The 70,872-nt window shown below is 43.8% G+C and overlaps 1 protein-coding gene and 1 pseudogene across 4 annotated transcripts; both read right to left on the bottom strand.

The window, feature by feature from the left end:
• Positions 1-14,776: 14,776 nt before the first annotated feature.
• On the bottom strand, positions 14,777-41,184 carry Cdadc1 (cytidine and dCMP deaminase domain containing 1). Of its 4 annotated transcripts, XM_041634005.1 has the most exons (11): positions 40,997-41,184; positions 39,794-39,891; positions 36,985-37,059; positions 34,575-34,752; positions 31,722-32,291; positions 26,836-26,885; positions 24,891-25,060; positions 23,289-23,478; positions 19,193-19,253; positions 16,220-16,223; positions 14,777-15,442 (listed from the first exon to the last, which is right to left on the bottom strand). In XM_041634005.1, exons 1-11 carry the CDS (start codon positions 41,058-41,060, stop codon positions 15,349-15,351), a joined length of 1,554 nt encoding a protein of 517 aa, XP_041489939.1. In that variant the 5' UTR covers positions 41,061-41,184; the 3' UTR covers positions 14,777-15,348. The 4 variants fall into 4 exon arrangements, with proteins under 4 accessions (XP_041489939.1, XP_041489938.1, XP_041489937.1 ...); XM_041634004.1 differs by lacking the exon at positions 16,220-16,223 and having other exon boundaries at positions 14,777-15,433; XM_041634003.1 differs by lacking the exons at positions 14,777-15,442; positions 16,220-16,223 and adding an exon at positions 15,478-15,865.
• On the bottom strand, positions 19,645-20,905 carry LOC121434867 (annotated as a pseudogene).
• Positions 41,185-70,872: the final 29,688 nt, after the last annotated feature.

The following is a 70,872-nucleotide window of genomic DNA, read 5'->3' as shown; positions in this document are numbered from 1 at the left end:
GTGGAGTATGAGACAGATGTGTGAGGAGACAGCTAAAGGTTGGAGTTTCTGAAGGGACAGAAATCTTTTAACTAAATATCACAGTGTTTGAACATTAATAGGTTTTCTGTCCCCCATAATAGGTTTCTCCACACAGTAAGCCAGATCAAGCCGAATTGAAAAAGTGTACCAACAGGTATGTTTGAGCAAAACAACTCTCAGACAAGTGCTCCGGTCCCAGAGATGGAAGCCAGAGAGGGCACACCCCTCGAACTGAAGCAGGGAGACTGTATAGGTTGTTGGTGAGGGATGGTGACGTGTTCGCCGCAAGCTGGGTTTGTGCTCAAGTGTGGTCCAAAGCTAAGCACTTTAGGTGGGAAGTTGGACAGTTAGCCACAGGGGAGGAAGCTGCAGTAGCCACCAAGAATGCAGAACTGGTGCCTTCCCTTTGTTTGGTGGCTCTGGGAGCTGGTGGAGTTTGAAGAGAGCGACAGGAATGGGGATTTCCGGATCACGCAAGGGCAAGCTGGAGGTTCCAATCGAGCACACAAATCTGGAAATTAACACTCAAAAAACATTGAATTTTTAGTTTAAACGGGTGTGTGAAATAGTAATAAAGCTGTTTAAAATGTTAACACAGACTTGAAATGCTTATTGTCCACAGAGCTGGGGCCAAACACAGGCTAGACAAGTGATCTGCTACGGAGCCACAGCCATTGTCTTGTGACCCAGTTTATCTCTGTGTTATCTGTATTTTCTGTGTTATTTAATAATGTGTATCTTCATGCTACATATTATTCCATGCACCGTGCCAGACAGCCCCAGCCAATTCTGGTATCCCTTTAGGTCCATGTGAATATCAGGATAAGAAAAGTGTTTGTGCCCACCCACCAGTCTCTCCTTGTGAGCAATCCCAGACTATATGAGGTCCTTCATGCCGTCCTAGCAGCCTTAGGGTAAGAACTCCGTTCTCACGTTAGTCCTTGCTTCTCCGCCCTCTAGGTGAGCCTGATGCTCTTCCTTGGCTCCTCTCTAGAAGGTCTTCCAGTCTGGTGCTCTTCCTTGGCTCCTCTCTAGAAGGTCTTCCAGTCTGGTGCTCTTCCTTGGCTCCTCTCTAGAAGGCCTTCCTGCACAAGTTGTGTTGCAGACCCGCACTTCTATAGCTCTCTCCTCCTGACTCTCAGACTGCCCTTAGTTATTGACCATCATCCCAAACTCTTGATTTAAACCAGGGGGCCCATTCCCCTGTGGACCTCTGTGTAGTCAGATCTCCCTCACTGTGACAGGACCCATTTCTTCCCTCCCTCTCCCTCTCATGGACCTCTGTATAGTCAGCTTTCCCGCACTGTGACAAACCCCTGAGGAAAACAAGAGAAAGGAGAGAACGAGTTGGTTTGGCCCTGTCTGGTCCTATGCTTTTAGGTGTGTGTTAAGAAAGAAGCATGATTGGAAGGACACACAAGGAAAAATGCTTCTCTCATGGCAGCAGGAAACAGAGAGGGGCGTGAAGAGGCTGGGACCATCAATCCTTCCAAGGCATGTCTCAGTGACCTACTTCCTTCAATAGGCCCTACCTCTGGCCCTGCCTCCTGTGGTTTCTACCACTGATGAACCCATTGATGAAATCAGCAGCCTCATGGTCCAGTCACTTCCCAGAAGTTCCACATAACTCTACAGGCCTGGGACCTGAAATTTCCTGTTCCCTGGACTGCCACTTTGTCCCCATGTCCATGTTTCCAATCCTTGGCTGTCTCCGTTGTAACAGGCATCCATATGACCTCATCAGCTTCTGCTCTTCACTAAGTGTTCTGCAACCCACATTGAAACCCTTCCCTTCTGGAGCTTGCCCACCCCAAACCCTGCTTCTGTCCCTCAACACTGACTGAGTACATTTGTCATCTCTTCTCAGCTGGAGGAGCCACCCTTGCTGCCTTCCCCCTCCGCCCTTCCCCCTCCCCTGAGATCCTCTTTTTTCCAGGCCTTCCGGATGCAGCAGGTCACATTCTGCAGTGGGACAGGTCCTGTGCTGTCAGACACACCCCCACTTCTAGCTACATGGAAAGAGACAACCTTTCTTTTATGACAGAGTCTCATGTGTCCCACAGTTGGCCTCAGATTCCCTGTGTAGCATGGGACAAGCATGAACTTCTGGCCCTCTGTCCTTGCCACCTGTGAAGATTACAGTCCTATCTACACCAGGGATTGAACCTGGGACCTCATGCCTGCTAGGGAGATACTCTACTAACTAAGCTACAGCCCAACCCATAGGCATCCTCATCACAGCTCTACCTTCTCAGCTCTCACCGGCCTCACCCTCCTTGAACCTAGGCTGGAGTCCAGCTGCAGTGGAGCGCAGGTCCCACAGAAGAGGGATGGAATCTGCAGGGGGAAGGAGGAGGCTGCCGTGATCTGAGGGTGAATCAGGATGGCTGCCCCTTTACTGCAAAAAGGCTTCGCCTTTCATACCCAACCGTTTAGTCACAGGCATCCGTATGACCTCATCAGCTTCTGCTCTTCACTAAGTGCTCCTCAACCCACATTAAAACCCTTCCCTTCAGGAGCTTGCCCACCTCAAGGACTCCAAGCTGAGAACAGCCTCAGCACAGCATTTTTCCTGAGACAAAGGCAAGTTCAGCAAGTATCTAAATACCCATTGTCTTCAAAGGGTCAATAACCCCACCAACTGAAGGCCCACAAGTTCCTCCTGCCAGAGATAAGGAAAATGACTGCTTTTAGCAAGCAGGAACTTTCCTCAAGCCCCTGAGGGGAAAGGGGGCCCTTATCTAAATGCCTGACCTTGGAGAAAAGGCTTCCTCTGGGGACCAGACACCACTCTATAATTTAAGCCACTTTCACTCTTCAGGGGGCATGATGCAATGTTTGTGCTGAGCTGTCCCCTAACCACATCCCTTTGTGTCCTAATCTTGCTATATGGGCCTGTTGCCCTCATTCTCTCCCCACGGGGAAGGTTCTGATGTTTTCCTCTTTTCCGTTAGACCACGTCATTTTGATCTCTCTATACTTACTGAACTTTTGCCCTTCATGGCTTCAGGCACTGGATCTGAACTGTAGGCACTTCATCCTCGGGCTCAGGTGTGTCTAGTAAACCCCTAATGTTCCTGTTCTTGGTGTAATCAGGAGGACACTATAGGATTCCTGTGTGCAAGAGCCTTCACACCTATGGTTCCGCAGTGGTGAGGATTTTTTTTTCCAAAAACTTATTTTGTTTTTGTTTAAAGAGGCTGCTGTTTTATACATTTTCATCCTTCAGAGCACACACAAAATTTCCCAAAGGAGGAGGCCTACGGGAACTCCCACAACACACAGTGGGAATCATTAAAGATGAAAGGAAAGGGCTGCTGGAGAATCTGGAACTTAGGCAGCAATGATCGCCGTGAGGGCCACACCAACCCTAAGTGACAGACACCTAGCGTTCCACCCTCGCTTGTCTTCATCTCCTTTGCATTCAGAATCTACATAGGCTGATGACTTCACGGCTCCTGAGTGACCGATGACCTCCGAGCTCTCAATGCTCCTGCCTGTCGATAGTTCATAGGCTCTCAGCAGTGGGGGGTTTGGGCAGAACTGTCCCTTCTTGCCTTTCTTCTCCTCCATTCCAGAATGTAATACTTTGTAATACATGCTAACTTGAGCTTGTATTACCTCTCTTCCAAGGGGCCTCCCCTTCAACTTCTGGTATATGCTGCCCTCTGTTGGCTTAAACAAACCATGCGCTTTACCGGAGTCCTCCGGGACTAGAGTTAACAGGATCTGTGTGACTTGGCTAACTGAAGCTGAACAAATGCCTGCCTGCGTGTCAGCAGTCTGAGAGGCCTACTGGGGTAGCACATATAGCCAAATTGACAAGGAGCTTAGCAAGCTGCAAGGCGGGGCTAACTGTGACCACAGGTCAATACACTGTCACGTCCCTGAGTCCTCAAACAAAATCCCTAAGCAGGGAATGTAGCCTCATGGTACGCTTAGGCCAAGCACTTGCTTGGTCTGCAGGAAGCCCTGAGTTCCTCCCCAGCACTATAAAAGCTAAAGGTGGAAAGAAATAGAGTTGAAAATCCTAAACTTACAGGTTTCTACCTCTTCAGGGATACTCGGACAAGGACTTCTGGTGACTTGGATGCCTGCCAGGCTGTCGCCTTGAGCCTGGACTCTTGCAGTATCTTCATGTCTAGACCTGGGTCACTTCCCTCCCAGCCACCCCACCCATACTTCAGTGACCATATACTCTGTAGGAACTGGGAACGGAACCTCTGGGTATGGGAGATGAGGGTTCCTAAGAGAGGGACACCAAGCAAGAGACAGAGCAGGTGTGAGAGGGACCTGGGAAGAGAAGGCAGGGACAGAGTCAGCCCTGGACCAGGGCTGAGGGAGCCAAGAACCTGGGGGCAGGAGCCTCCAGAGGCAAGTAAGAAGATAAGATGGCCAGTGGGTAAAAGCTGCTTGGCTATTCAGAGTGGGAAGTATTTTCCAAGCTATTGGTTTGTGATGAGTGAAGATGAGGATGCCAAGGAAGCCAGTCTGTGCTCCCAGCCCATGCTCCCAGCCTGTACTCCCAGCCCATGCTCCCAGCCCGTGCTCCCAGCCCATGCTCCCAGCCCATGCTCCCAGCCCATGCTCCCAGGGAAGGAAGGGCCAGGAGCAGGGAGGGCTAAGAGAAGTCTATGCTTGTTGAGTAAGAACCACACAACAAGTTCTCCAAAGTACAGTGACTTCATCACACCCAGGAGAGCTTATGGGTCAGTAGCCCAGGCTGCACTTGAGTGTCTACTGGCATCAGCAGCACAAACAAACAAGAGCTAGGCCCGATGGTGCCCCTACTGCAACCCCCGCACTCAAGGGGTTGAGGTAGGAGGATTTCCAGCTCAATGCCTACCTGGGCTGTGTGTGTAACAATAAATAAAATAAACAAAATTAAATAATAAATAATTTTTTATTTATTTATTTTTTTGGTTTTTCGAGACAGGGTTTCTCTGTGGCTTTGGAGCCTGTCCTGGAACTAGCTCTGTAGACCAGGCTGGTCTCGAACTCACAGAGATCTGCCTGCCTCTGCCTCCCGAGTGCTGGGATTAAAGGCGTGCGCACTATTGCCCGGCCATAAATAATTTTTCTATTATTAAAAAAATAATAATTAAAAAAAACCTGTAAGACAGAGACCCACATTGGAGCACTGGACTGAAATCTCAAGGTCCAAATCAGGAGCAGATGGACAGACAGCACCAGCAAGGAACTCAGGAGCGTGAGGGGTGCACTCACACACTGAGACAATGGGGATGTTCTATCGGGAACTCACCAAGGCCAGCTGGCCCAGGTCTGAAAAATCATGGGATAAAACCGGACTCGCTGAACATAGCGGACAATGAGGACTACTGAGAACTCAAGAACAATGGTAATGGGTTTTTGATCCTTCTGCACATACTGGCTTTGTGGGAGCCTAGGCAGTTTGGATGCTCACCTTCCTAGACCTGGATGGAGGTGGGTGGTCTTTGGACTTCCCACAGGGCAGGGAACCCTGATTGCTCTTTGGTCTGATGAGGGATGGGGACTTGATCAGGGGAGGGAAAGGGAAATGGGAGGCGGTGGCGGGGAGGAGGCAGAAATCTTTAATAAATAAATAAATAATAAATAAATAATAAAAAAACCTGTAGGGACCTGATACCAGAACTGGATCAGGTCATTTCTGCCTCTTGCTATTGCAACCAAAGTCAAGGTTGGTCAAATCTGCTCTAATCCTGAGGGGAAGAACTTACAAAGCCATTTGGTGAACAGCACAGCATTGTGGTGATTTGAATGGCCCCCATAGGCTCACATATTTGAATGCTTAGTCATCCGGGAATGACACTATTTGAAAAGGATTAAGTGTAGCCTTGTTGGAGGAAATGTGTCACTGAAGGTGGGCTCTGAGGTTTCAAAGACCATGCCTGGCCTAGTCTCTGTTTCTCTGTCTCTGTGTGTGTGTGTGTGTCTGTCTCTCTCTCTCTTCTCTATGTCACTCTGTCTCTTGGTCTGTGTCACTCTCTGTCTCTCTCTCTCTGTTGTCTCTCTGTGTCTCTGTCTCTGTTGTCTCTCTGTCTCTCTCTGTCTCTGTTGTCTCTCTCTGTTGTCTCTCTCTGTTGTCTCTCTGTCTCTCTCTCTCTGTTGTCTCTCTCTGTCTCTCTCTGTTGTCTCTCTGTCTCTCCTCTTAGCCCGTGAATCAGGGTGTAGCTGTTAACTACTTCTTTACCAACATACCTGTCTGCTGCCATGCTCCTGCCATCATGATAATGGACTAAACTTCTGAAACTGTAAGTGAGCCAGCCACCAATTAAACGCGTTCTTTGATAAGAGTTGCCATGGTCACGGTGTCTCCACAACAACAGAATGGTGACTAAGACAAGTGTGAAGATAGGAAAGCTAAAACTTGGACCATCGATGTCTCTCACATAGGAAATGGTTCCTCATGAGCATCAGATGACGTCAGAGGGAGAGGCTGGACAAAAGTCATGACTTCCAGCAGATTGGGAATTAGGAGCAGCAGGCGTTGCTCTGTCAACCACTATCAAACAGTGGTTGAGTCAGTTGTCCTGATGCTCTTTGGAAATCACCCCTGCTTTGTGTTGTGAAACTAAACCCCTGGCGTGACAAGTCCTTTCTGGTCATGTGCGGACTCTGCACACTGGCACAGTGAGTCTTCGGAATGGGTGGGAGGCTGTCATGGGATGGTGGAACACAATGGCCATTTTCAAACACTGATGGGTAGTCACGTGGGCAAGGAAACAAAGAGGTCTGTGTCCCTGCTGAAGGCATCGACAGAGAAGAGGGAATGACCGGGGCGAGGCGATTCCACAAAATTAACAGTTTGGTACAGAGGTCTGTCCCAATGCCGTTTAAAGACAGGGTGAGTTCTTCCTCACTGGGGTCTTACGGCCCAGCCTGAGTGACCAGTCACACCTGGCCACACGGATGGGTTGGGTAGATTCATCCACTACTTCTAAACAAGGGCCATCCATCAAGCACACCACTCAGTGTGAGGGCCCTGCTGGTCTCGAAGTTTCTGGTTGATAATGGAAAGTGACCACACCCAGGACACCTGGAGCCCCTTACAGATAAGCCATGGCCAGGTGAGGTCAGTGGTCCGCGTGAATGCATGTCCCAGAATTAGCAAGCCTTCCCTTTGTTTCATCAGGACTTTGCTACCCCAACTAAGAAAGTATTTGACCTTAGATAAGCCTTACATAAGACTCAGTAAGCAGCCACAGAAGCAAAGAGTATATAATCTACCCATGCGGGAATATTATATTTGGTTATATGAAAGGCATAGGCATGCACGATAATTAAACTGGTTGTTTTACTATGTATGAAACAAGAGCCAGGAACCCTGCTTGGAGACACCGCACGAGCCAAGAGAGGTAAAGTGGGTGGGGTTGTCGAGGTGTAGACCGCTATTTACAAAGCCCCAGTTTATCCACCCCCAGCACTTCAAAGCGAAAACAAACTATGCTCACTGCAATGAATGACGGACATTTACTGAATCGCTATTTCACTTGCTTACAGAGAGCTCTGAAAGGCTCCATAGAGAACCACTGGGCGGGCAGATGGACGGCTGCCTTTCTAATTCTGGCCAATTCCCAGGGAGCAGAGGCAGGAACTGGGGTTTGCCTATCACTTTGGCAGCAACTTTAGCCAAGAAAGATAGATATCCATCCCCCTGGCTGACATTCATCTGCAATGTGGCTTTCTGCTGTCGGGGAAGGTGGGTGGAGTCTTGCTAGCCGGCTCCCAAGGGGCTTCTCCTTGCACACGGAACATAACTTTTCAGTAGCGCACACACATTTGCCTGGGATTTCTGAGGTTCACCAAGTAAGACTGGCTGTATGAAACAAGAGCCAGGAACCCTGCATATGAACCACCAAGCTGCAGTGTGAGGGCCGGATGCCATCATGAGATGGTGATGGTGGCGAGCGTGGTGACAGCCAATCGCCATGCCAACCTCCTCAGCTGTTCTCTGAAAGATAACATCATTGGATTGAAAGCATGGAGCTAGGGAATGGTTCTGTGGGTAAAGCACTTGCCTTACGAACCTAAAGACCCAAGTTTTGTCCTCAGAACCCATGTGAGAATACCAGGCATAATGGTGCATGCTTGTAATCTCAGCACTGGAAGAGAGACAGAAGGGTCCCTGGGACTCGCTGTCAGAATGTAATGGGCTCCCATAAACTCATCTGAAGTGCCACTATGAGGAGGTGTGGCTTTGTTGGCGTGGGTGTGGCTTGTTGGAGGAAGTGTGTCACATTGGAGGCAGACTTTGAGGTCTCATAAATGCTCAAGCCACACCCACTGTCTCAATTCACTCCCTGTTGCCTGCAAGTAGTAGAACTCTGAGCTCCTTCATTACCATTTCTGTCTGCACACTGTCAAGTCCTGCTATGACGACAATGGGCTAAACCTCTGAACTGTGAGCAAGCCATCCTAATTGTTTTCCTTTCTAAGAGCTGCAGTGATCATGGTGTGTCTTCACAGCAATAGAAACCCTAACGAAGGCAGCAGCCTAGCCTGGTCAAATAGAGACCCTGTCTCAATGGAGGTTGTTGTGCAACTCTATTCCTAGAGAGCCATGCATAACATTTACTTACTTCAGAACTGACACAGACCAAAGTACAGATACCACTAAAGTTCAGCTTGGTGAACCAATGAGTTTATTTATTCCCCAAAGTTTATGGGGTTACTTGTGGGAATATGGGTGAGGCATTGCTTATAGGAGCGGAAGTGACTCAGAGACATATGCATCACCAAGGCCCACCCCAGACTAGGTGATGGCTAAGGAAAGCCGGAAGCCTGGACCACATTGACAGCAGCAGGCAGTTCAACAGGGTGGAGAACATTCCTTCTAGGTAGCTCAGTTGGGCTAAGTCTCTTCCAAGCAGCTGGAGCTTCAAGGCAGCTCAGCTGATCTCTGCTTCCTTCTGTTGTTTTTACTCAACACCAAACCTGATTTCTAAAAAGCCTTTTCAACACCAGATAATGGAACCATTATCTTCAATTTTTTTTTTTTTGATTTTTCGAGACAGGGTTTCTCTGTGGCTTTGGAGCCTGTCCTGGAATATCTTCAAATTTTAATAAATTCTTTAAAAAAAAAAAAAACTCTAGTACTGTGGTCACAAAGAATGTGATGGGCCTTTGGTCTAACTTTTTTTTTTCTTAAAGTCAAATACTGATATATTTTTTTTTTTTTTTGGTTTTTTTCGAGACAGGGTTTCTCTGTGGTTTTGGAACCTGTCCTGGAACTAGCTCTTATAGACCAGGCTGGTCTCGAACTCACAGAGATCCGCCTGCCTCTGCCTCCCAAGTGCTGGGATTAAAGGCGTGTGCCACCACCGCCTGGCTCAAATACTGATAGTTTTTAATGTCAGTGGTGTTTGACATCTGCTCTGAAAACAGGAAATTATATGTAATTAAGATCCCACATGGTAACACATGCTAACCTGCACAGTAAGTACTTACATCCACTGCAACTTGTATTCTGGGGTGGATGCTGGAGGGTGGTCCCCATAGCACAGTCCTAGAACTTCAGGCAGTCCCCCAAATGCCAACAGTGTCAAGCACTAAAATACTCTGATCCAAATCGATTTTCTTATGCTATAAAAAACAAGGGGGTGAACTCCAAGAGTGTCAGCACGGCGGCAGGAGGACACCAGCAAAGAGCTTAGAGTACAGAGGGCAGTTCAGATGGTCTAGCCGGCACTCAATGAACTCAAAACAAACAAAAGAAACCCAGCTGATCAAGGGGACTGGAGAGATGGTTCAGCATTAAGAACACTTGTTGCTCTTGCAAAAGACTGGGGCTGGGTTCTCACATCCACATGGTAGCATGCAGCCATTCATGACTCTGTTCTGAACTCTTAGCACATACACACATGCAGGGAAAACACCCATATTAGCACACAAACTAAATCTTAAAAGAAACTTTACTGAGTGTCTATGCTATGCTAGGTGCCATTTTACATATCAGAATTAGGTAATTAAATACATATTTTTTAGGTTAAGTAACTTTTTAAAAAGGATCTTGGAAAAAACTTTTGATTTCTGTTTTTTGGTTTTGTTTTTTCTTAACAAATACAGGGGTATTTCAAGAGCTAGTATATAGCTCAATATGCCTATGTTATTGTTTTTGTAGGACATCCAGTTTTCCCCTTAGGAAGGAGCCATTGCTCCACCCAAATGTGTTAGTGCATTTTCTTTAGGAGAGCAATGGGTTTTTATCTTTCTAGATCAATGACCCCAATCAAACAGGGCCTTCCCTATTATTTACTGGGAGCATAGTTTCCATTGTTGCATTCAGGTATCCCCACAAGATTATGGTTGCATCAAATATCAAAGGCCTTGAAACAGCTAGTTGGTTTTTTTTTTTTTTCCATCTAAGGTGTCTAAGAAATGCTGAAGCTCTGTCATGTTTGAAATACCATCCCTCCATCGAAGACCAGATTTGGACTTTCCCCCTTGGTCCAGTTAGTAGGCCTGTGTTTCAAGGCAGTAATTAACAAATGAGCATGGGTAGCCAATAAACCGTGGCGCTGGCTCTGCTATCCAGATCATGTATTCAGATCTCTGTTTAGAAATTAAAATAGTGTGCCGCCAGCCAGTCTGCCAGCATGGTCGGTGTTGGGGATTGTATAAGGCAATAGAAGCAGCTGTACATCTCCTTTTAGGCCAGCAGATGGAGGGCTTTGTCTACCAATGCCATGATGATTATCTGACTCATGATTATCTGAGCCCTTGGACAGACATTTAAACCTTTAAGCGCCAAAAGGCTTTTCCTAATAAGAACCCCATGGATCCTATTGGCAGAGGGTCAAATTTCTCTCTGGGTAAAATATTTGAACATTTTTTTAAATCATGAATTAAAAACTAAACTTCTTTTACCTTTAAATCAGAAGCCACACCCAGGAGTAGCCCCAGGGAGAGCTCCTCCTTTGAATTGTATTGATTTCCCTGGATGGTTGGCCAGGGAAGAAGCCTGAATTTCCTGAGTTAGAAGCATGTCGTGCTTATCAAATTTAGAATGAAGACAGTATCTTATCGCTATTTATTAATATTATTGTTATTATTATTATTTTATTACATCGCTGGCATAACTTTGGTGCCTTTTTCTTTTTTCATTTTTTAAACAAAATAAAATATAATAAGATAAAACAAAAACCATCACATTGACAAGGCAAACCAACAGAAGAGAAAGTACCCTCAGAGAAGGCAGAAGAATTGGAGACCCACCAAGCGGTGGTGGCACGAGAGTTTGTGTGTTTCCTTTCTTTTAATTTTATGGGCCTTAGATTGTTTATCTTTGTGTTTTCATGGGTGCAGTTAATCTCTTTAGATTGTAGTTCTTTCTACTACCTTCTATGGGCTGGACTTATAGATAAATATTGCTAACATTTGGTTTTATACTAGAATATCATCTATGGTCATTGACAATTTTGCTGGGTATAATAGTCTGGGCTGGCATCTATAGTCTCTTAGAGTCTGCAGCACATCTATCCAGGCCCTTTGGACTTTTAGAGTCTCCATTGGGAAGTCAGGTATAATTCTAATAGAGCTGTCTTTACATATTTCTTGGTCTTTTTCCTTTGCATCTTTAATATCTTCTTTGTTCTGTATGTTTAGTGTTTTGATAATTATGTGACAAGGGGACTTTTTTTCTAGTCCATTTTATTTGGTGTTCTAAATGCTTTTTGTGCTTTTATGGGCATCTCCTTTAGTTAGAAAATTTTTCCTCTCTGATTTTGTTGAAAGTATTTTCTGGGCCTTTCAACTGGCTTTCTTCTCTTTCCTCTATTCCTATTATTTTTAGATCTGGTTTTTTTTCATAGTGTCTCAGATTTCCTAGATGTCATATTTTGGGAGTTTTTCAGATCTAACATTTTCGTTTACCAATGTATCCATTTCTTCTATCACATCTTTGACAACTGAGATTCTCTCTTCCATTTCTTGTATTCTGTTGGTAATACTTGCCTTTGTGGTTCCTGTACAAATTCCTAAATTTTTCACTTCCAGATTTCCATCAGTTTGGGTTTTCTTTATTGATTCTATTTCCATGTTCAGGTCTTGAGTTTTATTCATTTCCTTACACTGTTTATGTTGCCCCAGATTTCCTTAAAATATTTATTCATTTCTTCTTTAAGGACCTCTATCACCTCTATGCAGGCTATTTGTGTACTTCAGCTATGTTGAAATATTTAGCACCTGCTGTGGTAGAGTTACTAGGCTCCTGTGGAGACACGAAGTCCTGGCTGTTATTATTTCTACACTACAACTAGGTCTCTGGGATCGGGATGACAAAGTTCTGGGTGCTGATGTCTGGTTTTTGTCTTTGTTGAGCAGTTAGGGGAGTGTGACGGCTGTTCTGTTACCTGGTAGGAAGATTTCCCTGAACCCTTTTCCAGGAAACTCTCTGGCCTGCTCAGTGGTGGGTTCCCAGGAAATGTCCGCTGGTACTGGAGGTTGGGATACTAGAATGGGTTGGGGGAAAGGAAGCTTGGAGGAGATGTTTGTGATCCCTTGGGGATGGGGCTCAAAGAGGAAAGGGAGAAGAGCAGGTGTTCTGCTGCTGAGCTGAGGATGAGACTGGGATTGGAGGAGCTGGAAGGTGAAGATCTACAGTCAACCCACCGGCTTCCCTGGCAGGAGCGGCCCTTGGGTTAGCAGAGATTACCTGCGGGAACAATAGGAGATGTGTGTGGGAGGTATGGTGTGGGGAAATACAGCTAGGCTGGAAGAGATATCTATAGGAGAGTAGGCGGAGTCAGTGAGAAACCATGTGGCCCATGGAGACAGATGCACCGGAACCTTGCCAATTAGCCACAGCCACGTGGCGATACAAATTAATAGAAAAGAGTTAAGATGTAAGAGTTATCTAGATATATGCATAAGCTAATAGGCCATGCAGTGTTGTAATTAATATAGTTTCTGAGTGAGTATTTGGGTCTGAGCGGCCAGGGAATGAACAAGCAGCCTCTGTCAACAGGGGGGCGGGGTAGAGAGGGCAGCAGCAGGCAGGTGTTCTATTGCAGAGCTAGGGATGAGATTGGCGGATTGTATTTGGGGGAGAGGAGGAAGGGGTTCAAGTCTTCAGCTGGCTTACTGACTTCCTTGGTCAGCTCAGCTGCTGTGTTCCCAGGGAGTGCTGCTGGTGTTGGAGGCTGGGACGATGGAATGAGTTGGGGGAAGGAAGGCTAGAGATAATCTTTGTGATCCATTTGGGAAGGGGTGGGAGGAAAAGACCAAGTAAACATTTGCTGGTTGATTTAAAATCTACTTGGCATAGACACAATATTCCAAAAAAAAAATAATAATAATGCAAGAACTTAAGGCATGGCTATAGCAACCAAGAATCCAAGATTGCTAAGGCAGTGGGCAATCTCAGGGTTTTATATTAATAACAGGAAAGACTTCACTGGTGGCCTTCAGAGCAGCATTCCTTACCTGTAATGCTGTTCACACTTCCTCTTCATGTCCTGGACCTGTGCGGGCTGCTGTTACATAAGCAGGGGTCTGGTTTGTCCCATTTATCTCTGAAAGGCTAGTGGGAGGATGCATCATACCCTATGATGCTGTGAAGGGGGCAGGAGAAAAGGCAAAACCAATCTCTTCGACCCAGCCATGAGACACCCTCCCACCCAAGAGCCAGCTGTTCCCCCTCCCCCACTCCAGGTACTTTCATCTTTGGACTCATTTTCTGAAAGTTTCTCATCAAATGAAGAGAACTCACAAGGCATAATTAGGGATGGATCTGTTTATCTTTTAAAATCCTGATTCGATTTATTCACTTTATCTTATAGGTGACTGTTGTGCCTGCACGTGTGTATATGAGGTCAGAAGAGGGCATCAGATCTCCTGGAACCACCATGTGGGTACCAGGAACAGAACCTGGGGCCCCTGTAAAAGAAACAAGTGCTTTGAACCTTGGAGCCATCTCCCCAGCCCCTGGCTATGTTCATTTTTAAGACTGAGTATTTCTGAGGTCCACAAATGTAAAAGTCCTTCTCTTCCAAAGTCAAAGTCATCAGACACGGCTGTTCGGTACATGGATGGGGAGTCATGTAGGAGGTGGCACACAGAGGAAGAATTCTAAACAGTCTCCCTGCATGCAAATGGTTCTTCCCCATCCACACCATAATCAAAGCTTGTGTGTATGTGCAGGGCTAAGTGTGCGTGCTCACACAGAGAAACTTGAGCCCTTGCTCCTCAGCTGCTATCCACCTGATGTTCAAGACAGACGTCACTGGGCCAGAACTCACCCAGTTGGCTAGGTCAGTCAGTCAGCAAGAGATGCCTTTCCAATGCTGGGATTACAAGTGTTCGCCACCATGCCTAGGTTGTTTTTGGTTTGTGTTTGTTCTGTGGGGGATTGAACTCGGGTCCTCATACTTGAAAAGCAAGCACTTTACTGACTGAGCTATCTTCCCAGCCCTAAGCCATGATCAAATTTGAGGTTCACCATTATTGACCTCAGAAGTCACTGACATCAAACAGCAGAACTGCCTGAGAGTCAGAGTCTCTTCTTGCTGCCACCCAAATTAGTGGCATAACTGCACTGTGGTCCAACAAGCTACCATGAATTGACACAGCAAAAACATTAGGAGAGGCTGGGCATGGCGGTGCGTGCCTCTGAATGCACTACTCTGGAGGCTGAAAGAGGCGGGAGACCAGCCATGAGTTCGAGACCAGTATGGACTACGTGATGATTTCTGAGGTGAGACTGAGCTACAAAGTAAGTCCCTGCATCAAAACAACAACTCGTTTAGGTGCGGTTGACGATTTATTAGCTTTGTGGTGCTTAGGAAGAAACTTGGGACCTTGCACATGCTCTCACGCATGCTCTCACGGCACTGCTCCACTGGTCTAATCCCCAGACCACTTACAAAACACACTCCAAATGAAGGAGGGGCACAGCCACCTAGAGCCGATCCTATCGCAGCAACTTCTGGCTAGTTGGACTTAGCATGATGCAGCTGCTTGGTTAGCTGTGCATGGAGTTGTAAAAGATGACCATGCCATTTTATTTCCTGGAGCAGTTTATTGATCATTATCCCTGAATCCAACCAAAGGAATTACTATTTGTCAAAGAAGATCCCCTCCTGTGAACGAGCCCCTTTGAAACTCGCTCCACAGAGTCCGGATAAACAGTAACAGGTCCTGTTGGTCTTATACTGGCCTCAAACTATTGCTACAGCATTTAATGTAAAGAAAGCATATGCTGCGTGCTGAGAAACACGTCCTTGGTAAGATCGCTCATAGGCTAACTGGAATTTAGCTCCGTACAGGTTTCTCAGTCATTCCCAAGCCCACAGGCTGAATTGGAGAGGCGCGGTTAGAAAGCACACGTTACTGCAGTGTAGCCCGGCCTGCAGAGCGGGTTTCCAGACGCGGCCTCTTGCTGCTGCACTGTTCTTCCTGTGTAGACCTGCGCCTCAATACATGCAAGAATAACACATGTCAGGAAGCACACATAGAACCCATGGGGACCTATTCCAGCCACGAGGCTGGGAGGAGACATCATGCTTATAGCAAAGGTATTTTAGTTTGACCTTCAGCTTCCCATCCATCTCAACATCCCATGCTCTAAAATGCATCCAGTCTATACTGATTCTAGACAGCTCAGATAGTAGCGTATCTGTGAACCCTTGAAACACAGGATTCACTCAGTAACGGATAACAACAACACATAAATTTCTTGGGGTGGGGAGTACACAGGAGGCGTTACTCATCTGGAAGAGACACAGACTCATATTCACAGGCCCCCAGCACGGGAAGCTGGCCTTTGGCAGGGGCATGCCAGGAGAGGGACTGGCTTCAAGCTTTTGGTTGCTAACAGCTTTACCGGCACCATAACATACATGTGCTTAAAAGATATTAAGAGGGTAAAACCTAGTGAGTTTGGCATCACCACACAACTGTGTATCCACCAGTCAATAAACCTATCACTTGCAAGTTCCCCCCACCCTCTCCTTCCAGCTTCTTGATAAAAACTGCCACAACTGTCTTCCCGAGGGGAGCTGGGAGCCCCACCCCTGACTTTTTGTACTATATTTGAAACTCTCAGAATATATTTACAATTTAGCCAGGTAATAAAACAAGCACTTAAGAATCTACTATCCATAAAGGATTCTTGCTTAAATTTGCAGCAACTTTGTATGGGGACAAAAGAACCTGCTGTCCAAAACAATCACATCACCACTAATTCCCACATGCTGTCCCGTCTCACCCCCTCCCCTTTCAGCTCACTCAGAAGCACTTGTCTTGTTTATTAGCTCACTGGTTTGTAAACACTTTTATCATATATGGGAAACAGTGCACAGCCTGGCTTCCTCTTGAGTATTCTGCAGTTTGTCACTGGCAGCTCACTATCTTCAACACTGTACTTCTGATCCATCCATGCTGACAAACGTAGCCACGGGTCACTCGCTAAGTATTTCCTTAAAAATCTAATCTCTTTTTTAAAAAATATTTATTTATTATGTATACAATATTCTGTCTGTGTGCATGTCTACAGGCCTAAATAATATTAAGAATTTTTTTTTTACAAAAATCCCCTACCTTTTAAATTACTTTTTTCTCTAGTCTTTTAATTCTCGGGACTTATCTTGAGTATCACTGAGGTATGAGCTCATCATCGTGTTCTACATGAACAACCCACTTGGCAGCAGTATGCATTAGGTGGTCTACTGTTAAGGTGTACCCCTCAAATACCAACAGTGTGCCTATTATAAACAGCAGCCTGCCTCACCTACTGTTTAACAACAATTTCTCATTTCCCCAAACTCTATTTTCAAAATTGCCTGATCCCTTTTCATAATATTTTCTTCATTTTTGCTCATGCTGTCCCCAGATCACAATCCTCCTGCCTTAGCTTCCCTGGAGCAGAGATTAGCGCACATGTCAGCACATGTAGCTTCCCTTTTCAATGGGCTCTTTCCCCTGACATTTCACGAGTCCCCAGGTCTAACTGTGGGGCTAGCTGCTTCTGTCACCCCATGCATGGAGCCCATCTCCTGCACGGCTGCTGCCTTCCAGTTAGGATGGCAAATCCCATCCCATGAGCCTATGCTGCAGCTTCCTCTTAGGAGAGACTGCAACTGCTTCTGTTGGGAGACCCTGGGAGACCTGAAAGCATCCTCAGGCTCGGTTCCCCAAGGTCCAGCAGATCCCCACTGACGGGCGTGGCAGCTTCCACAAGTCCTGGATTACCTGACTTCAGTGCTTGTTTACTTTGTTACTCAGATTCTAGCAACGGGTTCCGCTTACCTCTTCTTTCTTGAGGGCATCTGGGACCCTTTACTGTCTCCGAAGTCTATTATCAATTTTTAAAAAGTGCTTTATTTGGGCTCCATTTCTACAGCATAGGATGCTTGGGACATCATCCACAGTTGCACCTCCCTGCTGTGTGCTCCTGCCACTGTCACTGAGAGTGCACGACAGCTGGACGATCGATATGGCCTGGCGTCAAGCTTCTGTGTGGCAACAGAGCTAAAGTTTGGCTTTTATTTGTCTAATTCTCCTGTCTGTTTCTTAACAGATAGAAGTTTAAAAGGGAACCACATACTGTATGAGTCCATGTATATGAAACGGTCAGTGGAGACAAATCCATAAAGCTGCTAGCACTGGTTCGGCTGGGGTGGGAAGGACAGGGCGGCTCTATCGGGTATCATGTTTCTTTGTAAAGCAATGAAACACTGTGGTGACAGGCACACAGCTCTGAACACGTGAAGGCCAGGTAGCTCTGTTCTTTAAAGAGGCAAATTCATGGTAAGTAAATTATACACTAGGAAGCTATTCCATAATTGAAAAGGAGATAAGAATATTATTTATTGGTATAAAATTCTTGTTTAAAAAGGCATCAAACATAAGCTGAGCTTGATGAACTGTCACAAAAGCAAACAACTGCCTGGGTGGTTAAGAACCCTGCCTGATGGGGTGCATGGCCCTCTCTCAGGATTGGAGGGGGTGGGGTGGGAGGGTCTGTGGAGGGGGAGGGAGAGGGAGGGGAGTGGGCGGAGGGGAGGGAGTGGGAATTTGGAAAAAAAGTTGAAATAAATTTAAAACAAAAACAAAAAAAAGCTTAAAAAAACAATACTTAAAATAAACAATAACAAAAACCCCTGCCTGATAACCAGCAGCCTTTTGTGTCCTCTCACGGTGGCGCCCGCAGGCCTGTCTTCCTCCTTCTGAGATGCACATGTGGGAAATCCTGGACACAGGCTCTTAGCTGATTGTAAGTGGCACAAGTCTTCTGTTCCGTGGCTTGCCTTTGCACCCTCTTAGTGGGATCTCTTGATGGACAGATGCTCTTAATTTCAACACAGACAAAGGAATGTCTCTCTACAGTTGGCACTCTGCATTCTCTCCCTAGCCACAGCAACACTTTCACTGCCCCAAACACCTTTGGTGGTGTCACATCTTTTATTGCTTAAGAAAATCTTAAAAAATAAAATGTAGCAGTTATGTTTTTCCAGATTGTAAATAATAAATAAAACATTTATGTTTTCATAGAGACCTTCGTATTTCTGGATTTTTCAAGATAATCAAATCATTGCTGCTCTTAAGAAAATACACAGGAGTATCCCTTTACCTAGAACCCAGTCACAACCAAGATACTATTTTAAAATAAAACTGCAGAGCACCATGTTCAAAATCATGCCCTTATGGAATTGTAAGAAATCTCAAGGATATATTACATTCAGTATGGCTTTTCTTAGTATGTAAATAATCAAATGTGAAGACTAGTGACTCACTTGCAATTTTTGGCTTAATTAAGTAATTGAATAAACAGAACCTTTCCATTCCTTGAGCAGCCTGGGCCACTGTGGCTTTACTCTAGAAGAACACAGATGCTCTCATCACTTAGCCCCATACATCTGTGCTAAGATTCTCTCACTCCCAAGCAGCTTTTACACTGGTGGAGAAGAGTGTTGTTTCAAACAAATGTAGTCTACACATTCAATCTGTCCACAGTCATTTACATGACTGGAGTAGTTAGCACACGGGCGGCACTTTACACAGCTCCTCACTCACAGCACACATTTACGAACAAACTCAATGGACCTAATGGACCTAATCTTTACAAGAAGAATATCCTGCATCTACCCACACATGAGTCTATCTCCTGATCTTAGGAACTTGCTCTCTCTCCTCAGTACATAGCCTCAACAGAGTGCTCAGAAATACTTACTTTCTCTCCTTTCCGGCTCATTTGGATCAAAACTGTAAGCTTCAGATGGATTCAACTGCCACTGTAGGAGACACAAATATTTGTATGTTTAAAATGAAGTAATAACAGCATATCAGTACCTTGCTTTCCATCACTAAAATAGCTTTTAAAAGTATAAGAAATGGAGTTAGTTTGTCTATGTCTATGTTTACCTGCCTAATAAGACACTGACCTTGAATGACCCTCAATCAGATCATCCAAACCAGAATTACTAGAGGCGTGTAGTAACTTGTCCCAGGTCACAGGGACAGAATTAGAATCTGCATGCCCATGACGAGCAACACAGCCTGTCTATCTCCAGGACCTACTGAGGTGTTGTTTTTTTTGTTTGCCATTATTGATATTTTTATTATCTTTATATCCCCAGTGTTACCAGAGTTCCTGGTGTTTGACAAACATTTGGTCAGATCACATTAGTGCAAGAAACGTTTCTGGTTGATGTATGGGTAGCAGTCAGCCTGGTTGGTCACTGGCTTATGTTTCCATCCAGGCTTGCTCAGGAGCCTTTCAATCTAGAAGTAGTTGAAGCTGGAGACACCCAGGGCTGTTGTGGATTATTATTTTAAGATGTGTTACATTTGTTATACTGTGGAACAATTTGTTTAATGATGCAAAGATGTGTTGTATTCTTTTATGTTGCATTTGTTTAATTCTGTGAAGCTGTGTTACTTTGCCTGTCTAAAACACCTGATTGGTCAAGTAAAGAGCTTACCAGCCAATAAGTAGGCAGGAGAAATGATAGGTGGGGCTGGCAGGTAGAGAGAATAAATAGGAGGAGAATCTGTGCAAAAAGGACCTAGCAGCAAAAAAAAAGATAAAGAGGAAGATACCAGGGACCAGCCATCCAGTTACACAGCAAGCCACAGAGGAAGAAGTAAAGACAGGTATACAGAAACAGGTATACAGAAACAGAGAAAGACGAAAGTCCAGAGGCAAAAGATAGATGGGATAATTTAAGGGAAGCTGGCTAGAAATAAGCCAAATTAAGGGTGGGCATTTACAAGTAATAAGTCTTCGGGTGTATTTATTTGGTAGCTGGGAGGTGGGACCCTCAAAGAGCAAAGCAAAGAATGACAGCAACAACAGCAACAACACAGGGCTCTCACTAACTCGCCATTCTCCAGGTCTTCCCTGACCTTCCACACATCCAAGAAGGTTATTTTACTGGTGAGAACATTGACTTTATCACTTGGGGAAAAGCTCTCTGGGCTCAAGTCCCCGTGGCCACTGAATAAGCTGAGGCCCAAATAGTCCAGTTCAAGATGCTGAGGGGCTTCTGATGGCTCTGTTCACAGTTTCCTCTCAAAGCAGGTGGCCCACACCTTGCTGACAATGAAGAAGTCCTCTCGCTTCACACCTTCTCTTTCACCTGACCTCGGATGGCCTCCCTCTTCACTCTTGTAATGATACGCATATGCAGTCAACGTGGCCCTATCCTGCATTAATGGCCCCCTTCATGGCTTTCTTGACTTGGTCTGGGGAAGACTTCTACATGCCCATGCCCACAATGGCCATCTTGGCTTTGGTACTGAGCTCCATGAAGGTACCATGGTTGCTGCAGAAATTTTTCTGACAGAGTAGATGTCTGTGTTGTCTGTTGTTGCTGTGTTTTTGTATGTGTGTGTGTTGTTCAGATGCATATGTCTGAGTGCCCATGTATTGGCCGGAGGAGATTTCAAGTGTCCCCTTCTATTGCTCCTCACCCATTCCCTTGAGACAGTCTCTCACTGAACCTGAAGTTTTGTTTTTCAACCAGGTTGGTAGCCAGCAATCCTTAGCAACCCTGTCTTTGTGTCTTCCTTCACCCAGCTCTGCGGTTATAGGCACATGTGGTCATGCCTGTTTTCATGTTAATTCCAGAGCCACAAACTCAGGTCCTCAGTCTGCACAGCACCGAAGCATCTCTCCAGCCCGCCTACGGAATTTAAATCCGCTAAAGAAGGCCTAAAGAATAAAAATGTGACTCAGACTTTGGTCACTTCTAAAAACAGGCTGAGGCTAGTCCCAAGAAAGAGACACGAGGATGAGAAGATGGCTAAGTGGGTAAAGTGCTCTTACATACGCATGAGGACTTCAGTTCAGATGCCTTGCACCCACATAAATGCCAGGCACAGGGGTGACTGTACCCCTGGAGTTGGGGGTTCACCAGCAGCCTGTCTAGCCGAAATGCTGAGCTTAGACTCAGTAAGAGATCTTGTCTCTAAAATCAAGATGGAGAGTAATAGAGAAAGATGACATCAGCCTCTGACCTGTATATGAGAATTCATCAGTGAGCTCACACATATATGCATGTGTATAACACACACACATGAGGGAGGGATTTTTGAAAGTTGTGTGAGAAGTTACATAAGAAATTTTCAAAAAGGCATGTTTTGAAATACACCAAGCCACCAAAATCTATTAATTTGAGCAAAACAGTATAAATCAGTAACTCAAAAATTTCATTTCAAAATAATTATAGAAAGGATTTTATAATTATGAAAATGGAGGTAATATAGTTATCCAACAAAGAAAATAATTATATAAGCTAGGTATTCTGGCTAGAATATGTTGGATTAGTAAATATAATTTTTAGGAACTTTTAACAACACAGCAAATACAGTGTTGACAGTGGCATTTCTAAGTTATGGAATAACATAAAATTTGAAATGTTCCTAGTCTTCTGCAGTGAGCACATACTGCTTTAATAACATACATGTGTGTACAGTACACATATGCTCTGGCTCCCTGTGCTCAAACTGTACATAACAGGAACAAACAGTTCATTATAAACTTTCCTACTCACTGAAATTCTAGACTACCAATGGAGCACTAGGTGCCAGGATCAGGCCCCTGGATGACACTGAGTGGACTCTGATCCTGGACAAGATGGTTCTACCAGAGCATCACTGGGATAAGTGGAGACCAGCTAAAATCTTGATTCACTGTAGCAATGTCTCACTTTATTTCTTGATTCTGTGGCTCCACCATGCTCCTTGCATTATGGAAACAGAGGGTGATATGGGATTCCCCTCTGTATGCGGTGAATAGCATTGGTTAATAAAGAATCTGTCTTGAGCCTGGCAGGGCAGAATAGAGGTAGGCAGGGAAAACTAAACTGAATGCTGGGAGAAAGAAGGCGGAGTCAGGGAGACACCATGTAGCTGCGAGAGGGGAAAGATGTGAGCTGCCAGCTGGAACCTTGCTGGTAGGCAAAATAATGGAAATGGATTAATACTAGATGTAAGAGCTAGCTAGCAATACGCTTAAGCTATTGGCTAAGCAGTCATTTAATTAATTCAGTTTCTGTGTGGTTATTTTGAGTCTGGGCAGCTGGGAACAAACAAGCAGCCTCCTGCTACAAGAGGGTAACTTGATATCATGTCAACAACCTCTGGGGAAAGTGTTTTGCAGAATTCTTACAACTTTTCTGTATGCTTGAGAGTATTCCAAAGTAAAACACTTTTTTAAAAGCCTAGGTAGAAAGAAGTATGTTAAAAATTCTGAGTTTTCCATGAACCATCTCTATTTCTTTTTTTTAAAATATTAAGTAGAGCTGGGGGATGGTGGTGCACGCCTTTAATCCTAGCACTAGAGAGGCAGAGGCAGGCGGATCTCTGGGAGTTTGAGGTCAGCCTGGTCTACAAGAGCTAGTTCCAGGACAGCTAGGACTGTTACACAGAGAAACCCTGCTTCAGAGTAAGAAAAAAAGAAAAGAAAAAAAATTATAACGTATGACATTGTAGTTTTCAGGGCTCTCTCTCATGAGAATGTGTACACGGTGTGTTTGTGTGGAGTGATAACTTAAATGAGTTGCACCTCTACCCAAGCCCAAAGAGACGGGAAGCCACCAGAGGGCACCCAGACTTCAAAGACCAAAGAGCAACTCTGCAAGTTGTAAACACCTGTGCAGGGCAGGGGTCCTGGGCTGAACACTTACAGTTTGGTAAATTTGTACACATAAAGATGAGCCAGTGATGACAAGTCACTCACAGTCCCAGAAGAGTGAGAATCTCTACTTTTCAATGCTCAGCGGGTTACCAGACAGAAAGTACTCTGGGAAAAATGTGGTACTTACTGTAAATTTGCGAACACCCTCAAGCTCCCCAAACTTCATGTAAGAGATGTCTGCTTTCTTTTTCCCCACATCAACATCCCCAGCATAGATCTGCTTTATGCCTGCACCTTTAATTAAAGGCACACATTCATCACAAGGGCATTTTGTCACAAAAATCATGCTGCGTTCTTCTGGCTTTATATCTTGACACCTATAAAAAATTATAAAATATTACAAAAGCTGTTATGAAAGAGCAAGTAAGTTTGTAGAGAAATCCTTAAACTTTAAATTTGAGATTTTGCAACACAAATTTGCAACATTACAAATAATGATTAAGTCTTGTTCTTGCTAAATTAGCAAATGTTCAAAATATGCAAAAATATGACAATCATCATAACTGAAATTCATTGATTGCACAGTAAGATACTGGTATGTTGGACATCATATTAAAAAGGAAGTGAGAACAGAGGATGGGGAGGGAGAAATGAGTGCACATACATGGGAGGTCCTCTCTGCACATGCACTTCATCATGATCCTGGAGAATGGGGTTCGCTTCTCCTTAGGCCACCACAGCAGCTAAAGACTGAGCTCTACCTGGACATACACTGACAGGTGCTTCCTTAATGAGTAAGTGGTAATGCCCAGTTTTCAGCTACAGTTCTCTTAACCTTCTCCAACCATAATTTTTTAAAAATGTTTTGATATGATGTATCAAACCTTCATCCAGAATACAGCAAGGAAACCTACATTGAAGATGATGGAAGGAGAGCAGAGAATATTCGTAGCATGCTGTGGAAGCTTGGGCTAGAGGCTCTCGTGTGGCTGCAGGGACTGTACCTCCAGGTCTGGTGGATAGCTCCCCTCAGCCAACTGTCTTCAATTATGCACCTTCTAGATCTATCTTGCTGAGTTTCATTCCTGCTCACCTGGCTGAGGACTGCAGATACCCCACCTGCTACCTAAGGGGTCTGCTCTATGAATATATGTCCCTAAACCCACGACTGCCTCCTAAGCAGTCTAAACTCAGAGTTCACCATTACCCCATCCCAACCCACCATGATCACACTTGTCTCACCTTTGAGCTGGTAGATCTAGGTTCTATAGGAAAACAGAGTGAGCAAGCCATAGGGAGCCAGCCAGTAAGCAGCATTCCTCCTAGAACCCCGCCATGGCTCCTGCACCAGCTCCTGCCTCCAGGATACTGCCCTATTCCTGTCCTGACTCCTTTCGGTGACAGATGGATTTGGTCATGATGTTTCATCCCAGCAATAAAAACCATAACTGAGCCAGTATTTCATATATGTAACAGACATGCTCTGAATTTAGAAAACAAAGGGGATACTAACATCCAAAACTGGAAATAGCTGTGCAAGTCCCTAAGGACAAACTCCTAGTAGTTCCTACTAGAGAGAGTAAGAAGAAAGAATTTCTGAAGAAATGGAAAGAGCTGGGAATCTGTGACCATACTTCCAGTCCAGGAGCAGGACCTAGCGTTATCAAAATTCTTTTTCTGAAAACATTTTCTAAGAGTTTTAAAAGAAGAACAGAAGACAATAAAAGAAAACTAGCTCCAACCAACATCTGCTCCATCTTAAAGGAAAGAAGGCAAAAATATCTCGTACCTAAATGTCAAAGCATTCTGCTCGGCATGTATGATGTATCTGAACTTCCGTATTTCTCTGTCCTTGTGCTTGTCATCCATGTGGGGGAAATCAGCATACTCTGAGCCGACAGGAAAGGCATTGTAGCCGCATCCTATGAAGTACATAGCTCCAGTTCCATCACAGCTTCTCTGCAAGGGTCAGCAGAAGCACCCTGTGAGTTTGCGCATTCTGAAAGCCCTCACACTCCATGTAAAGAAGGTTCGCTCCATTTCTATAATAAATGGAGCCATCAGGAAATACAAGATCTGAGCTGGAGAAATGGTTGAGCTGGTAAAGGCATGTGCCACCACGCCTGGGGAGCTGAGTTCCATCCCTGAAATCAACAAGGTGAAAGGAGAAGACGGCTGTGTGTCTGGAACATAAACATCACCTACCACACATAAGTAAACAAAATCTTAAAATTGAAATAGAAACATAATATCAGATCATCTTAAGTCTGCCATCTTCAGAGGTAACTTCAAGATGGTCTTTGATGTTAGCAGTTCTAGTGGTACCTCAGAAGTCAAGAGTGCTTTGAAAAACTAAAGCGCTAAAAACAAAACAAACAAAAAACCCCAAACAAACAAAGAGTGGAGGCCTGGTTCATAAGACTTCCTGTGGACCAAGGACTCCATCAGGAGCTGGGCTATGTGCTCACACTGTGATATCATAGGAAAACAGTCTGGCTGCTTTCTTCCCAAATCCTAAGAACCTGGTTGATGCTGAATTTAAAGACATGATATATCTTGTTTGGTGGAGGTTACTTCATGCCAGGATGGCATTCAAGCTGTGTACTGTTACTGCTCACTGCTCTTATCCAGTGAGGAAGGGCAAAGAGGGGAGCAAAGGATAAGAACATGAAGCTTCGGGAGTAAGTTTAAAGTTTTAGGGAAGGGAAGTGAGATAAGAAACCATGAGTGGTATTTGGTAAAGGGGTTAGCATTATTAAAGAGAAGCCCAGTGTACTGGTTACTTTTTATAGTCAACTTGGCCAAACTAGAGTCACCTGGAGTGAGAGTGTCAACAGAAGAACTGCCTCTATCAGACCGGTCTATGAGAATGTCTGTGGGACATTGTCTTGACTGCAGGAGGCTACAGCCCACTGTGGACAGTGCATCCTTAGGCAGGTGACACTGGGCTGGGTGAGAAAGCTAGATAAGCGTGAGACAGCTAGGAGTGAGCGCCATTCCTCTATGGTCTCCACCTGGAGTTCCTGCCCTGACTTCCCTCGGTGACAGAATGTGACCTGAAAGTTAAGCTGACATAAACCTCTTCCTCTCTTAAAAAAAAAAAGTAATTAAAAATGTTTCAATTGCCTAGTGTTCATTGTGGCAATATTCAACAAACTCACAGAAAGTGTTCAATAAATGTTTGCTAATGGATGAACCTTGAAAATTGTTGAGTGCTGTGGGACAATGGTCTGTACCCTGTCAATTGTATGTTAAACGCTGATTGGCCAGTAGCCAGGCAGGAAGTAGAGGTGGGGTGACCAGGCAGGAAGTAGAGGCGGGGCAACGAGAATTCTGGGAAGAGGAAACAGTCAGTCTGCAGTTGTCACCCAGACACAGAGGAAGCAAGATGTGACTGCCTCGCCAAAAAAGGTACCAAGACATGTGGCTAACACAGACAATAATTATGGGCTAATATACATTTTAAGAGTTAATAAGAAGCTTGAGCTAATAGGCCAATCAGTTTATAATTAATGTAGGCCTCTGTGTGTTTATTTGTGACTAAACGGATGAAGGACCAGGGACCAGGTGGGACAGAAACCTCGGTCAGCAGTTGAGGGAAGGGCAGATGTTTATACGAATTGGTAAAATACATTCTATCAACAGGTCAATACAACCCAAGACTTTAGCAGGTCAGACAGCATGAGCTGTAGTTGCTATCACTCAGATGTTAGAGGGAATGGTTTCATACTTACAGCTTTCCCTTCTGCCCAAATGACAGCTCCAACTCCTGTTTTATGATCCTCTGAAAGACAGGATGTTTTTCTCAGTAAAAATCAACACCCAGTTCCATGAGTCCATCCTTCCCAAACAATAAAAACACATTTACTGCAACAGACATCATAAATGTAACAGCAGTAATCCCTTGTCCTAACTACACAAAACTCTTGAGATAAAACCTTTCTGGTGTGGAATATGGGAATAAGGTACCAAATAGCCAGACAGGGCAGGGCCACTGTCCACCCTCACTCATCATGTCCCTGTAACAACCTCTCAAGTGGCTGTGGCGCATTCGACCCACGCTGTAACTGTGACAGCCCAGCCTCACTGACTCTTCTTACCTGGTCAGGATTTAAGTGACCGCTTTTAACTCATGAAAAAGCAGAATGAATAGGAAGTTTCTGAATGATGGATTTAGAGGCATAAACATGTGCTAAAATTAAGTTTATTTTTTTCTGACATTTTTTACACTCTACTCATGAAAAATTGACTTTATGGAAATATTTTTGGAAAAAAAGTTCAAGTAGAAATTCTACTTAAAGTCTTGTTTTCCTTGTACATTAGGGTGAGTTTCAAATTTCTAAAACAAATTTGAATGAATTATAAAACCACAGCATTTATGAAAACCACAGCAAGGGACAAAGTAGGTACATTTATGTAAGTGGACTCTGCACTTTCAGTTCCCACCTGCCCAGACTCGAATAATCACACAAAAACTATAATAATTACAACATTGTTTGGCCAATGGGTTAGGGGTATTCCTAGCTAGCTCTTACATCTTAAATTAACGCATTTCTATTATTTTATATTTTACCATGAGGCTCGTGGTTGTTACCTCTTGCTTCTTGGGTGACTACATGGCATCTCCCTGATTCTACCTTCTTTCCTCCTCTATCTCTGCTTGGATTTCCCAATTGCTATATTCTGCCCTGTCATAGGCCAAAGCAGCTTCTTTATTAACCAGTGGTAATAAAACATATTCATAGTAATACAGAGGGGAATCCCACATAACATTTACAGAAAAAAACAAAGCAAAACAGAATTATCTGTACCCTTACTGGGGGCCATTTAAACTGAAGAGGCCTACAACTGTCTTTCCTACACCTTCCTTCAAGGTAAGCTCTCCCATCAGAGTGCATTTAAGCATCTACTTTTCTATTACAGACAATACAGACAGAAGCCCTGCCATTGTTGTATTAAACTATAGTTTGTCTTAGAGTTAACTGAAAAAATTGTAGTTATGCAATAAAATTTCTTATTTGCAATTCAAGCACATTCAGGTTTTCAAAATTATAGTATAAAATAAGTATTTTTCTGGGAAGTATTTTTATATATGTTCTCATTTTTGCCTATCAATAGTTAAAATTTCCATTTCTATATATATAGAATTAACTAAGTTAGTTCTCTTAACCCAACCTAGCTGCCTTTTCTCCATCTCTCCATCTCCTTCTGACATTAAGGATTCCCTAAAAATAATTTTCATTTTCTGAGTGTCACAGATGTACAAAGCATGGTGAAAGGCTGACCGTTGAGTGGGGAGGGGAATGACAGTCCCATCCTCAAGCAGCTAATGGCCAAATGGGGGCTTGGCAGGGATGAGGAAGCTGCACTAAGAGGAGGTGCCTATGACACTGGGGAGCCTATGGCGACGGCTTCTATAGTGTCAGGGGCGAGATTTGGTAGCAAAATTCCCTTGCTTCCTAGACCTTTATAGTTTAATGCAGGGCAATAATATAAATTAATGCTTCATGCTCATGTCTAAGGCAGTAGTGGAAATTATAACCACAATATTATAATTACCTAAAATATCAAAACCTAAGCAAAGTTTAATACATGCATAAATAAAAACCAAACAAAACAGAAATTCTCCAAATGAAATACCTTTCTTATATTCGGATTTTGATTTGGGGAGCTACCATTTCTATTTCAGTCTGGGGACAGACTGGACCTTTTCACGGAAGGAAAGAGCATTTTCCCATCAGCAGCATTTCTGCTTCTTGGCAAGGGCTAATTGTAAGAGAACATTCACTACCTCTTTTCAAGTAGGGATGATCCTTGATTTCCAGTTTTAAGATAGGAGTTTGCTGGATAACCCAGGTTGGCCTTGAACTTGCAGTCTTCCTGCCTTAGCTTCTCTGAGTGCTGGAATTAAAGGCATCTACCATATCTGTAATTTTTACAAAATTGTCCCTTATAATCTGATTATTCTTAAGGTTTTTTTTCCTGCAGTTTCGAAGGAAAGGCCAATTTATGACCACTGAACAGATTCCTGAGGCTCACTGACCCCTGAAGTCAGAGTATTCTTTAGTCTATTGTTCATGCCTACAGGCACATCTATTTCTTTAATTTTTAAAATTTTATTTGTGTGTGTGTGTGCACTCATATATGTGGGTGTCACAGTGCACTTATAGGTGTCAGAGGACAACTTCCACAACACGGAAGAAGAGAACTTGAGCTCCAACTCAGGCTGCATTCAGCCTGTCAGGCTTGGCAAAAAGGTCCTTGACTCTCCAAGAAGCCAGCTGGCCCCTACACAAGCCAGTTTCTGTTACAGATAGTTCTATGTTAACACTGGTCTTGATCTAAGTGTGTTTCACAGAACACTTGATAAAAATTGCTGGGTGCCTGATAAAAAGGCTGACTCCTGGCTCTAGTGAAGAGCCCTGGTCAATCAGAGCAAAGTGGCCAGGGACCTGCGTTATCCACAGCTGCCTCCTGATGCTTTGTCACATTCATATCTGACTCAATGGAGTGAGTTAGAACAGCTTTGGGGTTACTCTCACCTACTTCAACAACATGCCTATAGAGCACTGTTCCATCCAGAGTGCCTGCCCAAACAGCACACACCACCTTACATTAACACCCTTGAATTCTAAACTCCTTCACACTCGCCCCAAGGGCTGTAATGATTATGAACTCTGTGTGCGTGTGTGTGCCTCCAGAGGCCAGATGCTGATGTTGAGTGCTGTACTTTTCACCTTACTTAGGAGTAAGTTCTCACTGGAACTTATTGGCTGGACTATCTGGCCAGTGAGTCCACACAATCAATCTTGTTTCAGCTGCAGGCCTGGGGCTATAAACACGTAGCCATAGCCTGCTTTTCTCGGGTGTGCCGGGGACCCAAATTCATGTCTTCATGCTTGCACAACAAGCACTCTACCTGCTGAGCGACTTCCCCAGCCCCTGAACCACTATTTTGAATATGAAAAGATCCCCCCATTTAATAACCACTCTTTAGTTCTCAGGGAAAATGCTAATTATGCCGGTGGTTCTCCCCTGAAAGAACACAGTGAGTGATAGTCAAGTTTCATCTTAACTAGGCGTTGAGGTCCAGAACCTTCCCCTGCAAAAAAATCCACTGTCAAAAACTGTTCCTTGGAAAACCTTTTAATTCAAATGTACCAGCACGGATTTATATATAAAACTCAATAGTAAGTGGACACACGGATAATACAAAATGTAATTTAGAGTATGTAAACTCTACATTACAAATCAGACTCGGATTATCAACCCTGATGAACATCAGAACACCTTGCAGAACTTTTAAAGACCTAGGCTGTACCCAGATCTGGGTGAGTTTGAGCATCTGTACCTTTTAAAGTTTCCATGGAGATTCTGTACATTGTCGGTTGAGATCCTTCATTCCGTTTACTCGACCTGAGGTCTTTTAAAGACCAGTGCCATCTGTACAGGCCTTTCTTATTCTCCTTCTCTTCTCCTCCTTTCTTGGGATAATTAAGTTTCTGGGCAGGGGATGTAGCTCAGTTGGTGGAATGCTTGCCTAATGTGCATGAGGCCCTAGGTTCCTTTCATCTTCAGCACAGCACAAGGTCCAGGAGGTGCATGCTTCTAATTCCAGCACTTGAGGTGGAGGTAGGAGGGTCAGAAGTTCAAGGTCATCCTCAGCTACTTAGGGAGCTTGGACTGCATAGGACCCTATCTAGTAAATAAATAAATGAATAAATAAACAAGTCCTACTATAGCATATGTCCCAAATAAGTCTTTACTACTTCTCCTGTCTGGATTTTCCCTACTTACTTCAAAATTGGATTTTACAAAGTGGCAATTCTACATTGAAAAACATTATATTAGCTTAGATATGAAAATAATGCTACATTTTTATCAAAATAAAGAACATCACTAAGTAGTATTTTCCTTTTACACATGCACAGCAGAGTGAGATCACTTAACTTGCTGACAGGAACGTATCACCAGAAACCGAATAACAGCATTCTTTTACCTTCATTTCTTTCCCTCTAAATTTAAAAATTCCCAGAATTCTAACTTTTTAATAAAAATAGAATACACAGGTTGGAGAGATGGCTCAGCAATTAAGAGCCCTTATTGTTTTTACAGAGGACCTGAGTTTGATTTCCAGCACCCACATGGTGGCTCACAACTAACTGTCCATGACTGCACGCCACCATCTTCTGGGCTCTAAGGGCACCAGGAACAACGTGGTGCACAAACAAAATACATGCAGACAAATCACTAACATATATAAAAAACATATTCTTAAAAAACCGAGTATGAACAAAAAAATTGTGGAGTAAATAAAAACGAGAAATTCTAGTTTTCTTTTTGTGCCATTTTTACTGAGGGACTTAGTGGGTAAAGGGATTATTTGTGTAAGAAGCAAACAGGACTTAGGTCTCCTGGTCCTGGTTTGTAAATGCAGTGCTGAATTAAGAACACAGAATACACAAGGGGTTGGGTAACTCCTTTACGCTGTTGGAGCAACAATGCTTTAGTATCTAAGAGTCCAGGAACTCTCTACCACGGACGATAGGAAGCCACTTCACTTCAGTGTCACTGGTAACCCAACCTCAGCCCCTGTTTACGAACTAAGCATTGAACTCACCAGTTCGGTATGCCAATAGCCTGGCCTGCACCATGCAGTGCCTTGCAACTTCCTGCGGCAAGCTTTGGTTGTGACTGTCAGTAATCTGTTCTGGGTTGCTACAGTAGAATCCGAAGTGTTTCAAGTTGGGCACACTGGAAGCTACTGTGGCCAAAAGTAGAATCAGGTCTTTCATGTTTTGCCTTAGATTGCTAAAATAGGGGTTTTCACACAGGTTCTCCAGACCTATAGTCATCAGTATCTGCTTATGCATGTCTTCATTCGAAATCAAAAATAACATTTCAAATTCTTTTAATCTTTCTTGTTTACACTCAGAATAGAAATCAGTGTCAGCACCCTGCAGTGCTTTTGCAGTCTTTTGGATAAAGTCACACTTGTAAGAGGTTTCCTCTACAAACTGCACCATGTAACACACCAGCGGCTGGAGTAAGACACACACATGGGCCCGGCTGTTGGACTTCAACCTTTCTGCTGCTTTGGCATCCAGCTTTGCATCTTCAGAGCTAGAAGCCTCGGTGAGCAAACTTATTTCTGGGTCAGAAGGCCAGTAAGAAATTCGGTTAACTCCAGCTAAAATATAAAAATATAAAAGGTCATTGTTTTGATATAAGCATAATAGAGGCTTTCTATCTAAATCCAGTCTACCATTACCAAGACAAACGTCTACACTGTCATTTACACAATGTGAGGGTTAGCAAACAAATACCCACAGGCCAAAATGGCTCTATGGCTAGTCTTTTTTCAATTGATGGGTTAAGTATGGGCTTTACAAGAGAATATTCTCTATCATATGAGATTATGAGAAATTAAAATTTCAATGTTTGTATTTATTCAAAGACACAACCCTTCATTTACATATGTAATGAGTACCCTCGAATGGCAGACTTGACTAACACAGTAGAAACTACACTGCATGCAAAATCTGAAATATTTATACACCAAGGTTTTCCATGTTGCCATGGTTGCTCTGGAAATGTTATAGTCAACACATGGTAAGGCTTAGAGTAGTTTTATATCTAAATAACTATAAATACTACATTTATGCACTCAAAATGTTCCTGTCTCAGATTCAGAATTCTTCTGAAAAGCTATATTCTAAAGAGAGGAAAATGTGCATGCTTTTAATGCAGCATTCTTTGAATTAAAAACAACTCCGGAAATCAAAACAGGGGAATAAATAATGTGACTCCTCATCCAGACCATCAAGATGGGAACACATGATGGGACCCCTCCTCGTTATCCAAGACGCCCACCAAGAAGTTTCTGTTTTAAAACATGTTGCTTTCATTTTCTTTAACCTTGGTTTTCTTAACGAGTTTTAAATTAGCATATGAAGTATGAGTTTCATGATGGTATTTTTTGTACACACTTTGTTCTTGTTGACCACAAAGAACTTTTAACAGAAAAATGTCATAGAATGATGAAAAGGGCATCACCAGTCTTTTAAAGTCTGCCTTCTGCTCTGCCTCCCTACCATGAATGTACTATGATCCTCTGGAGCCACAAGCCTAAATAAACTTGTCCATAAGTTGCTTCTGGTCATGGTACTTTATCACAGAAATAGAATATAACTAATATAGCCATGGAGATCAGGCTTATGTCTCAGCTTTCAAAACACAGCAGCCAGGCCTCTGAGCTCCTGCCGCACTTACAGCCTTATTTGATACCAAGTCTCCCTGAGGAAAAGGATGGGGAGTCACATTTGTTGTCTTCTTTCTTCTAGAGCTACCAGGTGCCCATATGTGAGATACATTCTTTAAAATGATACAATCACCTGCATGTTTACCTACCTATAAAATAGAATGAGAAGCAGTCACGTGTTGTGTGACCTTCCAGGGTATATAGTAACCTTTGGGAGTGTGCTGGCTAGTTTTTGTCAACTCTACACAAACTGAGACATATTTGGGAAAAGGGAATCTCAAGAAATTGGGAAATTGGCTCCATCTGATTTGAAATTTGATTTGAAATTGCCTCCACATCCAGGACTGTGGCCATGTCTGTGAGACATTTTCTTTATTAATGATTGGTGTGTAAGGACCCAGGCCAGGAGGTGGTCCCATCCCCAGGCCTGGGTTGTTACAGGAAAGCAGACAGAGCACGGCATGGAGCAAGACAGTAAGCAGTTCCTGAACTGAGTTCCTACCTGACTTCTCTTAATGATCAACTTTATCTGGACTTGAAAGCCAAATAAATCATCTCCTTTCCACGTTTGTTTCTGGTCATGGTGGTTACAACATAAACGAAACTAGAACAGAGAGCTGCCCAGCCAGAGCCTACAGCTCCCACAGCGACATGAACAGAAAGGATATTATGTGGCTGCCGGGTCTTGTTCTGTTCTATGATGCTGGGAAAAACCTGGGCCTCACCCATGCTAGGCAAGCACTCCATCACTGAGCTACAATCCCCAGCCGCTCTCCCCCAAGCAGGATTTTAAGAAGCAGATATGCCTTCTCTGAACGCAGAGGACTCAAGAGAGACCCCAGTTCTGATGAAAGTAGGGAGAAGAATGATGTCTACTCCCACAAACCAACCATGTGAACAAAACCGCCTGCTGCTGTCAGTGCCCGTGTCTGACAACCGTAGGGGTGAAATGCAGTCTCGAGCCACTGAAATTTTGGGGTTCTATTGTAAACTAGCATCAGCCTATAATTTACCAAGGGTAAGTTAGCTGATCAGCAGACAGAGCTGAGCTCAGAATCCACGTTTGCAGACTTATCCTCTGACAATGTGTAAATGGTCTTCAAACATGCATTTCCACTCCCACGTTATCTCTGTGTATTTGGGCAATGTCTTCCCTCACAGCTGCTCTCTGATAAAGGAGCTGAATTCCAGCACCACCTCATCTGTACTCACCATTCACAATCATTTTCAAACAAGCAGAACACGGTTTTCTTGAAAAGTAGAGGTCACAGTTTTTCAGCCTGGACCCGTGTTTGATAAGAGCAATTTGTCCAGTGTGTAAGTCTTCACTAGAGCAGTGAAGACCAATGATTTTCATGTTTTTCACCACCACAAGACCAGTTTTCTTCACCTAATTAAGACACAAAATAATAAATTATTAGTTATGACTAATACTGTCCTTTCATGGGTAATACTTGACTTTCTAATGATGAAAGCTGTGCTTAATTCTTACCTAAACACAGTCTTCATAAAAACAGATTTCTAATTAGGTCCACAAAGAATTTCTGAGAGCTTCATATTGACTTTAGAAGAGAAACTTCCAAAACTAAGACTCTATTGGTTAATTACATGTGTGGCTATTATTACATTGTTCTAGTGAAAGATGAGTTCATTTTAACCTAATAAAGGCCACAGGCCGAGTCAGCTGACTGGTTTCTTCCACCATCCAGGTGAGGATTATTTTACTACAAGCTTCATGATGGTGTAAGGAAATCCTCTGAATTTCACGCACACCTCGGAAGAATCACAGACGGTAAAGGCAGAACTAAAGCAGGCATCCTCTCAATTCTAAAATTACAAGATATTTTTTTCTTTTTTGAGTCAGGATTGCATTATATAGCCCAGGCTGGCCTTAACTTATGCTGAAAAGATAGCTCAGCTATTAAAGGTAAGGGCACAACTAAAACGTAATGCATTTGACTCCAAACTTGTAAAAAGTAAACCTTCCCCTCTTCATCCCAAAGTTTAACTGTACATTCCCTGAATACAAACTGTATGTTACCTTCTTCCAGCAAGTTTGAGTGCAACACTGTTCACTTTAGAAAGCAACCACTGAAAACTGCCTTGACAAAGGATCTGGGCACAGAGCTGGCACTGTTAAACTGAGGCAACATGGCCAACAGAGTGGCTGCAACTCAGCTGAATGACATTGGCTTTACACTGTCAGCAGACAGAAATAAACCAGAAATAAATGATTGTATGTGACACTGTTCCCAAGACACAGGAAGTGCATTATCAACCTCTTACTAGAACGATTTAATCTTTCAGGCCAAGTTTATCACTTCTTGAGACCTTTTAAAACAAAATAAAAATAGCTGGACATGATGGCATATGCTTTTAACCCCAGTGGGTGGAGGCAGAAACAGGCAGATCTCTGAGTTTGAGGTCGTCTGGTCTACAGAGTGAGTTCCAGGACAACCAAGGCTACATGGAGAAGCCCCCATCTCAAAAACAAAACACTGCTCCCCCATCCAAACAAACAAACAAAAAATTGTTAATTTTGCTTCTAGCTATAGCCAATATATCTAGTTTGAGATAAAAATTTTCACCCCAAATGAGACGCCCAAATTGTGTTCCAGTCTGGGACTTTTAGTTGCTACAGCCCCAGCACACTTACTTTCTGGGAACCACTCTTCTGGGCCCTGGCTTGTTTCACTTCGTGCACATCTTGGGCGGTTTCTATGTAATTTTAGTCATATGGTTTTACATTAAAACATGATGAAACAGGACCACCTTTCAGTATATTTCCTTAGGTGATTCACTACTTTTTCCCTTTGTGTTTCTCTTATACTGAAAGCATCTAGCAAATTATTTCTAAATCACACCAGGCAGTGAAGAGACCCACTCCCAGAACTAATCAGGAAACTTATACAGACAGACATCAGAATAATAACTCTACAAAACACATGTTCTTATTCTCTGCATGTGAACAGCCATCTCTGGAAGCTACAGGTAGCATGACAAGGAATACCAGGTCTTTTGGTCTGATGGCCCATGTTTCTTAGATATAAGAGAAAACATGAAGTTCCTGGGTCGGGGACAGAGGACTCCAAAGAGTGAGAAGCACATTTGTGGTGGTCCACACCCTCTAGTTCCCCAGGGCAGAATGCAGCTGCGACCACGTGGTTGCTTGGACCCACAGTGGCTATGCAGAGAGAAACATCAAGGCTGGTATCCTGGTGTTTGAAGGGAAAAAGCAAACCAACCTGTTGTTTGTCCCAGAGGGAGATATTACCTCAGCTCTTCAGAAATGTCCAAGATAAAGACCAATTAGGCTTTGAATTCTCACAATAATAACCAAGATACACACATGTGGAGAAGCTCGGAGGCATTGCTCAATCCATCCATGTGACTCAGGATTAGAAGTTACATTGCAAATAAAACAAGCAGGAGGACATTACAGACAACTCTCACTTGAGCTTTTTAACAGGAAAGGCTTACAGGCTTGTCAGTACCCAAGAGGCCTTTTAGGAGAGTCTGAGCAGCTCCCAGGAGCATGGGAGGTCTTGTACAGGACTCTATCCATTCCTTTTGCTTTTGATTATGAGCTTGTTACATCTTTTTAAAAATCATAACAATTCACCTGTTTTTTGTCAGCAGATACTCTGGCCAACTCTTCATTATCTCCTAAGGGGCCACGGTTTTCCTCTTCGTTTTTCTAATTAAAATCAGATTAAGAGGGAAAATGATTAATATGATGAATTATATATGTCTAATGTATAATCAATAGGATAAATACATTTCAGTATTTAAGGGCTGGTTTCCTCTGGATCATCTTCCCCCTTACGAAGCTCTGTGTTGACATCTCACTTCACTCGGGTACAGACTCAGACCAAGCTAGCAAGTAAGGCCACATAATTTACACTACAAGGAAAGCATGGACCAGTACAAAAGAAAGTAATGTTAGCCATCTTCACGGTACCTAACTTCTAATTCAAAATTGTTTATTAACTGTCCCCCAGCCTTCTTCTAAGTCTCTCTCTCTATCTCTCTCTCTTTTTTATACATTACTACCACTGTATCTTCTAAGTCTCAATAGACAAGTTCTTTTCCAGTTGTTGATTGGACACTTTAAAATTCTGCTTTTATTGCTGAACAATGTAAGTATCTGATAGCACAGAGGAACTCAGACACTAGTCATATTTGCAAATATATTAAACCTGTTAAATATTAAATTTGGCAAAAGTAGCAATGTAAATGTCCATCAACACAACTGACTCTTCTACAGTTTATCCAAACACAGTCTACACAGTGCCAGAATGAAGAGAGCTTTCAGCTCATTCACTGTGTGTAAGAGCACACGGGCTGGAGTGTGCTCGGGGTTTGGAGCACTTGCCTTGCATGTACAAGGCTATGGGCTCAATGGACAGGACCTCAGAACAAAGCAAAGCATGTTGCATGTACACGTGATTTTCCACTGTACTAAAAAGGAAGCTGATGCAAAAACAAAATACCTTACACAAAGTTACACAAACTACCAAGAGCTTGAGCTGGAATGGGAGCCCAGTCAGCCTGGCTGATCTGGAAACACTAGACCAAGTTGCTGCCACGCACATAATGCCACAGCATATGTATGTCTTACTTTTGGTGGAAAAGATCCAGAATAAAGTATTTCAAGCAAGTATAATAAAAAAGAAAAAGGATAAAATAATACAAACATGTCAACAGTCTCTAGGTAGTAGTGTGAAGACTTTTTCTTCTGTTCCTTTTAAAATAATGAACACATACTCATTTGGGAACTCATAAAACTATTTTATACAGCTACATGTCAACCGCATCTTGGAGCTTCTGTGACTTACTCTGTGTGAGTTTTGTCAGCCTGAAACGCCTGGAGGCGTCTAGGAAAAGAGAACTTCAGTTAAGGAGTTGCCTCTATCAGGCAGGCCCATGGGCATGCCTTTAGGGTATTTTCCTGATTAGTGATTGGTGTGCGAGGGCCCAGCCCATGGTGGGCAGGGCTACCATAGGCATGGGGTCCTGGATTATATAAGAAAGAGGGCTAGATACACTGAAAAGTTATTTAAGAACATTAACTAGCACAAAGAGAACTCTCCTAAAAGCATGTGCAATATGAGTTTTTAATGCTGCTGGTTAATCGAGTTATCTTCAGTTTCGATAAAAATGCTAAAACAAAAAGGATGAAAATGGGGTGTCATGTGCTCCCTTTCATTTGTTTCTCCCCAAACCCATCACTGGTTTTCTTCTCTGCAGCAGCCATGACTCTGGAACTGATGAAACTAATGTGCACATCTGCTTTCCTGACAGTAGCTGCGTCCAGAGGTGGTAACGATAATCTATGCATTTTGTAAATTTGCTTTTTTAGTAGTTAAAACACGTTTTCCATGGAGACAAGTTAAAAGTGATAACCAAGTCCTCAAGCTACCGTACACTGATAGAGTACTCTTGAAGGTGCCTCGGTTCAGTACTGTGGGTCACAAGGCTTATAGTCAAGGAACAAGAGGGAAGCCTGCCTGACACTTTGGCTTGACAGCTATGGGGAACATGGGCGTGAAACAGTGGGTTAGACATTAACACAGTGAACAGTAGCAGGGAAGGGTCAGGATATATAAGTAGTAAGCTTTCCTAGGCCAAGCCTCTTCCCAAGTTGGCTGGCTTTAGAAAACAAGAATTCATTTTGATGACCCCTGTAATTATTTCTATGTCTAGTTAAGATTTTAATTTAATAGCCGTAAACTGATACAGGTATGGGCCAGATTCCTAAACAAGATTTCAAATAAAATATTTTAAATAAAACTAACTTGTTTCTCTTAAACAAAGAAAACCTTCCTCACATCTGTCTGATGAAGGAAAGGAAGTCAGAAAAGCAGACCACCTCAGGGTGAGGAGGAGGGGCCACCTCAGGGTAAGGAGGAGGCACAGAGTAGTTGCTTAGTAAGACAGGAAGCTGAAATCATCTCTTGTTTCTAACAAAGTTTTACAGCCCTGAAACTTGGAGGCATTTTCATCAGAATGCTAATAGCCTTATCTCTGTCAGAATGAGGACATTTCGTAATAGAAACTTACATATTACACGCCACTAATTAAAAAAACTTGTGCTCAATAAAGGACTCAATTTATGTGTGTATAAACAGATTCATGCTGTGATCAAAAGTCGCTAATGAAGTTAAAAAGATTTTCAATTCTAATATTCAATTATAACAAGCCTGACTTCTACAATGTACATTTTAATATCCAATAATCAAGGAATACGCTAGGACTAACTTTTCAGACTGGAAAGATGAGCTATGATGCTATGAGCTACAAGCAGAATGCCATGATAACGCTATTTCTCAAGTCTTAAGGCCAGTTGGGTTTGACTATGCAGACTACAAGAGGCAATATAATCAAACTTACGACTACTGCTTTTTCCAAGGGTAAAAAACAAGTTATACCTGAGACTTTTGCCCTTGGGCTTCTACTCCTGGGAAGAGCTCCATCCAGAGGCTGAGCAGAGTGAAAAGGTTGACTTTAGAAAGCCTTGGTATTTGACCTACAAAAGAGAGGGCATTCAGAATTTCACTAGTGATGGAAAAGGAGCTAAGCTCAAACCTACTTGTGAGATGCAAAAAAGATCGGCGGGTAGGAGAATCATAGCTTCATTTGCAAGAGCCTTCCAAACGTGGGTCCCTTTTTCCCTCCAGGTTACCCCATAGATAAAATAATACAACCAACACCGAAGCTCCGGAAATAAACTGGGGCAAGTCCTCGCCTTTGACGTCGTTGTCGTGGAGGAAAGTTTTTGTTCCTTTGTTGTTTTATTTTGTTAGCGTTGGAAGGCATTGCTAAAAAGGAAATGGTTAGTACACGCCTGATTCTCAACCATAAGGCAAAACTTGAGAAAAGCATCACATGCGGTGAATTTGGAATCAAAGCAAAGGCGCAATTCCAGGCTCTTCAGCCCCGGGATACTGCGTCTAGGCCCCGCAACCAGGAGTGCAGGGCAGGGTGCGCGACCTGTGAAGCCTGGGAAGCACAGCCTCAGGACTCGCGTCTGGCAAGGAGGCCAGGGGCGCAGCGGGCCTGGCGGGAGTTGCTGAGAGAGACCGGGCGCTGGGCGGGAGACACGGAGCAGGCAGGGCGCGGGGAAGGAGGGAGACACAGGACTGGCAGGGCATGAAGGAGACATAGGACAAGAAGGGTGCCAAGCTGGAGGAGGACACGGGGCAGACCGGGTGCCGAGCTGGAGGGAGACACTGGGCTATTAGGGCGGGAGGGAGACAGTGCAGGTAGGGTGCTGAGCTGAATGGCGACACAGGGTAGATGGATTGCCGAGCTGGAGGACGACACAGCGCTAGCAGGGCGGGAAGGAGACCTAGTGCACGTAGGTCCTGAGCTGGAGGGCGACACGGGGCAGACCGGGTGCCGAGCTGGAGGGCGACAAGAGGCAGACCGGGTGCCGAGCTGGAGGAGGACACGGGGCTGGCAGGGTGGGAGGGTGCCGAGAGGGATAAAGGCACGAGGCAAGCACGGCGGGGACACAGTGTAAGTAGGACGCGGACCTGGAAGGACACCAGGGACAGGCGGGGCGCCAGACAAGAGCAAGAGGCACCGCGGGAGATAAGGAGGACGGCAGCAGGGCCGCGCCCCGCACTCACCCGTCATGCTGCCAGTCTGCGTCCCGACTGACCGCCCGGTCCCCGAGCCCTCCAGACTCTGCATCTGATCAGCTTCTTTCAACCCCGGCCCAGAGGCCTTTGCCCAGGGCAGCTCGCCCACTCAGGCATGGTAGAAAACACCGCAGCTCCCCGCCAGCCGCCTCCACTGCCTGTCAACAACCGCTGGCTCCGCGCAGTCAGATGACGTCCAGCATGCTCGTCGCTTCCGGCGCCCGACGTGACGTCAGAGCCCGGGGCACGCGGGCGGAGGTGGTTGTATTCGTTGTCGGTAACCTGCGGCGGTGTTTATCTGCTTGTGTTCAGTGGTTTCTGCTGAAAAAAGGGCCCTTGAAGTTGGCTTGGCCAGAGACCGTAGATGGTGCAGCCCGCCGTAGGGACCAGGGTGGCGGACTTGGGCACAGAGGGGCGAGCGTGGAATCGGAGTGGGCGAGAGAAGCAGGGCAGCCAGAACCCGTCCCAGGGGATTTAATTGTGCTTCTTTTTTGTTTGTTTATTTGTTTACTTTTTGAGGCTGGGTTTCTCTGTAGCTTTGGGGTCTGCCCTGGAACTAGCTCTGGTAGACCAGGCAGGCCTCGAGATCCGCCTGCCTCTGTCTCCCGAGTGCACCACCATTGCCTGGCCTCTTTCACAATTTTTAAGAGTTCTTTTCATTGGTTTACTGTCTAGGCTGTTACTTTGGGGGGAGATATGGTGGGATAGGGGTTGTCACAGAAGCCTTTGTCCCTCTTTCTCAGACATCGATGCCACTGCAAACGTGTAGACAGACTTTTCATTTTGGGCCTCCTGTTGACAAAAAAAAAAAATACCTGGAAACTTGTTAATTATGAAAGCTCAGCCTTGGCTTAGGTTTGTTTCTGACTACCTCTTATAAGATAGCCCATATCTTTTAGTCTTCATTGTCTCACGTGGCTCGGTTATCTTTACTCAATATCTGTACTTCCCATTCTGCTTCCTCTCCTGATCTGGCTGGCAACTCCCTTTTCACTTCCCAGAACCATCTCTGTCCAGAAGTTCCACCTATACCTTCTGCCTAGCTATTGGCTATTTAGCTTTTTTATTAAACCAATCACAGTGACACATCTTCATACACTATAAAGGAATATTCCATGGTTCCTTCTTTTTGTCTAAATAAAAAAGAAAGATTTTAGCTAACACAGTAAACTATACATAAGAACAATGATCCGATGAGAATTACATTTACAATGTCCAGTCTGTTTGCATTGGCAAATGTGGAGAAAATGGTCCATTATCTATCCTATCTTAGTCCAAAGTTTTATACCTGAACCATTTTTGTAATAACTTGTATTAACATCTTTTAAAATGTCCTTTTAGATCTTAAACATCTTTTTAGATAAACAACTAAGCTTTTATGTTTCTCAACCTTATAAACTTTGCATCTCTTATATAAGTTTCTTTTTAAATTTGGTAACAAGGAAAGCTGTAAAACTATAACTATCAAGTCTTCATTCACTGTCAGAAACCGAAGGATAAAATAATTACCTGAGGAAACAAACAGGAAGTGCAGAGCAAGAAACTTCCAAACTTTAAGAAATGACAGAAACAGCTGGCTGCCTGGACAGTCACCTAAGTTTCCACTATAATGTTGAAGCATCTGTTTTCAGCCTATAGGCCTAGACGTTACTGTGTAGCATGGATTTTAAAATATTGTCCTACCTTGTCTTGGCAAAGTTTGGCAGTCTTCTTCCTGTGTGTCTTGCTTGTCCAGTTTGGATATCAAACTTTCAGTAGTCAAGGCAAATTGCCCAAATGGTTAGCTTTTGCTACAAAAGAAAACTCCATGTGGAGGGTCTTTGAGCAAATCATCCTTTGGGGGGGGTGATTCAAGACAGGGTTTCTCTGTAGCTTTAGAGCCTGTCCTGAACTTGCTTTGTAGACTAGACTGGCCTGGAACTCATAGAGATCTTCCTGCCTCTGCCTCCCAAGTGTTGGGATTAAAGGCATGTGTCACCATTGCCTGGCTTGCCCACCATTGTTTTATGAAGTAGATTAGTGCTACCAGACATGTCTCACTGTCATGAAAAACCTTAAATTATTAAAATATTTTAAATGTGATATTCTATAGGTCTTTGAAGTGTTTGAAAATCACATTTATCTAAAATATATTCACATGTGACCTTGAAAACATACCTAACATGACTATAAGTTTGATTGTTATAGATGACTATTAACCGATATTTCTTTATTAGCCTAAATAGCTTTCAAGGATCAGAATTTACATTTTTAAATGAGTTTCATAGGTACAATACCTTAAATAAGAAATAGAAACATATAAGTATAATAAAATAACCTTAAATTTGTATCAATATACAAAAATATCTTAAACAAGAGTAGAAACATGTAATAGTATAACAAAAATAATCTTAAATTTGTAGCAAATATAAAAAAAATCCATACCAATATAAAATATTTGAGACTAGTAGTTGCTTTTTTAGTTTGAAGGTAGAAAACAATAATCTACCCTTTTATCCTATCATTTCTATATCCCCTTTTTTTCTTTTCAGAATGAGAACCCTGAATCTAATATCCTTTGCTTAGTTTTCTCTTTGACCATGACCAATAAAAACTTGTGACCAATATCTTTAAATGAAGGCAAACATCCATACCTACTGAATGACCTAAAACCACCCACCCTACCTCTTGGGAATGTAGATGTTATGTTCTTTATGCTGCTTCCTGTTATTTGGGGTAGGGAGGTGATGTCTTTACAGGATGCTGAGAAAATAGGGAAAATGGTCAAGTCCTGGGAGAGCTAGCCATGACATTTGTTGTCCAGTCTCTGCAATGGGAGAGCTCAAGGCTTATCTGTAGGCCTGGCTAGAATAGTCTATGATGCTGGACCATCTCAACCAGCAGCCTTGAAGCTGTTCTGGATGTAGAACTCTGAGGAAACTGCAACAGAGACATTCTGAGAGACTAAATCACCTGGGCCACATGTTTTCATTGGTGTCTGGTCACTTTGCTCTGAAAACATAAAAACTTTCTAAGGTAACATACATATCTGCATTAACACATGTATAGACTGTCCCTTGTACATAAGCTTGCCAAAGATGATTTTTTTGTTTTATGTTTGAGCAGGTAAAAGTATACCTTACCTGTCTTGTAGTTTTTCTAGGTTTATTTCTTTGTAGCCAGGATTTTCAGGATAATCTCCTAGATCAAATCTCATCTCTATCAACCTTGAATGAATCCAAAGTATTTTGTTTTTTTGTGGAAACAGAAGCATAACCTCTTCCCCAGTGTAAAATATTTTTGGCTTCCTCTTTGAAATTAAGACATTTTAAAACATGTAGGTTGGTTTAATTTAGTAGTTTTATAATCCAGTGTCCCCCAGCAGCTGTTGTTCACTTATCAACAATCAAAAAATTTAAACACCTTATAGGAGTCAGACTCTCTGTGTATTTTCCATCTTTACTTGACTTATCTTCTTTTTTATATTATTTTTTCTTTAAGGACTTTATCTTTTTATTTATACAATTTTTGGATGACTATACCTATTCTTTCTTTTTTTAAGCCTATGCACATTTTTTTAAGCACTGTAGCCTGTTTAGTGTTTTTTTTTTTGTCTGAATCTGTCTTTACTAAGCATCTGTAGCATTCTTTGATCACGTGAGACAAATTTTAAACTTCTATGTCAGCTGCTGGCTCAGTTCAGCTTGGTGCATGGCACTGGTCCATGGTGCTGGTGGCTGGCTCCAACCAGCAGACAGTCTCCATATGCCAAGCTTACCTGAGTGACCTCAGTCACCAGGAAACTGCACCAGGATTCTGTTTTAGACCCCATGTCTTGAACTTTTTAGCTTTCTTCAGGCTTATGTGGCTGGACATTGGGTTCCATTTGTAGATGGAATTTTCTTTTTGGGCCGCCAAAAAAAAATTCACAAAGTTCACAAAAAAAGACATGGAGACTTATTCTTAATTATGAAAGCTTGAGCCGGGCGGTGGTGGCGCACGCCTTTAATCCCAGTACTCGGGAGGCAGAGGCAAGCAGATCTCTGTGAGTTCGAGGCCAGCCTGGTCTACAAGAGCTAGTTCCAGGACAGGAACCAAAAAGCTACGGAGAAACCCTGTCTCAAAAACCAAAAAAAAAAAAAAGCTTGATCTTAGTTTAGGCTTGTTTCTAACCAGCTCTTATAACTTAAATTAACCCATATCTTTTTGCTCAACTCAGTTACCTTTACTCTGCACTGCTGGTCCTGTTTCCTCTCTATCTGGCTGGCGACCCCCTTTCGTTTTCCCAAAGGTCTTTCTGTCCAGAAGTCCCTGCTGTACATCCTGCCTAGCTATTGACCATTTAACTTTTTATTAAACTGTTCAAAGTGACACATCTTCACACAGTGTAAAGGAATATTCTGCAACACAAATGTAGCTTCATTGGATTTGCCCATGGTTTCTGGGCAACAGCACAAACCACAAACATCCACATGATCTCCAGCATCAGCATGTGATACAGCCCTAAACATGGTCTCCAGTGGCAGTACAGACTGTGTACATCAACACTGCCCTCTGCCACGGCATGGGCCATGGGTACTAGAAAAGAAACTCTTTTCAATACAAATTCTAAAAATTGTTTTATTTTTAATTAAAATATGTCAGTCCTCTTCTCTCCAGCTCTCTTCCCTTCCCCCTATCCTACTCACTTTTAAATTCATGGCTTGTTTTTGTTTAATTACTATTATATATATTATACATATAATATCACTATACATACTATATAATAAATAAATACATTTGAAAAGCTGGTGGGTCTGTTTAATGGTGCTTGTATGTATATGCTTTGGGGACTAATCACTTGGTACTGGATAACCAGTTAGGGGCCTTATTCCTGTGTTAACAAAGTCTCAATCATTTGATTTTACCAATGAAGACTTGGGAGCCAAATTCTGGGGTGAAAGCCTGCTAGCTCAGAGAGGCAGAGAAAGCACCCAGCTGACCTTCCTCCTCAGCCAACATCCCAGAAGCCTCTCTCTTCTATGTTGTCTCAAAACAAAACTCTTCAAACTGAATGTCCCCCTTCTCCTCCTGTGCCCTTGAGAAAAGAGAAAGACAGTCGCTGTCTTGGACTTTTTTAGGGCAGAAATTGGAAATAATTCTTTTTTTGGGAATTCAACTTAAAATTAAATTGTCTCTTAACATAGCCTGACAATGTTAGATATGTTAATTTATAATTCTGGAATATAAGTATGACAATTTTATGTTAGCAAACTTTGTATTTTCATGTTTTCAAATATTAGACATCACCATTTAAGGCAGTAGTCCCAATTTTTAGAATTTCACCTTATCAAATTTTTTTCTAATCCAGAATTTTCTTAAGATACTCTATTTTTGTTCATTAAATAATAGCTGGTAACGTTAATACGTGAACAAATATACAAAGTTCATCTATGTGGAAGCAAAGAATACTTCTTACACACTTTATGCTTGGGGTCATTCCTTAAATGGTGGCTTTGACTGACTTCTTTTACAAAGCCTCCAGATGCTTGTCACTTATGTAAGAATCTGGTGTAATAAAGAGCTAATTATGGTTATCTTACCCTTCTGCAGAACTCTGGTATGTGGTACAGCCAGTTGTGCAATTGTGTTTAAACTGACTCATGTCCCTTACCCCCCTAAAAAAACAAAAAAGAAAACATTGACTGGTGTAAAATGGCTTAATGTTCCCTAAAGTTAAACAGTTATTTAGTATGGCCCCTTGGATGGACTCTCTTCTGAAGCACTCAATTGCTGCTCCCCTTAGCAATATATTTTCAACCTTGAAACAGCACTCCCAAACCCCTGAGAGCAGTTTTGGTGACCTCTGGAAGGGACTGATGGACTATGGGCCGTCCAATTCATCCCTCTTTTACCACTCTGGGCATTTTTTTTTTAACTCAGAACTAAAACAGCTGGACTGAAGCCTTCTTTATGTCAACTAACCTTCCTCTCTGACCAGCACTTAAAAATTTTTTAGAAAAATACAGATTAACATCCTTCAAGGTTAGCTTGACTCTAGGCTGCTGTAGTGTTCAAAAAGGACAAGATCTGACTCCGGTTAAGGGTGGAATTTGTGCCCTCCTCTGAGAATGTCCTAGCTGGTTTGAGATGGGGCCCTAGAGACAGAGAGCAGACATGAACTCAACCAGAAGCCTCCCATGTACGGCTTCTGACTCCTTCCCCTCTGGCTCCTCCCCTTGAGTGTGTCATCCCTGCTTATTATTCTCATACTTATGACTTTTAAATATTTTACTTATTGAACTTCATCCCATGCCCCCCCCACAAAATGTTTCATGTAAGTTTCCCCAAGAGCTTGTAGAATGGCCACAACAGCTTGGTTTGTCTGCACAAAAAGACTGTTTAAATGCTGTGGAAAAACTGGCTAAGAGGGATCTTCTTCCCAGACCAGATACAATTCTTTATATTAGTCCTCTATTTTCTCCTGTTCCCTTCCTTTTGTGTGTGTTTTTTTTTGCTTCTGCTAGCTCATTCTGGTGCAACACTCCTGGCAACAGAACTAGTCACTATCACCTGAGTCAACTATGCCCACCTCCTCTCTGTCTCTTTCACCCCCACCCCTCCCTCTCCCTCGCCGCGTCACTGGAGTAATTTCTCAGTTTTGTTCTGGAACCAATCATCTGGTTACCACCTTTTAACAATTGCTTTTTAAAGATCTCTTCAGGAATGCAGGACAACAATCACATGTCCTCACAGCTTAAAACTGCATCTAAGTGACCAGACGAAGCTCTCCTTCAGAGCCCCCACCAAATTTCGATAGCCTCAGAACTGCCCCTTCTAACAAAGACTCTCTCAGCAGAAAATAGATATGACGCCCCTGCCCTGCATTTTTTTTTTTAGAGTTCAGAATGACAGGTTTCTGGGTCTTTTGTTTGTTTGTTTTTAAATGACTACAAGTCTCAGCATCCCTTGATGAGGGAAGGGAGAAGGGAGGGCCTATAGGCAGAAATGGGCTGCTATCATTTTCCATCTCTATAATGCACCTGTTCTTTCCCCTGTAAAGTGGTCATCTATTTCAATAGCCATCCTTTCATTGCTCACATGTGTAGGGGATATGGCTCAATTTCCCATGGGTGAGCTGCCTTATGCCACCCCACTGTGTGATCAATAATGGCCCTGCCTAAGGTCAGGCATGTCCCTTTCTGCCTCCCATCTCTTTTTAAGCCATCTCAGAAATCTAACAGAGACATTATATACTAAGGTCAGGGGCAAGGGAGATGGCCCAGTGGTGAAGAGAGTTGCTCACTGGCTGCTCTTCCAGAAGGTCCAGGTTCAGTTCTTGTCATCCACACATCAGTTCACAACTAACTTCCCTTAGCCTCAATCCCAAATACTCTCTCTGGCCTCCGCAGTCACTGCACACATGTGGTGCACAGACATGCCTGCTGGCAAAACACTCACACACAGAAAAGACAAAAAAGAGTTTTAAAGGTCAATACAACAATACTTGAACAGAATTACTGGCACCCATCTTCCATCCACCCTCACCATCAATCTCTTACTTGTTGGCCAGCCTTCTGAGGGTGTCCCTCAGAGCGTCCCTAGTTCCTGATCTCAGCAGTGCCTCCTGTGGTGCCTGTGCTACCTGGAACTGCTATCGGGCAAGGGTCTGGGGATGAAAAAACACACAGACACATACCCGTCTTCAATTCACCCTCACCATTCCCAAGGGCGATCTCTCAGAGATCCCTAGTTCCCGGTCTTGCTGGGGGCCTCCACCTTTCTGCCTGTCCACTATGGGATAGTTTGTGAATTGGGCAAGGGGCTGGAGATTGAAACACACACACACACACAGACAGAGACACGGGTCATCCTTGAAACAAGAATGACTCAAGAATGCCAATTTTATTGTGTTTCAGAGCAGCTTATATAAGGTATTCTTGACTAATGGCCACACCCTAACTCTCAGCTGCAAGCCCACCAGAAACCATTCCCCTGCCATCAGGAACTCATGAGGGTCTTGTGCCCAGAGCAGCTGCAAGCACAGGAAAACAGATTGTTTACGCGGGCAGGCAAGGGGTCATAGAAAATTCAGGGTCTGAGGGTCTGCAGTCCCCAACGAATTACTACAGGCAGTGGCTGATGGTAAAGTCACTCAGGTCACAATTCCTTTGGTTCCCAAGGTGCCATCTCTAAGGCTTCCTTACCTTTTATCCCTCTAAAAGTTGTTGGGAAAAGGGAAGTTGCTGGGAAAAGGGGTGGGGAAATATCTGATTCTTACTAAAGGGAAGTCTCAAGGAATATAAGGAGATGCTCTAAGTTTGATCGTGGAATCATGATGCTTATCACAAGCAGGTCTCTAACACCTTTCCCTGCACCATGACCACAGGGGGGAGAGATGAAAGGATTAGATGTTTACCATAGCACAGATGGCATGGACAGCCAACAACACAAAGACACTAAGTCTTTACTTCCTTTATGAGCCAGTCAGATGCAATGAGTTCCCACATAGATCCTCAATCAGAAGTAGACTTAATTGACAACACAGCATTACTGAAGATACAGTAGAACATGGGCTGTGAGCATGCCTAGAAATGAATTAGGGATATTGTTTCTCACCTGCAAGGCAAGGAAGTGGTTGAAAGTTCTTTCGTGATATTGGCATTATTGTTGAACTGAGGCGATATTCTTCCTCAGGGATTCGTTTGGGCTATAGAATGAATGATGACAGCTTATAAATTTAAACTACAAAATCAGTAAAAAGCGATATGTGTTGTTTTTTATAGTGAGTATTGTAGTAAACAGAGTAATTAGTTTACGTTCACTTATTTACTTCTTTAAAAGCTTGTTTACCAACACCTGATGTCCTTGATTAGTGTTTAAAAGAAGAGCTACTGGGAAGGCAAGCTGTGAATTTCAGCAGCTGCCCAGAGGTGGAAATTGAGTAGGGGAAAATGTGTGTGTGCTGCACAGAATTCAGCCACATGAAGGCTGGCTGGCAGCCACATAGCAGGGAGGGGCCTGAGAGAGAGTAAGGAGACCCAAAGTAGAAGAAAAAGCATATTCAGGTTCTGCCCCTCATTTGCTATTATATGTTAGTTATTTTTCCTTTAGCTTGTTTTTTCTTGTCTTGTTTGTGCCATGGGGGACTGAACCGAGGCCTTTGTGTTTCCTAGGCAAGCACTCTGCACTGAACCACAAACCAGTCCTCATCTACCATGTATTTTGAGAGAGGGTCTCACTAAGTTGTTGGGCTGGCTTTGAATTCACTCTAAAGCTCAGACAGGTCTTGAACTGCAGCTTCCCCTTCCTCAGCCTTTTGGGTAGTACTGATTACAGGCCTGTATTGCTAGGCTCTGCCAAGCCCTGGTTTAGAGTTTGTCTGTATGGTAGATAACAGTGAGATTGGGGCATTGAGCCTGTGCGTGTTTTGTTTCCAGAGTTTTGGAATGCAAAACCTCCATCAAGGCTTTAAATAGAAGTGGATGGGAAGGAACCCAACTGTTTCATTCAGCTTTTTTCTTCGTTGTGATACGAGAGCTATCAAGGCTGTGTTATTACTGCAGAAATTTTATAATTTTGAATATATTTTATAAGAGCATTTTATTGTGCCTACCAGGAAAGTTTTGTAATTTTTATTAAAATGTATTTATTGTACAAAATTGTGGTCCCACAATGATATTTTCATTCAGATACACAGCCTTGTCCATATTTACCTCTCAATACCTTCTCCTGGCCTGCCTCTTACTAGTTTCCTTTCTCCTCCCAAGAAATTTGCTTTCATGCCATATGCATAATATAGGTATATATAGTATGCATGTATAACATAGATCTGTATATATGTATAATATAGGTACATATAATATGTATGTGTAACATAGGTTCTACAGATGAGCAAAACGTTGCATTTTTCTTTCCTGATTCTGCCTTATTTCACTTACCATGATGATTCCAGTTCCATCCACTTCGCTGCAATTTTGTTCTTTTTTAGATGAATAAACTCCCTTCTCCTTCCTCCTTTTTTTATTTTTGGGACAGGGTCTTACTTAGCAGGCCTTTTTTTGGACTGCCAGCTCCCAAATAACGACACGGAGACTTTCTATTAATTATGAAAGCTTTGCCTTAGCTTAAGCTTGTTCCCAACTAGCTCTTAAAATCTACATCCTGACATGTGGCTTGTTACTTCTCCTCAGAACCTATGTCCAACTTCTTCTAATTCTGGCTAGCAAATCTCCTGTGCCTCTGGTTCTTTCCCAGAATTCCTATCTCACCTCGCCTATCCTCTCCTGCCTAGCTATTGACCATTCAACTCTTTATTAAACCATCAGAAGGTGCCTTAGGAAGGTGAGGAAGAACAGAGACATGCCTTCACAGTGTACAGAGATTATCACAACATCGTACAGTATGGCTCTGCCTGGCCTGGCACTCAATGCAATCCTCCTAAGTGCTGGGATTACAGGGGCTTTCTTGAAATTTTCATCAAGGAGCTGGAGAGATGGCCCATCCATTAAATAAGGTAACAACTCTTCCAGAAGAGTTGAGTTTGGTTCCGAGCACTAAATCAGGCGGCTCACATCCACTTCTACCTCCAGCTGCAGATGATCTGAAGCCCTCTTCTGGCCTTCTGCACAGCACCTGGGGTGCCCATTGCACATACATATATACAAGCAAATGAACACTCATCCGAGTAAATTAAAAACAAATGAATCCTTTAAAATGTTAAAAGATTTGACAATATTTTGTTTTTAAGACTATTTTCAGTTATGTACATGTGTGTGGGTTTGTGCATGTCAGTGTGGTGGCACGGCAGGCTGTTTGGGTCTCCAGGGCTGAAGTTACAGATGGTTGTGAGTAGAAACTCAGTTCCTCTGCAAGAGCAGTATGAAATCTTAACTGCTAACCCATCTCTGCAGCCCACAGCATATTATTTTATTTAACTAAAAGTAACATAAAATATCTGACGTGAGAAAATTACCAAAACTGTAAGCAAAGTCAGGAGACAAACTTCGGGTTTCTGCCTCCCCGCACCTTCCCTGCCAGCTGCCACCCATGCTCCCTTCATTCTAGCTCTAGTAGGTTGGGAAAGATGTTGTTCCTATAAGGGAACAGTTTCTCAGGCTTGTCCCCTTTGTGCAACCTTTAGCTGAGGACAATCCTATTGTGGTTGTCAAAAGGACAGCCTGTGGCTTCAAAAGAAGCGTGCTTTATCTTTTGGCAAAGTGGAGCATCTCCCGGGAAGAAGTCTTCACCGATAGGGGAGCACTGAGCCACGGAGGGTGGGGGCTGTCAGTGTGGCCTTTCCCAAAATGCCATGCAAATAATGATTTTTTTTTTTTTTTTTTTGTAGAAAAGTGAAGATCTGGGCAAGGCTGGAAATGTCTTTGGTTGTCGGGAGGGAGCAGTAGGTGAGTTGGCCTGCAAAGAAATCTTGCGGGACTCTAAAACTCCTCAGCCATGAGCAGTTGGCCTCCCAGAGACCCTCATGCCGGTAAGTGAATGTTAGAATAGTTAGTACAGGAACAAGCCTTGAGGGCTGGAGAGATGGCTCAGTGGTTAGGAGCACTGGCTGCTCTTCCAGAGGTCCTGAGTTCAATTCCCAGCAACCACATGGTAGCTCACAACCATCTGGAATGATATCTGGTGCCCTCTTCTAATGTGCAGCATACATGGAAGCAGAATGTCATATACATAGCAAATAAATAAATTAAAAAACAAAACACTTAAAAAACAAAACAAAAACAAGCCTTGACTGTGAGGTAAGGCACCAGTCACCACAGCAGGGCTCAGGCTCTGGTTTTAAGGATGTGGAAATTTGACTTTCAATGCAGCATGAGCCAACAAATTTATTGAACCCTGTGTTCTGTTTCCTTTTCCCACCCAAACCCACATTCACCCAAGCACTTATTCCCCCCTCCCATATCTGCTGTCCATCTTTAAAACCTTTCCATACTCTTTGGAGCATAACTTCTTCTTCTTCTTCTTCTTCTTCTTCTTCTTCTTCTTCTTCTTCTTCTTCTTCTTCTTCTTCCTCTTCTTTCCCTAATTCCAGAGGCTTCTAATCCAACTGGTAAGTGTAGATGTATAGAAATCATTTGTCACCATTTGTTTGGACAGATGAACTACTTCTCTGAAACAGGAGTTTTCTTTCTGGAGTATTCTGAGGCATGTAAGTTCTACTGCGCCTTAGATCCGAACTAAACTCCAAATGCCCTTCTCTTCGTGTTTCTCTTTCTCTTGTGTTCAGCTCTGTATTTTGACTTCCCACAAAGCACCCTCTCTGGCTTTGAGCATTTTCCATCAAGGCTGTGGTCTCTGCTTAGGTCTGCTCCAGGTTTTCTGACATCTACTGCTCTCCATGGACGCGCGCTGCTTAGCTCCATCCCTTCTCAGTAATGATGTCAGAAGATGACATCACAATCCACTCACTGTAACTGCACAGTGGTCGCGTTCTCCAGCTCCTCTTAGCTCTTCAGCTGACCTCATTTTACAGCTAGCATCAGGTTAGTGACACAGCCACCAGCAAGCACCAGCCCTCCTTGGCTCCCCCACTTAGATATCTGAATTACATTACTGACAGAGTCTTTTACAGATAATGATAGAGAATTAAGATGCATTAACAGTGATGGCAAGCGCTTTGGATCAAAGAAAATTAAAGGAATCTTCTCCAGTCATTCAGATTTTGAACCGCTCCAGTCAGGCTGTGGACACCAGGGGGCAGGAGAGGCTTCATTTCTAGCCGAGCTTGCGGATGAGGCACTGATGAGGTCTGCACACTTGCTGACAGTTTTTCCACCTGTAACACGTGCATGTTTCCTGAAGGTTCGTACAGTTGTGCTGTGGTGATCTTGATAGCCCTCTTGCATTATGTAAATATCTAAATGACGCTGTTCTGGCTGGAAATAAAACATCTGGGTCAATCGGGCAGTTTTTCTCCGTGTTGTGTCACCTGCTCTCCCGTGGTGCTCTCTCCTGGACAGGCAACATGCTCGTTCTGCACAATCTTAGGATGGGTTCAACGGGGTTTTATAGGATCAGAGACATGTGACACATTAATCATGTTCATGTATGCCTAATAATGAAAACCATCGATTCTCTTTCTGGTGTGTGTGTGTTTCTAAAAGATACTGGAAATTTCAAAGCAAGTTCTTTGACTAAATAGTTTCGTTTTCTAAACAGTGAACTAACAACAATGCATTGTATCCTTTTGGGGGGAGTGGATTCTGAAGCATTTGCCTGATTTGGTTGGAAACATCTCATCTGCAGTTTGGGGGAGAGTTAGGGTTTGTTGTGCAAATAATAAATAGGAGAACTGTCAACGGTTTCTCTGGTTGTCTCTAGTGAGAGGATCCCAGTGGAGTTGTCAACCAGCTGGCTCTGGAGACTAACTAACTCCCACTGCCTATCTGCCCTCAGGTTCCTCCTCACCCCACGCTGCTTTCCCTCGGGCTGTCTTCTGGGCTCACTCCTCTGGCTGCTGGAAATGCCTTTCTGTCCCTCACCCCCAGCAGAGAAATGACCTCTCCAGGGGAGCTCCCTTCCTGGCCTCCTCCTGGCTGGAACTAAACTCGGCACGTGGCAATCTTGTTGGGTCTTTCAGCTGGATGCCCCAGTTCACTTGTATTTGGCTTTGAACACCCAGAGACTGGGAGGCCCCGGAAGCGAGGGTTCCCTCCTTTCTCCCTCAAAGCCTGTCTGTATAAACCAAGAAAACCTCCAATGGCCGTCCATGTAGGAACTGGACATCTTAGAAGCTCATTCCACCCTTCCCCTTCTCACTTGTCCTCTGAGGACTTCATCCCAGAGGGTCTCAAAATACTAACTTTTTCATCAGATGATCCCAGAAGGCCACATAGAGGCCAAGAAGAATCAGCAGCCAGGTGGGATCTGCACTCAGCCCACTACCATTAGCGTCTATCCCCTGTCCAGTCACACTTCTGCAAGGCTCTCTACTCTCCATCCAACCTAGGCATTAAAATGCATGTGTCCCGAGTCCACATGCTCTTGTTTCTGAAGGTTCCCGTGTCATATAAACTCTGCTGATGTTTATTTGTTATGGTTTTCTTTTTTTTAACCTGTCTTTCCTTATGGGTTTTTGGGCTGTGACCCTGAGATGGAGAAAAGGGGTTTGCCTACTGCATGCTCGCCATATCACATCTAACCCCCCATTTGCTCCTTCCTGTAACCAATGTCCTGTTATCGCCGGTGACCAGCACCACATCTAGCTCAACAAGTGACCATTGGATCAATAAAGTGTGGGCCTGAGCTGCGTTGTTTTGTGGTAGCTTGTGTCCTTGGACAATGGTGATCAGCTGGCTTTACATGGCTCTTTAAAACTCATTCTTAAGGAGAGTAAACTTAGAGGCTAAAACTGTCACATCTATTCTGCAAGGCATTTTCTGGCTCATCTAGTATCTCTCCGAGTGTTCTAGAATATGAGCAGATGCTAACCCAGGCCAAGCAGCCAGCCAAGGGCTCTCTTCCCCAGAGGCCACACGACAGATTTCCTCTTCAACCTCTACCATCTCAAGAGCACATGGCAGCTCCATTTCTTGATATCAACACAAGAAGTTGGTGACAATAAAGTTTATAAAACTCAGCCTATTTGCCGGGCGGTGGTGGCACACGCCTTTAATCCCAGCACTCGGGAGGCAGAGGCAGGCGGATCTCTGTGAGTTCGAGGCCAGCCTGATCTACAAGAGCTAGTTCCAGGACAGGAACCAAAAGCTACGGAGAAACCCTGTCTCGAAAAATCAAAAAAAAAAAAAACAAAACAAAACAAAAAAAACCTCAGCCTATTTGAGCAACACAAAAATCTAGCATAGGAAGATGACATCACACTTCTTTGCACATTTCTTTCCCTGTGTGTGCTACTCCTTAGCACTGGGGGTAAGAAGTTGAGCGCGCGCGTGCGCGCGCGCACACACACACACACACACACACACACACACTTCTTGTCCAGCTTTAAAATAGCAAGCGCAGCTGCTGGCAGACACTCTTCAAGGGTTTTAAGCCACTAATCAATTTCACAGCTGGAGGCAGAGCACTTTGCCAGGAAGCATTCTGCACAGGACGTGTGCTCTGACCTCATCAGGGCAACCATGGCTCTGAGGGAACTAGAGAAGCCGCCTCGGAGCCTGTGGTGATGACAAGATGGCTGCAGGCATCCAGGCCTCAGAGACCAGCTGCATTCTTGGGGGCTTTGCCTCTTCTTGAACCCCCACTCCCATTTTTGACAATCTGAGCCAGAAGCGAAGGAACCCAACTTCAAGAACTTCTGTGGGAGCCTTTTTGGTCTGCGACCAAGACCTACTTTGAATGTGGGTAAAGCAGGCACTTGCTCTTGCCCCCAGGGCCTGCGGAGCACCTTAATCCAGAAAGATTGCGTTAAAACACACCACAGCTGGGTGTGGTGGCTCACACTGTGAACTCGGGGTTTGAGAAGCTGAGGCAAGAGGATGGCCTCGGGTTTCAGGATAGCCTGAGCAGTGTAGTGAGATTTAGGCCAGCTCAGGCTACAGAGAAGATCCTGTCTAAGAATCTCTCTCTCTCTCTCTCTCTCTCTCTCTCTCTCTCTCTCTCTGTCTCACACACACACACACACACACACACAGAGAGAGAGAGAGAGAGAGAGAGAGAGAGAGAGAGAGACAGACAGACAGACAGATACTTCTGGTACTCTGGGATCATTGTGCTCAGCAGAGGGGATATGAAATGTGTGTCTAGCATGCAGAGGTCTGGTCTTCTTGACTCTTTGTCCCCAAACAACGACTCCTCCTGAAGCCGACTGTCGATTGCAGAGCTCTGATATGATGTGTTTAGAGTGAAACCTGGCATCGCTCTTGCTGCCGGTGGTCCTGAACGGCCCACAAGAATGTTGCTCTCTTTCTCCAAAGTGTTTGCTTTATCATAGTGCTGTGTGAGGGAACGGTTTTGTTTCTTTGTTTGTTTGTTTTGTGCGGTTCCTCAGATGGAACCCGGGCCTAGCAAAGCCATGCGAGTGCTTCACTGACCAACCACAGCCTCTTTGCCTGCACACGAGACACATGGCTCTTACTGGACTCATCTCTGTAGATGTCAGTTTGGTAGGACCTGCGGGGATTGGCTGATGACGATTCACATGCTCAATTATTTCTCTTGTGCCATCGTGCTTCAGGACGGCAACTGAAAGGGCTACACTGTGAGATCATTTTAAGGGATTGCCTTTCCTTGAGCCCCGTCATACATTGCCCTGAAGAGTGCCTCACTCACTCGGGTGCTTTATGGACAGAACATCTGTATACCACTGTGCGATTGGGGATGTTTCCTGCTCTTCAAACCTTTCTCCCAAGAAGCAAGCTAGTAGTTAAGACAAAGAGGCCAGTTTTCAAAGGGAAGCGATGTCCTTTATTTCCTACCTGGAAAGAGTCACGTGAGAGGACTTATCCATCTCACTGAGGCTCCTTACAGACACGGAGTTAGAGAATGGGTGTGGATTGTTCAGGACATAGCTCTAGGACCCTTGAGGCAGCTCAGCAGTAGGTCCTTTGCCCAGTATGTGCAAGACCTAAGTTTGTCCCTACCACCATTTTTAAAAAAAGGTAGAAAAGAACTTACAGGGTAAGTGTGTGTGTGTGTGTGTGTGTGTGTGTAACCACAAACTGGAGATAGTCCTTGCCTAATAGAAATGTAACAAATCCACAATTTCTCCAAATTCTAAACAGCCAAGTATTAAATTTAAAGCCAATACTTACCACCTTAACACAAATTTTTGGGAAAAAAAAAAGAAAGAATAAAGTTGAAACGAATATAAGATGCAATCATTGATTCTATTCATTATTCCATAGCTCTCAAGATTGTGCCACCAGCGATGAGACATCTTGATGGTGTTTGATCATAGTCTTGTGTCCTGTACCATCCTACAGGTTGGCTGGGTGGTTCTGCTTCTGCTGAGTTGGGCCAAATTCCATAGTGTTTCCCCTGGTCTCTCTAGTTCTGTGGCTATAGTCACTTGGGGGGCCTGGTTGGTATAGGCTGCTCCCCATTGTCATCTCACTGCAATTACCCATCCTCTAGTGGGGAACTGAGCTTGCTCTCATGGTGGCACCGGAGGGTATGATGCGGTTTGCATGAGATATGTCCTCGATGGGGACATTTGAACAGTTAGTGGTACTGTTAGTGGAGGGTTCGGAGGTGTGGCCTTTACTGGAAGGAGGTCCCTGGGCCCAGGCATTGAGAGCTTAAAGCTTCGCCCTTCTTCCTGTTGACTCCACTCTACTTCAGCTTGAATCTGAAGATGGTGTGTTCTCGGCTTCCTGCTTCTGCTGCCGTTCCCTCCGCTCGCTTCCGTGGTTGCCATGCCCTCCATTCGCTGCCGTGGTTGCCATGCCCTCCGCTCGCTGCCGTGGTTGCCATGCCCTCGGTTCGCTGCCGTGGTTGCCATGCCCTCGGTTCGCTGCCGTGGCCGCCGTTCCCTCCACTCGCTTCCGTGGTTGCCATGCCCTCTGCTCACTGCCATGGTCTCCATGCCCTTTCCTTGTTTTTATGGCCGCCATGCCCTCTGCTTGCTGCTGTGGCCCCCGTGCCCTCCGCTCACTGCCGTGGCCCCCATGCCCTCGGCTCACTACTGTGGCCACCATGCCCTCTGCTCGCTGCCGTGGCCCCCATGCCCTCTGCTTGCTGCCACACTTCTCTATGCTGGTGACTCCTATGCCTCGGGAACCGTAAGCCCAAATAAGTTGTCTCAGTCCTGGTGTCTTCTCAGGGCAGCAGAGACATAACTAACACAAATGTAGAGACCGACAGAAGAAGGAGGCAGTCACCAGTCCTCGTCAGCACTGGGCTGGGGACCCACACATCAGTAATTGGTGTTGCACTCTGTTAGCTAAAGTCACACAAATTCAAATTTGGGTATGAAGGCCTTCATCAGGTGACTCCAAGATCACCTTGGGAAAGTAAAGAATTAGTGTGATTTTGTAGACAACGTATATTAACATACTTTTTATCATTAAGATTTATGGGCCCCAGATCTGATTTTCCCCACCCAACAGCAAACTCCTCAAGTCCTTTGCCAGGTAGGAGCTATGCACTTGATGTGTGCAAGAGGAGCAATGCTTTCTCCATTATCAGCCACTGTTCTCTTCTGTGGCAGCTGCCAGTATACTCATCAGCGGGGCTCCTTTTCAGCTTCGCTACAGAAGCAAAGCGGCGCTGATTGACAATGGATACCCCATGTTCATCCCTTCGTCGTCATTACATCCGGGTCAGGGATGACTTAGCACGGGCTTTGCTGCAGAAACACGTGGGAGATTTTCTTCCTTGTGAGAGTCTAAGCGACGAGGTCAACAAGACGATTGTATAGCGCTCATAGAATACTTCGAAGCAGTATTTTTCCATGAGAAAATTATGACTTAAGCAGAATTTATAAGAAAGCTAGACGCAGTTCTCAAATGTGACTCTAATATGAGAACGCTAGTGGCCGGAACAAGCCCTGAAGGGTAAGATTAGGGTCCGGTCTGGTGTCCTTCATCACCCTTCTTCGTACTATTATGTAAATTTTCATGAACATTTTTCTGACTAAAAACGTAGGACTTGTTTTTAAAAGTGATGGCTCAGTGGTTAAGAGGGCCTCTTGCTCTTCCAGAGGACCCAAGTTTGGTTCTCAGCACCCACTCGAGGAGATGCACAACCACTTGTTAACTCCCCTGAGGGTCCCACAACAGCTCTGGCCTCCTTAGGTAACTGCACATGTGTGCACATACTCACATGCACACATATACACACACAATTAGAGGTAAAAATAAATCTAAAAGTGTATGTATACTAAAGCTAGCATGCTTGCTTCTGTGTAAAATGAGTGACTGTCACACTAATCAGAGTCTCGCGCTAACGAAAATGAACTCACGTTTCAGCTGACCCAGACGACTGTACACATATAGGAGAATTCGCACTCCGAACTTCACATGGAGTGCCTGTCTTTATTTGAGAATGGAAACTGTATTTCAACATTTACAAATCCAATCATCTTTATTTCTGAAGTTATATAACTAGCTACAATGGAAACTCATACAAGCAGATGACCATCAATCATCCACAAGTTCAGAAAGGCCAGCAATATCATTATGAGGCCAAATGCAGATGGCAGGGTTCCAGCATCCTACCCAACCAGAGCTGAGCCCCAAAAGACAGTGGATGTAAAAAATGTGTGAGGTATAACAGACCTTTGATAAATGACTGATAGTCTTTTTATCCTTGCCAGTTTTGCCATTGGTCAGAAGTAGTTATAATAGTATATTGTTCTTTGCCCCCTCCCAGGGTGGGAGAGCTCATCAACAAGGCTTCTTGAGTCAAAGCAGAGAGGAGGGGGAAAAGTAGGAGACATCTGCAGAAATCAAAGGGTCCTGGTGTCTGGGGCATTTGATCTGAGTGTGTTTAAGATCCGTCTCGGGGCCTTGTTGCTTCAGCTGTCCAGAACCGCCGTCTTTCACCGTGTGGACCCTCTTAAGGCCACAGCGTCATTACAGCCCCGCCTCACCTCTTGCACGGGTGCACGTCAATGCTACTCCACCCAGAGCAGATTCCCAAAGGGCTTGGACTTTGCTGCTGGAACTTAGAGAATTATTTAGGATGGTGGATTATAAACCAAGTAGATAAGTGTAGAGTTGAACATAAAGCAGTTAATCATTGTATGTCCTGCTGGATCTGCAATATTACAATTTTAAACAAGCATCATATTTCTGCGAGTAGTTTTTAGTCGCAAGCTGAGAGGTGACAATTTAGAGCTACGTGATTAAGTTAGGGTACTAAAAATCACAGTTCTAAGACAGTGTGTGTGTGTGTGTGTGTATGTGTGTGTGTAAGAGAGTCATTTTCTCGCCTCACCTTTTCCTTTCTCCCTTCCCTCCATTCCTTCCTTCATTTATTTCTCTTTCTTTCTGATAGGATCTTACTGCACAGCTCAGGCTACCCTCAATTTTAGAATCTGTATTAGTGACTTTCTATTTCTGTGATAAAACACCATGAGCAAGGCTACTTAGGGATGAGGGTTCACTGGGGCTTACAGTCCTGAGGGTTAGAGTCTGGGATGATGGGGCAAAGGCATGGTATCAGGAGCAAGAAGCTGAAGGCTCACTTCTTTAACAGCCAGCACGAAGTAGAGAGAGCTAACCTGAAGTGACGAAAGTCTTCAAATTCTCAAAGGCCACCTACAGGGACACACTTCCTCCAACAAGGTCACATCTCCTAAATCTCCCAAACAGCACCATGAGTTGGGCACCAAGTATTCAAATGCCTGCGACTATGCAGCATCTCATTCAAAGGGCCACAGGATCCTCCTGCCTTAATATTTATATTTTGGATTAAACATAACTTGTAGTATGATTAATAAAAACCCAGAGACATAAATTGGGGTTCAGCCTGAAGGTTAGAAAAGCAAAACAGTCAGTCACTGGGTCTTACCTCTACCTCAGTCTGAAGTGGCAATCCTGCCTCCAGGAATCTCAGAATGAGACTGTGTGTGAGAGCTGTCTCCTCCCGTTTTATATTCCTCTCTAGTGCTGGGATTAAAGGTGTGCATCATGACCATCCTGTTTCTATGGCAAACTAATGTGGCTACTGGGATTAAAGGTGTGTGTCACCACTGCCTGGTCTGTAAAGCTGACCAGTGTAGCTGTTTTACTCTCTGAACTTCAGGCAAGCTTTATCCATTAAAATAATAATGAAATATCACTACATTAACTGGCAAAGTTCTGCATGTTAAAGAAAAGCAGATACATTCACTGATCACCCTCTAATTCTTTTTCATAGATACTTCTTTTAAAAAGTATTATGCATATTTAATAAATAAAATATGATGTTATGTGATGTAAATAATCAGTTAAGAGTTTATTAAGGTGGAAAAAATTAGTTATTTATCTCACATAATTACTCATTTTAGATATCTATCTGCAAGAGCAGCTAAAATATACTCATTTTTCACAAATCCCATATAAACTATTTGATCATTCTGAATTCACTCAACAAGAAAATACACAGTCTATAGATGACACATTGCTATTATCTATATGAGGTATAGTAGACTAGGCTCTTGCTTTCAAAGAGCCTAGATCCTGTTTGGAGAAAGTATACTTATGATTTAAAGTAGAATCATGATAATCAGAAGGTTGTTTGCACTGCCTCACACCCAACTTTTACTTTTTCTCACCCCCAACACGTGGCCACGTGGTCTCAGTTTCTGGGTCTGGCACCCTAAAGTCATGTGAAGACGATTGTTCTCACAAAGAGAGAACAGAGGAGGACGCTATGGCTTCAACCCCTCCTGTACTCTCCGGCGGCAGCTCAACTCCTTATTGTTTAAATGGACTACCCTCAAGAGGGTAGCCATTGACGTGCTCAAAGTGTCGCGGGTCTGTTGTTGTCTTTCAGCCAGAAGAGGGCGCGCAAGAGCCCTGACAGGGAAATCTGGAGAATTTTTTATGAATTTCATATATTTTTTCTCTGTTCTGAAACACCTGGAATTTTATTCTTCAATTTAGCACTTGGAATGAGCTACCAAAGCCGTGTTTTAACAACACACGATTTAGATTTAATAATTTGTTGAAAACAAAAAATCATAAATCAGCCATTGATACTGAAGAACGAGCTTTGGCTCCAGCCTGCCGAACAAGCGCAACCAGGAATGCTGACCCTTTAGTCTAAATGACAGAGCGCCGAATCAGAAGGGGAAGGGTTAAACCATTTCTATGTCACAGTGTGAAGGGAACCAGACTGCCACAAATGCTAACAGTTGGTGAACTGAAAGAGGAGCAGTCGGGAGTCTTTTGTGCTCATTCTTAGTCTTGCAACTTTTTGCTACATTTGAAATTAGGTGTAAGCAGGAAAGGAAAAAAAAATTCTCATTTGCTTTGGTCAGTCAGGCAGGCCCAGGATGATTTTACTATTCGGTAAAGTCAGAGCTCTTGGACCCGCTTCCCAGGGACAGGAAGCAGTAGAGAAAATAACTCGGCAGGGATCTGTATCTGTAGCTGGCTGTCAAGGGAAACACAATTGCCATTGATGAAGGAGGTGTAACAATTGGTCTTCATGGATGATCTGAATTCAAGTTTTCTTTACCCTAGGAGTGGCAGCGTCTCTCCTGCTTTGAAGACGCGACCGCCAATGGCAAGTATGTTTCCATAGAGAGGTGATGCTCGCTAGCAACTGTGGAAGCTGGAGAGAAAGAACCTCCTGGCTCGGAGCCCTTGCTGCTGCTCACGTGACGTCACTGTGATGTCAGCCTGGGTGATAGCACGCTGGCCCTTGGACTGGAGCTCAGCAATTGCAGGGTTCCGTCATGAGCGAGCGGGAGAGGCAGACTCTAAGCTGACACTCTGGCCTTTTCTCTGCATTTGCTGTAGTCTCCCCAGGCTGCCCAGGCTGGCCCGTCTCTCCTGAGCTCAAGCAGTCTTCCTGTCTGGCTCAGCCTCGTGAGTAGCTGCCATGACAGGTGTGCACCACCACGCCCAACTGACACTTGGATCTTGAAGTCAACCAAGGCCAAACCTTCTGTTTCACCTGCGGGTCCACAGCCAGGACCCATCATGATGAATAAAACAGAGTGAGTTCTGTACTGGAGAACTGGTTCTTCATGCTTTCTAAAAAAAAAAAAATATAATTTTAGAGTCTGATTCTTTCTATCAAGCTGTATATGGTTACTATTCTCTCTCTCTCTCTCTCTCTCTCTCGATTTTCAAGACAGGGTTTCGGGGTGCTGTGTGTCCTAGAACTTGCTTTGTAGACCAGGCTGGCCTTTGCCTCCCAAGCACTGGGATTAAAGTCGTGTGTCACCACTGCCCGGTGGATAGTAGTTTCTCAAAAATTCAGTTGACTTGTATTCTGGGAATGCATAAGTGGGCAGCCTTTTGCTCTGTGGTTTGTCTAGCTTTACGTTGTTTATGTGTTTTGGTCTTAGTGCCTTCGCCCACTTGCTCCCATCTGGTATCGAATGCTCAAACGTGTCTGAACTGTAAAAAGGAATTTGGAAATTCGGCTTCACTTTTGCCTTTCCTGTGCTCAATGTCATGACCAGTGTATTCAATCCAGCCGGCAAGATTTCTCCAAGTGGAGAAAGACAGAGGTTTTACTACAGTCCATAAATATGACCATTTATTAGCCCCAACATATTTATGTTCTTCTCATTCAATGCTCACTTAAACTGTCCAATTTGCTTGACCCAGTCTATAAACGTAAATTGCCTATGTCGGAAAGAGACTTGGATGGCTTTGGACTGTGTGTTGGAATTCTACAATTTCTACAGGTGAACTAGCACCCTGGCAGAACGTACCAGGTCTCCTGGGGCCCCAACAGAAGACTGCCCTTTCCATCTCCCTTCCTGTCTGCTCTTATGAGCACTAACTGGCAGGGCTGTGGTGATCCTCAATGAGAGAACGCTTGCCTAGATTCTCGGGGCCTGTTTTATTTTGTGTTTTTCATTCCTAGTGTGAACCCAAAATAGTAATACAACATTAAGTACGAATGTATTTCCAAAACTTTCACTGAAACACTGTTGGATGTATATGACCGAGGTCACAGTTTGTCATGTATACAATGCTTGCTTGAGAAAGTTTGCAAGCTTGCTCAGTGTCCTAAGTGTCATATTTATTATTTTACCTCAACATTCTTGTTCTGTATCGATTGGTGCGATCCAGGAAATACCAGGGAGAAGTCCTGAGCATGTACTGCTCTGGTCCTATCAACTGCAGTAATTACACCTTAAGATCCCTCAGCACCTGCAAGGGAAGGCTTGTTTGGTTTTGCTTTGCAGGCTGGGGACGGAATCTTGCACGTTAGACAAGCTCTCGAGACACCCGGCTGCACCTCCAGACCCCTCCTTCGTATTCTAGCCCATGATTTTCTTTGTACACAAGGATAATTATCTCAGTCTACCTTTTCCTGTTTTCCAGTTCCCCTCAGTGTTTTCTTTGTGACCTTGTTTCCAGCATAAATTGATCCACTTCCAGGAATAAAATAACGAAAGATGTGTATGTATGTATATATATATATATATATTTACAACAAATATATGTAACATATATAAACATATTTGTGTGTATGTGTGCATCTTTACAACAATATATATATGTCAAATATATTTACACACATTTGTGTGTGTGTGTGTGTGTGTGTTTAGTTTATAAAAATCAATGTGTGCACCAACGAGGAAACTGGTGTTGGAAAGTATGAACGCCAGTGACTTGTTCATTTCCTATTGAGACGTCATCTCATCTGGGCAATATTAGAAGACACCCTTTGCGAATGGAAAGGGGTAAAGGAACCTAGCAATTACCTGCGCCACAATCACTTGCGTGACATTTTTCAGGAACTGGGAATTTCTTTTGAACTTATTAGGAAATTCTAGAAAGTGGGGATGAATTCAAAACCCCTCAAAGCTTCCTTAATGACTTATTACAAGAGCCACTATGATGGTGCCAAGAAATTCAGCAAGATGCCCAGGATATGTCTGATGCCTAATCAGCGGTTATGACCTGAGCTGAGCTATAGTCTGTTCCACCATATTTTCTAGCATGAGAACATTTTCAAACGTTTCCTTCTAATTAGGCCCTGAAAGCTCATGTGTTGGAGACCCTCCAGCTAACTGTTATATAACATAAGAATCCACGCTACAAAGCAAGACGCGTCTTGGACACTATAAGCTATAGAAGGTCTGAAATCCCAAAGGAGTCTTCCTTCAGCTGCCACTGGGATGCTGATGCTTACTTGAGATGGATTTCATTAAACATTTCCCACTCCTTAGAATGCTGCCCCACACAGTAAAGGCTCTACTACTTTTCCAGCGAGGCCTCCCCCCTCCCACTATTTTTTTCTTCTGTCCTGGGCACAGCATTCAGCACCCTGTACATGCTGGGTCAGGACTCTGCCAATGGGACAGCCCCAGCCCTGGGACAGATATGGATTACTATGTAAGAACGCTTTAAACAAAGTTTAATTCAATTGTTTCCCGAGAGACTGGCTTCTCGCAAAAGCCAAAGAAAATGGCAGATTAATTCAAAAGGTATGAAACTAGGTTGAGACTATAAAACTCAGGGGCGGATGGAAATGTTAGTGTGTAGGACGGGATAATTACTCCCACTCTCAGGCAGTGCAAATCCTTCCATCTACTTCCTGCCGCCATGGGCAGCACAATGACTCTTTTATCTGGGGAGGCTGCTTTGATAAGCAAAATTATTGCTTATATCAAATCTCAACACCTACAATAAGGGGGACTTTTCTTCTTCCTCCCCTCTTCCCTTTTCTTCCTCCTCCTCTTCTTTGACATGGTCAGAGAAAAACAGTGGTCTTGCTAATTAGAAATCCCAAGGAGAATATGGTCCAAAACCACCTTCTGCATTATTTCAGTGAAAGACAATGAAATTATCTTTGCACAATCCAGTTTCTCAGCCTGAATGTGAGACCATAGTCTCTCTTGTTTTGTTCTGATACAAGGTTTCTTTGTAGCTTTGGGACCTGCCCTTGAACTTGCTTTGTAGACCAGGCTGGCCCTGAACTCACATCTTCCTGTCTCTGCCTCCCGAGTGCTAGGATTAAAGGCAGTGCCCAGCACACAATGGAAGAAAAATCATGACTGTTACTGTATTATTCTTTCTAAATTAGTCAAGAGTTAAAAGGAAAAGCAATCTTTTCATAGTGCTACCACTGCAAGACTGTAGTCTCTTACCATATTATGGCATCAGACATTTCTTCACTTCTTGCTGCTGGCACGAGGCCCCACCTCACTCAGAAACTGCTCTCTGCTGAAATCCTGTCATTCTGCAGGCAAGTGTTTCTCTGGTATCTGGTGATCACCTAGGGTATGGGGGTTCCTGGTTGGGATACTAGGTTTCGGCAACACCTCCTCCAGAGCGAGACTTGTGCTTACAACCAGTGCTAGCCCGAGAGCACCCTTATCAGTCTCTAGGAAGCCAAGGGTAGAACACAGCGGCCACCTTTCCCATAGAGCGGCTGACAGCTCTCTATAGAGCTTGGCTCTTCTCTTTTTCTGGGAAACATGGAGGAAGCAGTTTCTGTGGAGAGCAGCAGGCTGTGGGGACACCATAATCTCAGAACCATGGGAAAATGGTAATGACTTGTCCTCCACCCCACCAGGGCGGGGGTTCAGTAAGGCTCAGAGGGATGGAAACCCTTCCTCTAGTGGGAGTGCGAGTTTTGGCAGTGCGTACAGTAACGTTTTCCCCTGGATATTTACGGCCTGAAGACTGCTCCCTACAGAGACTGCGCCTACAGAGATTAGCTAAACCCATCTGCTTGGTCCAGCTGTACACCATAAACCCTGCCCCCTTGTTTATCTGTGTGTAATATCCCTTCTCCCTATTTAGTTGTGTGCAATAACCCTACCTCTCCTTTCAACTGTATATAGCAGACACTCAGAGCTTCTGAGTGGCTGGGGCCTCTCCATCAGAGAGCCCAGGTCACCTGGTCCCAACCTTTCCATGTCTGGCTGTCTTTCCTTTTTATCCCCTCAGATCTGTCCCTGAACCCATGCTGAATAAGGCAAATTTCTTTTCCCCATGGTCTTTCATTGCAACTATCTCTCACTTACTGAAAAAAGTTAATACTTATTTATTTCTGAAACAAAGGGCGTTATGAATCTATTACAGATGCTGGCCAGAAAGCACAGACCACCAGGACAGGTTCCTGCAGTCCCCGGAGATAGGGGTGGGTAGAAGATGGAAACATGTCCACTTGAAGAGAATCAAGGACACTTTTCAATGAAGAAAATGTGGGAATACAGCAGTGTTTCCAAGGGCCCTTCACTGGCTGTAGAGAAGGGATGGAGCTGTAAGAAGCAGGGAGACTTTTGTGGTGGAGAGAGGACCACAAAGAAAAGTGCTTTGCTGCTTCCGAAGGGACTGAGCCTAAAGGGTCAAGATGGGACTCAAGGGTTTAATGTATCTTTGAGAATGTGACATAGCACTGTGTTCTTCCCTGGCCTGTGTTGGTCATTGTCTCCCCTCCCCCATCCCTGATGTGCGACTCCAGGTCCTTGAAGTTAAAGTTAAGAGGCCTCCTGGTTTTCCTCTCGCCATTCCCTCAGCTTCACATCTGTGGACATGGGAACCATAGGATCCTACGTACAGTATTTCTACTTTGTCTGTTAGCTGGGGGTCAGCTGCAGCCTGAAGTGTTAGGTGGAAAATTCCAGAAACAGTGCACATTTTCAGTTGCATACCCTTCTGAGTAAAATGATAAAATCTCACACTGTCCCTCTTTGTCCAGCTCAGAACCGGAATCATTTCCTGTCAGTTTCATGAGCCGCACTCTGCCATCATGGCTACATCAGCCACTCCATGCCCACCTTAGACCGCAGCCTGATTGTTAACGCTGTGTTACGTTCAAGTAAATTGTTCCTTTATTTAGTAATGGCCTTCAAGCCCAAGAGTAGTGATGCTGTCAGTTTCAATATGCTGTGTGTATTTATCATTAGTTATTGCCTCCCGTTGTACCTGATTTATTAACTAATCCAACATAGATATCCATGAGGGGTGTGAGCTCTCACCTGTGGAATGTGTAGATGATGTAAGAATCAGAGGTGGGACACTCGGCTGGTCAGTTGTGGGTGGGCTGCTTGCTTGGTATTGGAAGGAAAAGTTCCCACATATATGAGGGCACAGGGATACCTTTCTGTTGTGAGAGTATAGGAGAAACTTTCCTCCACATATCCTCAGCGTAGCAAAATATATAAATATAAAGCACGCATCCCCAATGTGTGTGGTCATTGCCACCCTCTAGTCGAGGACAATCAACCTACAGCTCCACACCCATCGTCAGCCACTTCTTCTTCCGTCCTTTCAGCATCTGATAACCGTTAGCCTGTTTTCTGTCTCTTTGGATTTGCCTTTTCTAGACATTTCCTGAAAGTCTTGGTTCTCAACCTTCCTAATGCAGCGACCCTTTAACACAGTTCCTCATGTTGGGGTGACCCCCAACCATAAAATCATTTCATTGCTACTTCATAACTGTAATTTGCTATTATTATGAATCATCATGTAAATATGTATTCCAATGGTCTTAGGAGACCCCTGTGAAAGGGTCATCTGACACCCAAAGGTGTCTCAACAGACAGATTGAGAGCCTCTGCTAGAAGCATATTCATATAATGTACGTTCTTTGCATCTGTCTGTTGTCTACACAGTGTTTTCAAGGTCCATCCATGTTGAGGCATGTACCTAGGTTTTACTCCTTTTGTAGGTAAAATCTTATTGTATTGTATGAATTTAGTCCATTTGGTCTATCCACTCTCCAGTTAGCAGATAGCCAGTAATTTCCACCTTTAGGCTATTGTGAACAGTGGTGTTTGAAAATTAATGTATAAGTTTATGTATGGACGTATGCTTTCAATGTTTTGAAATACACACACATACACACACACACATATTTGAATCAATGGGATGGTAAGGTCGCATGGCCATTCTGTATGTAATTTTTTTAGGAACTGTCAAACTGCTTTGTACAATGGCTAAGCCATATTTCGTTCTACTAGCAGAGTTTGCAGGTATCAATTTTACCATATTCTCATAAGCACTATTTTTTGTCATCATCATTATTTCTATCCTAGGAGTAATACTATATCTTGAGGTTCTGATTATGGCAACTAGTGACTAACGACAAAGAATATCCTTCCCTGTGATTGACCATTTATTGGTGAGGGAACTGTTCAAAGCTTTTGTAAGTTGGGTTGTTTTTATTTTCATTCTTGAGCTATGGAATATTTATGTTATAGACACTAGACCCACTATATATGATTTGCAAATCTTTGCTGAAAGGTGTGTGTGTGTGTGTGTGTGTGCCTGAAGTTGATGCTGGATGTCTTTCTTGATCACTTTCCACTTTATATATTGAGATAGGGTCTCTCATTGAACACATGGATTGCAAATTCTGTCCAGTCTTTCTCCTAAATTCTGGGATTGTGGTGTTGTGGAATATTCCTTTACAATGTGTGGAGATGTGTCACTGTGAATGGTTTAATAAAGAGCTCACAGGCGGGAAGAGGTTGGGTGAGACTCGGGACAGAGGTCTTAGGGAAGAAGAAATGCAGAGTTATCAGCCAGACAAAGAGGAAGCAGGACATCGAGGAGGAGAGGTAAAAGCCACAAGCCACGCTACAGCACAGAGACTAGTAGAAATGGGTTAGTTTAAGTTATAAGAGCAAGTAAGAAACAAGCCTAAGCTAAGGCTGAACTTCCATAATTAATAATATGTCTCCGTGTCATGATTTGGGGGCTGGCAGTCCTAAAAAGCTTGCTACATTGTGGGTAGCCAGTAGACCTGCTGGAGTTATAGTCTACAGCAACAGTGGGTTTGAAGGAGATAAACTCCGGTCCTTCATGTTTCCATGACAACTTCTTTGCCCACTGAGACATCTTCCCAGCCCTGTTGCAATCATTTTTTATAAACTTGCCCAGTTTGCCTTCATGTATACAAAATTTCTGGATGACTTCTAACTCCACATTTCTAAAAAGAAAATTTAAAACAGTAAACATCCTAACAGGAGTTGTATACAAAGATGGAGCAAGAGGTAGAGTTAAAGTAACCAACAGCAAAAAAAGAAATAAAAAAAATAACATAACTATTTAGATTTGAGCGTGTATTGGGTAACAAATACTGGAGCTTCAAAGAACATTTAGCATAACAAATGTAAAATTTAGGGGCTGGAGAGATGGCTCAGTGGTTAAGAGCTTTGCCTGCTCTTCCAAAGGTCCTGAGTTCAATTCCCAGCAACCACATGTGTTCACAACCATCTGTAATGAGATTTAGTGCCCCCTTCTGGCCTGCAGGGATATATGCAGGCAGAACACTGAATACATAATATATAAATCTTCAAAAAAAAAAAAAAAAGAAATGTGAAATTTACAATACTGCTCCTACTCATGAAAAAA

This window comes from Microtus oregoni, unplaced genomic scaffold (genome assembly GCF_018167655.1).
Source record: "Microtus oregoni isolate MIOR12 unplaced genomic scaffold, Mior012 000045F_ref0000178, whole genome shotgun sequence".
NCBI classification, from domain to species: Eukaryota; Metazoa; Chordata; class Mammalia; order Rodentia; family Cricetidae; genus Microtus; species Microtus oregoni.
This window is presented reverse-complemented; position numbering and strand designations above follow the sequence as displayed.

What these genes read in the sequence shown, in the direction of transcription:
- Cdadc1 (XM_041634003.1), bottom strand. Translation starts at nt 41,060, where the DNA reads ATGCAGAGTCTGGAGGGCTCGGGGACCGGGCGGTCAGTCGGGACGCAG. An exon ending in TTTGAAAATGATTGTGAATG is followed by an intron (nt 32,292 to 34,574) that starts GTGAGTACAGAT and finishes TTTATATTTTAG; the next exon opens with CTGGAGTTAACCGAATTTCT. An exon ending in TGAGCCGGAAAGGAGAGAAA is followed by an intron (nt 15,866 to 19,192) that starts GTAAGTATTTCT and finishes ATATCTTTTAAG; the next exon opens with CACATGTATGTTATGGTGCC.